Below are 72,089 nucleotides of genomic sequence, written 5' to 3' on the forward strand. Positions count from 1 at the left end.
ACCGGAACCGAACCGAAATGGATGTACCGAATCTGAACCGAAATTTTTAAAAATATCCGATGGATCTTAAACTCTTATACCCGAAGAACCGGAACCGAACTAGTACCGAACCGAGAACCGATTGGGTACCCGAATTATCCAAAGTATAATTATATATCCTTCTAAATATTAGTTTTTTTTTTGATATTTTTGATATTTGGTATATATTTCTGGTTTTACAGATATATTTTCTTTATTTTGGGACTTTTGGGTATATTTTTAAGTTTTGATATATATATTTTTGAATTTTTGTTATTAAAAAAGTGTGAGTCGAATTAAAAATTTGAGGCAAAAGATCCGGATCCGATTATCCGAACCGGAACCGAACCGAAATAAAGATACCGAACCCGAACCGAAATTTATAAAAATATTCGATGGATCCTAACTTTTTTTACCTGAAATATCCGGAACCGATTGGTTCCGAACCAAAACCGAACCGAATATCCGAATGTCCAGACCTAAATGTGCGTTTGATGAGGCAATGAGAGATCGTTGGACTCTTTTACAGATGAAACAAAAGTTGATGAGTGGTTGGACTCGTTTCTGTCCTCTACTGACCTCAGGAAGGAGTGTGACATACCGATAAAATTTGTGGAATGACACATTTTAGAGTACGAACTCCAGTTAACTTTTTGACACACAGGACTTATACAATACACGTACGCAGCACATATTGGTTTACAATTACTTAATTGGGTACTTAATCGTTGGAATATTCTTTTGAAGCATGAAAGTAAGAAAGGTTTAGCCTTTTCTTTTTGAAAACCAAAGGTTCAGGCTTTTTGGAAATATAATTTGTAGTGGCCATATAATGGTCTAAAAGATCTTTTTGTATTGTTTTTGTAGATACTAGCTAGGTGAAAAGATAAATCATTATTCGCTAAATTTTATATGTAAACGAATATAAATATTTGTTTTTTTTCCATGATGTTGTTGCTCTTTTTTTTTTTTTAATATATCTCAATCTTATACTATGAACACTCGATTTGACAAGTGATCAACAAGCATTAATAGCATATACGTGAACTAATCACCTAAATTAACATCAAGTCTCATTGTAAATGAAAAAAAAAATAATTCTAAAATACTTCATCAAGCAAGCAGTCTCCGACATCTAAAACATCTAAGCTATACATAAAGATATTTAGGCTTACTCTAGCATTGGTCACACTTTAAATGTAGCATTCTTTCATACCCTCACCTTAATTGTCAGAAATCAACCACCTATTCATAGTATTTGTTGACCTTACTCTCACTGTAAATCATTGGGCACTCAAATTTAAAATTTTGTTAACTTTATAAAAACCTACACTCGGTATTCTAGTTTGCATTTCATATCTGGAATTTATTTAATTTGAGAAATGATAACGAAAATCAAGGAGAGGTTGAGAAAATAAAGTGCCCCATGATTTACAATGAGAGTAAGGTCGACAAAACACTGTGAAATCCCTAAACAACAAAACATCAGTTAAGAACCGATTATCTAAGACTTGGTCTAGAGTTTACGGTAATGATCCACTCATTGGAGTATTCAAATTCTCGATAATTATTAGTCTCTGTTGATTGTGGATCTCAACTATTTGAGGTCAATTTGGTAATTTGAGTTCGGAAGAAGATCTTATGTTCAATTAATTGAGTATGGATTATAAGTCTTTGAGTTCGGAGATCTCTCGACAAACTGAGTACAATAATAATGAGCTCTCAATCTCTCCTGAAAAGTCCTCCATTTTCTACAGTAATCAAACTCTCTATTTATAGTGCATTAATGAAAAGAGAGAGCTTAAGGTTTTCTCCCCTTAATTTCCACCGCCTCTTGTTATTGGGCCTAACTGTAAATGGACCGCGTCATCAGGCCGAGCCCATTTCGATCAAGACTGTCGTTAACCAGGGTCAATTTGGCCGTTCTCGGTCTAAACCGGTCTGAACCGGGTATCGGAGCGTACCAGTATGTCCCCCCAATCTGGCAAATGAGCTCGACTGACTTTTGTCGGATTTAAGTTGGAGCGGTTGACGTTCGAGGTCGGTTGGAACTGAATCCTTCATTTCTTAGTGCATTTTCGTCTCCCGAGCTCGGCGAGGCTATTTTTGAGTTTTCACACATAGGAAGTTGAAGAGTTGTACTGATTTTGGCGGGAAATTGGAATTTCTGGAATCGACGCGAGGCGCGGAAACCGAAAAATCGCAAGGTAAGGGTAAAGATTTTCCGAACTGTCTTCTTTTAGGAGTTATTTCAAGGTCCTTGCTAACCTTATCGTTTTCTCTTCAGCCGCCAAAGCTCAAGCCGGGCCCAGCAACTCGAAGAAGGCTCCGAAGAAGAACCCTAAGAAGACTCGGAAGAAGATGAGGTTCCACAAATCGGACATCCCAACGATGAATTTTGCGGGCGATGGTGAAGATGAGGATAACACGCTCATTGACGTTATCGGGTTGGAAGGGAACGAGACTCAGGATGCCAATCTTCCTCTCGATCCGTTGCCCGTTCAGGAGCTCGATCCGACTTTGCCTGCTGAAGGTATTAACCCGGAGATGACGGGGACTGGTATCCCGGAGAGCTGTCCTCTTCAACCTTAACTTGAGGAAGGGGAGCTCGGGATCCGGACTAGGACGAGCTTACGATCGCCAATCGGGCTCGGAGGAAGAAGAAAAAGGCGGCTAAGACCGCGTCTCGGAAGAAGGTCAGGGATCCTGATGCTTAGACCAGTGAGGGGACTATGATTCTCCATGGCGGCGATATCGATGGTCTGTCTACAGACGTTTAGGCCTCGCCAGAAGGGTTGATGGCCGAGGCCTCGAAATCAGAGAACCCAAGGTCATCGAAGAGGCGCTGAGTTTCCGACCCATCTTCGTTTTCGGTTCGTCTGAGCTACAATAAAGACCGATCCTTCTTCGATGATGCTTCTGGGTGCGCGGAGCTGTTCAGGCAGATCGTTCCGGCTTCTGCTCCGATGCCTGAGACAAAGGATCTCTTCCTCCCCAAGTCTTATGCTTGGGTCGCGAAGTCCGCTTATGCTGTAAGTTTTCTATCCTTGAGTATTTGAGCTGTTCTCTATTGGTGGTGCTGACGTTTGGTGATTTTCAGCTTGTCTGCGATATGGACGAGCTAGTTCAGGAGTATGATTTAGAGATCGAGCGGCTTAGAAAGATTAACGCGGAGGTGGCGGCGGAGAGAGAGTCGTTGGAGAATTTGTACCGGATGGAGAAAGAAAGGTATGAGGATTCCGTGCTGGCTTTTTCAGAGAAGGAGAAAGAAAACACTGCTCTCAAGGAGCAGATCGGGACCCTGGGGAAGCGGATTACCGAGCTGGATACTAACTTGGATGCCTTGTCTAAATCCTTCAAGGCTGAGAATCTCAAAAAAAGGAAGTTCCGAGACGCGGAGTCAAAAGGCAGGGCGGCTATGTTGGCGCTGAAGAGCAGATGCGAGGCGAAGCTGGCGAAGATGAAGAACTTTATAGACAAGTCCGAGCTGAGGACGACGCCGTTCTTTAAGCTTAACCAGGTACTGCTTTGGTCGACTTCTGCGACTTCGTGAAGCAGGAGCACAACCTCCTCGTCCCACCTCACATTCTGGAGACGTATCAGAGGAGGGTGAGGGTTTGCACTAAGGATGTGGATGCGATCCCTCTTCCACAGCTCGGGGATGACGACTTCACCCTGCCGACTACCGCCGAGCTCTTGTCCAAGGTCGAGCTTCCGCCGAGTACGCAAGTCCCAGAAGGTCTGAATCAGTTCGGATCTAAGTCGAACTCCATTTCGGCAGAGCATGCTGCGAGCCTGAAGAGTACGTCCTCTGTCGCTCATCAATAATTGTCACCGTTTATATTGTTTTGTTTCCTTAGTATGCATCTTGTAATATCCTGCCCATATTTTTCGGGCTTTTGGACTTGGTATTTTGCCGCCTGTTTTGGCGTTTTGATGTCATCGTCTATTTCGACGATTTTGGATTTTTCATAGAATTTTTATTGAACGTGTTAAAGCTTGCTTGTTCTTTATTTCCTGATCTCTTTTTCGAGTTCCGTTCCCGTATTCTGAGTGTTGCGAGCTCGGTTTTACTTCTTGCGAACTATTGAAAATTCGGCTTGTTGGTTTAGTTTGATGAGTTCGGGTTGCTGGCGTATGGCAATACGACCGATACTCAAAGCGTTTTCCAAAGTTGAATCCGTGTTTGCATGGTGCTTGTTCGTCGCGGATAAATAGGGAAGGAACGAATGCGGATTGGGTTCCGGTTTTTACTTTAGTTAGGGCACCATAGGGGTGCGTGCGAGAGTGATCTCGGCTTTGTCAAGGTTGTATTTGTGGAGAATACTTAATCGATCTTCTGGCCGGGAAGTCGATGTGTAAGATAGGTTTCAGGAGTTTTGTGAGATAAGCAAGAAATGAAATTTTATTAGTGTTGTAGCTGGACTCGAAATCGGTCGACAAATGCCGGACTGGTTTTTTTTTTTTTTTTTGGGGAGAGGACTCAAGATTGAGCTGCATACGTACCTTCATATGAAGGATCAAGTCATTCGTAGTTCGGAGTTCTCTCTTCTTTTTTTTTTTTTTTTGGGAGGAGAATTCCGTATTGTCGGGGGCTGGTACTTAGTAATAGTACTGCTTGAGGTTGGCAGAATTCCATGAACGTGGGATTGGTGTGCCGTCGAGCTTCATGAGTTGGTAGACCCCAAAAGACCCAAGGTTTGACAACACGCATTACTTGGTATGGGCCTTCCCAGTTCGTGCCGAGCTTACCTGCATTGACTTCTTTGGTGTTGTGGAACACCTTTCGTAAAACGAGGTCGCCTTCATCGAAATGCCGACCTCATACCTTCTTGTTGTAGTATCAGGCCATGAGACGCTGATATTTTTAGATTCTGAGGAGAGCTAGGCATCATTGCTCTTCTATTGTGTCAAAGTTGTCGACCATCATTTGATCGTTAAGATCAGGGTTCTTGGGGAGCGTGGTGTACCTTAAGCTCGGGACGCTAACTTTGGCGGGGCATAATGCTTCGATTCCCTAAGCCAAGGAAAAAAGAGACTGTTCGGTTGAGCGGCGAGGGGTGGTTCGGTGCGACCATAAAACACCGTCGAGCTCGTCCGCCCAAATTCCCTTTTTAGCTTCGACCGCTTCTTGATGCCGTCCAAGATGATTTTGTTGGTTGCCACGGCCTGTCCGTATAGCGCGGGGTCGAGAAGTTAAGGCGGATTCGGAATTTTACGCATTAGTCGTTGAATGTTCCTGCAATGAATTGCGGCCCATTGTCGGTGACGATTTCGTGCGGCACTCCATGCCGGCAGATGATGTACTTCCATACAAATTTTTGGACGTCTAGGGTACGCTTCAGCTTCGACCCACTTTGTGAAATAGTCCGTCATGACCAGGATGTACTGTTTCTGGTTCGTTGATCGGCATAGGGGTCCAATGATATCCATAGCCCATCTCATGAAAGGGTACAGTGCCGTGCTAAATTGAAACAGTTCGGTGGGCATATTGATCATTGGGCCGTGTCACTGACATTTGTCGCATTTTGTGATGAACTTCTCGGAGTCCGTAACCATTGTCGGCCAGGAGTAACTGGTATACCTTATTTTTAAGGCGAGGGACCGACCTCCCGAATGGTTCAACGACAAACTCCTGTGGTAGCTCGATCAAGAAGTCGGGCAGAACTTTAGATTTTGCACCAGTTCGATTTTTGTATTCGAGATCGTACTCGCTTAAGTAGACGGCCCATTTCGCGAGGCGACCTGACTAACTCCGGCTATGCAGAATGGTGTGCAACAGCTGATCGGTCAGCACTATGACAGAATGCGACTGAAAGTATGGACGGAGTTTTCGGGCTGAGAGGACGACTGCAAGTGCTAGCTTTTCTAAGGTCGGATATCTGATCTCGGCGTCACTCAGAAGATCGCTCGCTGTTCTCCTGTATCCTTCTGGACTAAGACGCTGCTGACTGCCGATGTGGACATTGTGATGTATAGGAACAAGGTTTCACCGTCCTCAGGTTTCGCCAAGACCGGGGAAGTTGATAGGTATGTTTTCAGCTATTTGAAAGCTTCCTCGCACTCCGCTCCCTAGACATGGTGCTTATTTCCTCGTAGTAACTTATAGAACGGCAGGCATCTATCTGTCGATCTATATGAATCTGTTCAGGGAGGCGATTCTTCCGGTCAGCTTTTGAACTTCTCTCTTCAAGGTCGGATATGGTAGGTCCAAAACCGCGGATATCTGTTTGGAATTGGCCTCGATGCCTCTTTCTGTTATAATGTATCCAAGAAATTCCCCTGTCGTAATACCAATTGTGCACTTTGCAGGGTTGAGTTTCATTCTGTACTCATTTAATACGTCAAAGCAAGACGACATGTGTCCCATGTGGTTTTCAGCGTGCAATGACTTAACTAGCATGTCGTCGATGTATACCTCAATCGTTTTCCCGAGCTGGCTAGCGAACATGCGATTTTCTAGTCTTTGGTATGTTGCGCCCGCATTCTTAAGGCCAAAAGGCATAACTTTGTAGCAATAAATTCTGCGGTCTGTGATGAACGATGTCTTTTCGCAGTCATCTAGGTGCATCCATTGTATCCTGAGAAGACGTCTATGAAGGATAGTAGTTCGTTTCCAGCGGTTGCATCCACCAAGCGATCGATATGAGGAAGGGGAAAGCTATCCTTGGGACAAGCCTTGTTCAGGTCGGTGAAGTTGACACAAATCCTCCATTTTCCGTTCTTTTCCTTTACCACTACCGGATTTGCCAACTAGTTCGGGTATCGAACTTCTGTGATTGAACCAGCCTTGAGGAGTTTTTTGACCTCATCGTTGACCGCTTGTGCCTTCTCAGGACCGAGTTTGCGCCTCTTTTGTTTAACGGTTTATAGGTCGGGTCGATGTTTAGCTCATTGCATGTGATCTCCGGACTGATCCCTGACATATCGTCAATGAACCACGCGAATGTAGCGACATTCTCTGGAGGAAGCTGACGAGTGCCTCTCGGATGTCGTTGTCGAGTTCCGCGTCAATATCCACACACTTTTTCGGATTGGTTAGGTCGATGCCGACCGCCTCGACACAGCTCTGCTTTGGTTGTCCGAATTGGCTTACCACGGGCAGGTTGCTCTTCTGGCACAGACTTATGACACATGTTCGCGCGAGACTGATTTTTCACTCAGTGAGGTGGCATAATCGAGATGCGGTCTGACTCCCTTTAAGCGTGTAGATCCCGACGGAGTCGGGAACTTCACGCACTGATGGAACGTAGAAGCGATGGCTTTCATGTTGATTAGCCAAGGAGTTCCTAGGATGGCGTTATATATCGTGGGCTAATTCAGGACCAGGAACTTGATCATCCGAGCTGATCCTCCGACATAAATTGGTATCTTGACCGTGTCGACTTTCATCGTCTTCTCCCCAGTGAATCTGGTTAATGATTCCATGTATGGCTTTATTTCGGAATCTGGGAAATCTATGTTCTTGAGTGTCTCCTTGAATATAACGTTTACCGAACTCCCGGTATTGATCAATATTCTGCTTACTTCAACGTCTCCGAGCTGTAGTTCGACGACGAGACAATCGTTATGGGGCATATGTACTCCATGTAAATCAGCGTCAGTAAAGAGCAGAGGTACTGTTCCCATTTTCGTGGAAGGGTGCGAACTCGAAGCCTGGCGGCTATACTCTTTTAATGCTCTAACGGAGTAATTGCATGATTCCAATGCTCCCATGATCATGTTCACCTTCTTCATTGTTTTGGGGGCGTTTGTTTCTCGATTAGGTGCATCACGGTCTCGTTTAGGAGGAGTGGTCTGTTCGTCGTCGAACTCTGCTGCTTTAGCAGGCTCTTGGTTGCCGGTTTTGTTTTGTCGAGGGTTTTGTCATCAAGGTCCAGGCCGAGGTATGTCTGTAATGGCGACTTCCCCCTAACGGAATCATTGTAGCAGGAAATCCCTGAGATGTCGGCACTCCTCCATGCTATGTCCATATCGTTCGTGGTACTCGCAAAAGCGCTCGCTCAGCGGCGTATCGTCCTCTCTGTTCCACCTGTTTCAAGATTTCAGCGGCCGACCTGTCTTTTGGTTTGATGGACCAGCTTGGTTGACCATCCTGCGAGGTTTGCCGTGCAGTATGCTGTTGATCCCGCTCACATTGGAAGTCGCTGATGAGGTTTCGTCTTCTGATTGGACTTTCTTGTTGCAGACTAGAAATTTGCGCGGTTAGAGTTACGAATTTAGCGTCGTTGCTTCTGACCAGTTCCTGCATCTGAGCGGCGATGGCGTTAATGAGTGCGGTTGGATCGAAGACAGCTATTGTTGCATGACGAATTTCGGCGTTTGAGCTTGCTTCTGCATTATCTGTTGATGCGTCGGTTTGAGGTCGTGCCGGGCTATGTTCGTCTTCACCTGTACGGTCGTCGACTTGGATTGGGTCGTTATTGCATATCGTGACATGACTTCCGACCTGGAAAGAGGTCGATTGCGTTTTGTCTGTTGCCATTACTGGGAGGTCGATTACCGAATCGGCCCCATGGTGGGCGCCAATTGTTGATTGTGGATCTCAACTATTTGGGGTTAGTTTGGTAATTTGAGTTCGGAAGAAGATTTTATGTTCAATTAATTGAGTTCGGATTACAAGTCTTTGAGTTCGGAGGTCTCTCGATGAACTGAGTACAATAATAATGAGCTCTCAATCTCTCCGGGAAAGTCCTCCCTTTTTTACAGTAATCCAGCTCTCTATTTATAGTGCATTAATGAAGAAAGAGCTTAGGGTTCTCTCCCCTTAATCTCCATCGTCTCTTGTTATTGGACCTAACTGTTAATGGGCCGCGTCATCAAACCGAGCCCATTTCGGTCAAAACTGTCGTAAATCAATATCAATTGGGCCGATCTCGGTCTAAATCGGTCCGAACCGGGTAGCAGAGCGTACCACTAACAGTCGCATCACCTCCGATGCATGTCTCACAAGTTTGGTCTTAGCTAGTTGTGGAGAACAATTTCAGAAACAAAATTATTTTTCCTTTTTTTGTTCAATAGGCAAAAGGAGAAGCTAAATTAAGCATATGGTAAACGACAAGAGCTATATTAGTATATTGAAAAATGAGAGATTGTTGGATTCGTTATATATGCAACAAAAATATATATAGCAAAAGTTTGGACTCAGACTATCTTTTGTCCAACTTCAAGTCAACCTCAGTATAGAGTGTGATGTGCTTAGTTACAAGTATGTTTGGCACAAACATCTTATAATGAGGTCAATATTCTACTTCATTATAAATTCTCATGTAAAGTACGAGCATTTTTGTAACTTTTATCGAATAAATTAATTTGGTAACGAAAATGAGTCTCTCAAAATTCTAAACTATTTTAAAAATATTTTTTTTTAAAAAAAAAAAGACTCGAGCTATTTAATTTACATTAATAATTTTACAAACAGATGTAGTTATTTTCAATATCTACAAATCGTATTTAAAAAAGTTTTTGCATTACATACTCAATATATATATATATATATATATATGAATAATTTTACCTAAAAAATTGGAGTGTGACTAAATAGGATTGGACACAAATAAATGGGCTAGCCCAAGAGAATTTAATGCCTAAAGCCCAACAAAAAAATTTAACTCATTATTTTAAAAAATCACAAATTAGTGCCCCCACAGTCTTCGAACCCGCAACTATTATATTAAGAAATTTGAATGCAAACCACTGCACTATACTACAATTTTTATTATTGGATGTCCTTAACTTTTATATAAATCCTGGCGTTCTAAAGTAAGGGCTTCACCTGCTTTAGCCGGCTCTCCAAATAAGTGAAATGGTACTTCAAGGTACAACAATTGAATTGTTTCAAAGGTACTGTTTAACCAAAAATCATATAAGCCATTCATTTGTAATTTTTTTAGGGTCTGAGTATATGGTGCAGCGTAAAGGTTTTAAACTTCAGCTCAATATAGAAATTAAGATAATCTCTAAAGACCTGACTACTTGAATCAATGAATTTAATCTAATTAATCCAAGGCTTCTTGAATTGATGAAATTAATCAAATCAAAACATGAAAGAAGAGAAACTATCTGTTACTAATAATATTCAAAAAGTGCCTCTTACATAGAATATTCGAAGAATTATATAGGTGAAGGATTCGTAAAGCAAATAGGAAAACCAAAGCTAAAAAGGAAAATAGTTAAACCAACATTAGTTTTAAAACCAGCACAAATAAAACAGTTCAAAATGAGGAAAAGAGCTTAAGATTGTTGAGGCGGTGCTGCATCAGGTCCCTCCGGGTTTGAAAGATTCACCCTTGAATCGATACTTCACGTTGAACACATCGGAAGTGTTGATATCAGGAGGAAATCGTAGGCGATATGAATTATCATTTATTTGCTCAAGTACTTCATGAGGGCCTAACTTCTTTGCTTTCAGTTTGTTGTATTCCCGAGCTGGCATTCGATTTCTGGTTAACACAGCCCAAACGAGATCACCAACATTGAAAACAAGACGCTTTCGCTTCGCATCAGCTGCAGCTTTGTATTTCTGAGTGGACGTCTCCAAGTCGCTACGAGTAAGGTCATGAACGTGTTGAAATATCTTCAACAAAGTCAGCAGCTATGCCATGGGAGCGTGTATGATCAGGTAGAGAGGAAAGATCAACACACTACAAGAAAACAGAGAATTAGCGACTGAATGTAGCAACTGATATAGTAGTCGCTACAAGTCACGAATCATTGACGACTGATTTGATTTTATTTAATGACTAATAAATAACAGTTGCAAATCAGTCGTGAATTACCGACTACTGAATATAGTCGTTATTTAGTCATCAAATAACGAATAAGTTATTTGCGACTGCAACTTTGGCCCAAAATAAACAAAAAAATTAGTTAAATCTAAATCCAGCCCAAAACAAACACTTAACCATTTTCTTCGATCCCTTTTCATTCGAGAAATCCTAACCCCCTTTTCATCTTCAATCTCATTTCAATCGACAAACCTTAATCATTTAATTTCTCTATCAATCTGTGTTTAATCTCATCTCCTCTCTCTCAATCGACCTTCAGTTCTTCTCTTAACCTGTTTCCCCTTCCTTAAATCAACAAAATTCCTTTCTATTCCCGAACCTAAACCCTAATCTCAGTCGATAATCTTTGATGCCTGCAACTGGAAAGAAGAGAGGACGAGGAAGAAGATGAAAGGGAGGTGCATCTTCTTCGCATGAGAGAACTCCATCCCCTCTTCCTAATCGATATGATTTCACTCCGGCAAGGACATCCAAATCTCCACCACCGCTTGTGCCCACATGCCCACCATCAGTCTCGGTGAGGGATTATCCACCGCCAAATCAACTTTTCCAGCACTCACAGAGTCAACGTTGGAGCTCCGACTCTCAACCTGTCAACTCTCCATGGTCTCAACCTCGCACTTCTCCGCCGCCTCAACCTGTCAACTCTACACACTCTCATCACTGATCCTCTCCAATTTCTGAAGAACAAACATCTCCAGCGTGTGAAGCTAACAACTCTCAAGCGGGTGAAAGAGCCACCTCTGAAGAAGAAGATCTCTTCCCAGCCAATCTCGCGGAAGACCAGATGTGAATCCTGAATGCATTGCTCACTCAGCCAGGTAGGAAAGCTTACACGACAGTCCTCTCTCCCATAAAGAGGCCAAATACCACATGTTATGCATCTTACACTCAACTTTGTAGCTTTTCTATGAATTTTGTATGAATTTCAGATGTTTGGCTTGTGTTTAGGTTAGTTTAGGATGTTTAGCTTGTGTTTGTGTGAATTTTGGATAAATTTAGGATGTTTAGCTTGTGTTTAGGTTAGTTTAGGATGTTTAGCTCGTGTGTCAAAGTTTTTGGTGTTTGAAACTTGGGAATACTTGGTCGTATTGTTCACATTTGTGTCTATTGCTTTCATATGAGTCAATTCTATTGTTTTGTGTCTGTTGTTTCAAAGTTTTTGGTGTTTGAAACTTGGGAATACTTGGTCGTATTGTTCACATTTGAATAAACTTGAATTGTTTATGTGATTTTAGGTTTGGTCGTGACAAGTCTTCACTGACCCGCAAGATAACCAAAGTCTTTACCAACAAATTTGATGGTCCATTCTACAGTTGGACATGTGTACCTCGAGACATACAGGAACGGTACTTTGTAGAATTTGCGGTATGGTGTTCCTTTTTTAAGTTTGATTCTATTTTTGTTTTTGTTTTTTGCTTACTATCTAACTGATATATCCTCTCATGTTATTTTAGAAAATTCACACTTAGGATCCCTTAATAACCGGGGTTGTTCAACAAAAATTTGAGCATATATGCCAACAAAGGATGAAAGATATGGTAAGCAAGGTAAGTTCTTCTGGAGAGGAACCTAATTGGATTGGTGATACTCTATGGGAACAGATGAATGCGTATTGGAACACTGAAGAAGCTAGAGAGAAGAGTGCAACCACATCAGGGGCTCGGATGTCTGAACGTAAAGGTCTTGGTCCTTACATCCACTTATCAGGCCAGAAGTCTTATCTCCAAATCCAACAAGAGATGGTAAGTACTATATCCTTACCTCATCACTCTATTAAACCTTTCAAACTTTTTAACTCTTTTAATGACATTATTATTGTTGTCACTTCAGGAAGAAGAACTGAGAAGACCGGTGAGTCTTGGTGAAGTTTTCATCGAGACTCATACAAAAGCAGATGGTACTTTTGTAGACCGAAAGGCACAGAGCGTGGCTGAAAGGTATCAGAAGAACTTGGAAGCTAGAATTTCTGAACTCAGGACACAAGATGATGATAACTTAGAGGAGTTAACCGTAGAAGAGGAAAACGACCTATTTCTTCAGGTAATGTATTGGTTTTTTGCTTGCATTTTATGTTTCATAACTCTGCTTTGAATATTTGGATTTGAATCTGTTTGACTCCTTGCAGTCGACATTTACAAATGAAAGAGGAGTTCCATATGGAATCAGAAGCCTCTCACAGTCGCACGTCAATGGAAAGAGGACATACCCGAGAAGCCCTTCAACCTATCAAACTCTGCAAGAACAGCTTGATGCAGCTCACCGGAAAATAAAAGAACAAGCAGAAGAGAATACAAGGTGGGAGGCTGAGCTTACAAAAGTTTCTGAAGTGCAGCAAGCCAAGGTCAAGAAATTATCCTTGGTCGAGAAGTATTTGGCTGAAACTGATCCACGGTTTTTGGACTTATTGGCTGCAAATAAAACCTTAGATCTTCCAAATGATGGTCCGATGACTGCTGCTCCAGAAAATGCTGCTCCAGCCTCTTCTTCTAATCCAACCACTCAGCCATCAGCAGCATAGGTCAAACAACGTCTTCTTCTCTCTCAAATCTTTTGGACTTTTTGGTGGCTATTAGATCTCTCAACTCTTTGGTCTCTTTTGAACTTAACTCCATGGTTATATGTATTAACCTTTGGAAGTTATTATCTCATTTTCTATGTTTTAGAACAATGTTCTCATGTAATATTATATTTTAATGGTTTCTTATGCTTTTATATTCAGAATGAATTCATTTGCAGTTGATTTCTTAATATAAATCTATAATTGTATTCAAATTACCAGATTAGGAGGATCAATTCGTAATGCCAGAATGCATTTTCATTTATCAAAACAGTCGCAACGTAGTTGTAATTCTGTCGTAAATTAGTCTAAAATTAGTCAGAAAACAGTCGTTAAATTACACCAAATAAACACTTAAAAAGGTTAATCACTCGGTTTTCAGACGCTATTACGTCGTAAAATATGTCGTTATTCAGCGCAAAAATCCGACTGTATTGCGACTAATTAACGTCGAGCACTGTTAGTCGCCAATCAGTCGGTATTTGGCGACTACTTAACGACTTTCTTGTTTTGCGACGCAATATTAGCGACTGATTGTATTAGTCAGAACTTGGTTGTCTATATTTTATTAACGACTAATTAGCAACTTTGGGTCAGGTCGCTAATTCTCTGTTTTCTTGTAGTGACAGGAGCACGCGGGGAAAAGCCGTGAATGACTTGAAATGGACTAAAACCGGTACTGCGATTGACTGCTTGATTGTGAACAAATTCTGCCTAAGGTAAATGAGAATCCCAGTCTTAATTTTCTTGCCTACCAAACAACGGAGAAGATTCCGTAGAGAGCGATTAGTAACCTCTGTTTGGCCATCAGTTTGGGGGTGATATGCAGAGCTCATATCAAGACTTATATTCAAATTTTTTCACAAAGTCCGCCAAAAAAGACCAAGAAACGTGAATCTCAATCAGAAACAATCGATGAGGAAAGACCATGTAAATGTTATATCTCACAAAACAATCTATGAGAAAGACAAGCTACTTGAACCGCATCAGTTGTACGCTTGCAAGGTATGAAATGGACCAACTTTGAGAAACGATCTACCACTACAATCGATGAGGAAATACCATGTAAACGGTATATCTCACAAAACAATCTATGAGAAAGACAAGCTACTTGAACCGCATCAGTAATACGCTTGCAAGGTATGAAATGGACCATCTTTGAGAAACGATCTACCACTATAAAGATTGAATCAAAGCCTTTTTGAGTCCGCGGAAGACCCATTACGAAATCTATGCTGATATCCATCCAAGGCTGTGTTGGAATAGGAAGTGGCAAGTATAAACCTGCATTCCAAGCATGCCCTTTTGATCTTTGGAAAGTAACACATTGTTCAACAAATCGTTCAACATCACCCCGTAAGGAGGGCCAAAAGTACGACGACAAGACCATGTGAAGTGTGCGGTCGCGACCAACATTACCTTCTGAATGTAACTCTGAGATCAACTGAACGCGAAGACTACAATCTGGTATACACAAACTTGAGTCTCGAAACAAGAACCTGTCATGAATGGTATAATCAGAATTTCGTCCAGCAATGCTATCTTCCAAGATACGACCAAAGAAAGGGTCTGTAAGATATAGATCTGCAAACGTACTAAAGCCTGTAACAGACACATGCAAGACGGCCAAAACGGAGTGACGTGGACTTAACACATCAGCCACTGATTAGATATGCTAGAAGTGTGCTTAATCACAAAGGTAAATTGTTGCAAGTATGAAACCCAAGAAGCATGGCGCGAAGACAATTTTTCCTGACTGATTAAGTGTTTAAGCGCATCATGATCAGTATAAAGCACAAATTCTTTGTGGAAGAGGTAATGACGCCAATGTATAACTGCTTGAACAATCACATAGAATTCAATGTCGTAGGTGCTATAGCAAAAGCGCGCACCAGCTAATTTCTCACTAAAAAAAAGCAACGGGACGTTGCCTTTGACTTAAAACAGCACCTATGCCAGTCTTAGAAGCGTCAGAATGCAGCTCAAATACCAAAGAAAAATCTGAGAGAGCCAATATTGGAGCTGACACAAGTTTTTTCTTGATGATTTCAAATGCTGTAGTCGCGACAGGTCTCCGAACGAATGCACAATCTTGCATACAATCTGTAATAGGAGCCATAAGACTGCTAAATTGCGGAACAAACGTCGATAAAAAGATGCTAATCCATGAAAGCTTCAAGCTTCTGTTAGCGTCTTAGGGAGCGGCCAAGAACTTATTGCTGAAACTTTGCTTGAATTGACGGCTAACCCTTGAGCAGAAACAATGTATCCCAAAAAATGTACTTTCTCCGATCCGAATTCACACTTTTTTATAGTGGCATACAACTTACTCTTCCGTAAAACCAATAAGACTTCTCGTAAATGTTGTATGTGATCTTCCCAAGTCAAGCTAAATATCAGAATATCATCAAAGTAAACAATAACAAATTTACCAATGAAGAATAAAGAGCTTGATTCATAACATGCATAAACGTGCTAGGCGCATTTGATAGTCCAAAGGGAATTACCAGCAACTCAAACAAACCTTCCTGTGTCTTGAATGCTGTTTTCCACTCATCTTTGGGTCTAATACGAATTTGATGATAGCCACTTTTCAAATCGAGCTTTAAAAATATTGTGGCAGTGCCTATTTGATCCAGCAAGTCATCGAGGTGAGGAATAGGAAAACGATAACGAACTATGATTTTATTAATAGCACGACTATCCACACATATACGCCAAGAACCATCTTTCTTGGGTATTAGTAAAGCCAGGACAGCACAAAGGCTTAAGCTTTCCTAAAAAAAACCTTTAGCGATCAGATCTTCAACTTGCCTTCGTAACTCTTCATGCTCACTGGGGCTTATACGGTAGTGTGAACGATTGGGAAGAGACGCATCAGAATCAAATCAATGAAATGTTGAATATCACGTAGTGGAGATAATCTAGGAGGGAGATAATCAGGAAAGACATCAGAGAATTCTTTTAGCAAAGGTTCGAGGCGAGGAGAAACGACGTTGTCTTGTAGAGGAGGCACGACTGTAGAGAGTAATAGAACCACCATACCAGACTTGCGCATCTCTGTCTCAAACAAAGCACGTTGCATCAACATAACCGGATTTGAAGGTGGAACCGTTGGTGTAGGAAGTGCGGGCGGTAGAGATGGTTTTAAAGTGAACGTTCTGTTATTAGCGAAATGTTTATTGAGATAACCATCATGAGTGACACGTCGATCAAACTCCCATGGTCAACTAAGCAGCAAATGGGAAGCATCCATCCGGGAAATATTACATAAAATTTGGTCTTTATAAGCATTGCCGATCAAAAACTCCACCAAGGTGCATTTGGAAATAGAGACGTCGTTTCCTTGTTGTATCCAACCCAACTTGTAAGGGGCAGGTTGAGGTTTTACTGGCAAGTTCAATTTAGACACTACTTCCTCTGCAATGACATTCTCAAAACTTCTTGAGTCAATAATGAGGTTGCAGATTATGTCATTGATCGTACAGTGATAATGAAAGAGTGTTTTTCGTTGAGAAGTTTCCTCTAGAACACGCGGAGCTAAACATGTTCATCGCATTACCAGAAGCTGACTGACATCTGCCTGTAACTCCTCAGGTTCTTCCACACCTTCTTCAGTATAGATTACTTCGACATCGCGTCCAGTATCATCGAGAAGAAGACTGAGACGGTTACGGGTGGGACAAGAGGATTGACGATGTCCCGGTCCTCCGCAATTGAAACAACGCAGCATACTGGGTCTTGTAACACGAGAATTATCAGGAACGGGCCCAATCTGATCTGACTTCGGAAAGGAATTTCCTGGTGAAGGAACACTTGTGGTTGGTGGGGGCAAAGGTCGAGCTGTTCGAAATGAGCTCCATGCGGAATAATTACCTTTTGTTTGAGATTTAATGGTTAATGCTTGTTGATGAGCTTCAGATACCAATAAAGGACGGAACAAATTCAAAGTGTCATGAATCTGTTGTCGTAATCCACCAACAAAACGAGCAACCAATTGCTGCTCCGAGTCTCGAATGTCAATACGAGTTAAGAGCAAAAAAAATTCAGTAGAATACTCTTCCACCATCTGAGAACCTTGTCAGAGATTCTGCAATCGTTGAAACATAATATGATCATAACTGAACGGTTTAAACATTTTGCGTAAGTGTTTCTTCAATTTATCCCAAGACATGATTTTTTCTTTTCCTGCACGAGCTCGAATTTTCTTTAATTGTGTCCACCAAGCGGCTGCTCTGTTCTGGAATCGCATAGCGATGACTGGAACACAGCGATATAAAGGAACTCGTTTGAATTCAAGTATATCTTCAACTGGGAAGTTATGATTTGAATCCTTGTTCCCATCGATCATTGACTCCTTGAAGTCCGTCGGGGTGTTGTATATGTCCTGCAAACGGGTTATCCATTACTTCACATTCATCGTCGGGTTCTCCATCATTGTCATCAACAACGTTCTGCGGAGGAACACGTTGTACAGCTAATGCGTGCATTGCCACTGTGAGCTGCTGCATCTGTTCTTGAAGACAAGCCAAAGTTTGATGCGTGAGCTCGGCTTCTGCTGGAGGTGGATCGCGGCGTTGTTGAGGCATGGTAATCGCAACGGTTTTGCTTTGATACCAACCTGGCACAGCATAAAGGTTTTAAACTTCAGCTCAATCTAGAAATTTAAGATAATCTCTAGATACCTGACTACTTGAATTAATGAATTTAATCTAATTGATCCAAGACTTCTTGTATTGATGAAATTAATCAAATCAAAACAAGGGAGAATCAAAAAGTGCTTCCTATTACTAATAAAAGTTGAAGCTAAATGCTTCTAAAGGTGTCCACATAGACTTAAAAAGAGCAATTCTATTGGTCCACATCAGCATTTAAAATTAAATAGATTTTTAAATTTTAATATTGTATTGATAATATAAAAAATCTATTTAGTATATATCTGAAAATTTTTAATTAATATAAAAAATATATTTAATATATATCTGAAAAAGTTTAATTAAAAAAAACATTTCAAAGGAAAAAGAAATTTCAATAATCTTACAAAAAAAATAATTTTATTTATAATAGGATTTGAAATAGTCTCTCATTAACATAAAAAAGGGAAATAAAATAAAATAAAAATGTAGAAAAAGAAAAAGAAGTTAACGAGAAAACTAATCCTATTAGTAATTAATAGGAAACAAATGTATCTATAAAACCTAATTTTATTAGTCATAGGATTGCTATCGATTATATAAATAAGTATCTACAATTTCAATACGTTCACTAATAAACACATATTCTAAGAGAGATAGAGAGACACAGAGTTATTGATAAAATAATGGCTAATTCTTCCTTGAGTTTCAACGAGCTTCAAAGAGGTTTTAACAAGAAAGAAGTGCTTGTTAGAATCTTACACTTCTCGGAGACAAGAAACACTAAAAAAGGTGGTTTACTTATGGGACTCGAATTATTTAATTTCTCATAGACCAAAAGATAATTACATAATAACTCATAATGTACTCAAAAGTTATAAGAAAATATTAATAATGTTTTTTTTTTTTTTTGCAGTCAACCATCATCCATGCATTCATATCAGCTAACCGTATAGGCTACTATGATGAAAAATTAATGGTTAAGGACACTCAAGCTGATCATACTATTGAAAAGCAAAATTTTAAGATTCGATCCTTCGAGCAATTTAAAGAAGTAGTCGACATGAACGTAGACCTATATGGTAAAATCATCTCTTCTCTCCGTACATATATTTTCAAATTTCATCATGTTCTAACAATACAGTTCGTTTGTGTAGACGTTCTTGGAAAAGTGGTCCTTATCAACAACGAAAACTTCAGCTACCCAAAATTGACTGGTAAATTTCATGACGTAGGCAATACTGTCACTAAATCCAAAATAGATATTCACCTAAAACTAAAAGAGTAAGCACGTTTTCCTCCACTCACACATCTTATAAGCTTAACTACAAACTTAATGAACTTACCATCCTCTCTGTTTTTTTTTTCTTAAAAAAACAGCAAGCCAATTGTAAAATTAACTCTTTGGGGTAATGTTGCCGCCAATTTCCAGAAAAAAACTGCTAAACAGTGTTGCCAAACCTGTCGTGCTCTTTGCCACAACTGTAAACCCAAGAATGTTTAGAGGTGTGAAATCTTAAACTCTGATTGATGTTAGTAAAAAATATTCAATGAGATTTTTTATTGTATAAACATCTATTTATTTGTGTGTTTGTATATGTATATGTATATGTCCTATTACTAATAAGGGATTTTTTTTTTGTCTTCATGTAGATATGTTCTGTCTCTCATCCACCTCTTCCACCCGGGTTTTCTTTGACAACGATGTTAACCCAAGTTCTGAGTACTTGACATGGTATGTAACCCAATCACAAACCTCACTATTAGTTGTGTTATATTGCAATAATAACTGCCAAAATTCATGACTGTTTTTCTTTTTCAAGGCTGAGTAAATCTGGTAATACCCTGTCATTACCTCAGAGGTAACAAAGTTAGAAACTATTACTATTTCTGAACTCTACCAGTTTCTGAAAAACGACACTCCACAGGTATTAACATATAGATCTCACATTGGTACCTCTGTGTCCTTCTCAAATTGGAACAATGAGTTTCTACAATTATATTATTGCCATTGCAGATAGCTAGCTTCATTTGCAGTGCTACAATCGTAGACCTGTTGCCACAATATGGCTGGTACTACGTTGCATGTACTAAATGTAAATGTAAGCTAGGACGATCAGACACAGCCTTGGTTTGCAACACATGCAACCACGAAAATACTGTTGGCCTAATCAGGTATGCCATTACTTCACTCACATCTATCTAATTCTTAGACCAAAAAAAATTATATATAGCCATATGACTAACATCCAACATATATCCTTAATATGTCTTACAAACAGGTATCGTGTGGAGCTAACAGTTTGTGACGAGGACAATGTAGCTACTTTAGTGATCTTTAACGATGATACTGTTAAACTAACTGGTAGGAAGGCTGCAGATATTCTAGAAGAGGATGAACAGGTATAATTTCTGTTCACTAAAAGAATCTGAATTATATCACTTTCTGCCTTTCGTAATAATCCTTTACTTGACAGGCTGACGAAAATGGTGCAATTGACAATCATAATTCAACACCACAATGTCTGTTCGATATTGTCGGTCGTAAATTTCAAGTAAAACTTAAACCCTTCGACTTCTCTTCGACCCGCAAAACTGTCTCTGTAACAAGTATCCTTAAAGTTAAGGAAATCATCGACGAAGAGAAAATAGGAGTAGATATTGTAAAAAGTGAAAAGTAATAAATAAAATCAAATAATTATGTAATATAATGTTAAACATTTTTTTCTTCTATCTATTCTACAGTAGTTACAATTGACAAATAGTCCAATCCTATTTGAATTACACACATGTTAGTAATTTTGTTAAAAAAATAGAAAAAAAATAGAAACAAAGATTTAAAATAACAAAAACAAATAATTTAAAATACAACAAAAGTGATGGGCATTGTAGAAATTCAAAAAAAATTAAAAATAAAGGACAAATAAATTACAAGAACTTCAAATAATATTTATAAACAAACTATGCAGCTGCAGTGACTGAAAATAGCAAAGCAGATTACACGATTAAAAAAGTTACAATCTCTATATAAATAGGAATGTTGACACAAAACTTTCAAATATGTTTCAATAATAACTAATTTAAAAAATATATTTTAATTATTATGAGAATTTTTTTCATAAATTAAATAGTAAAGTAAAAAAATAAAAATATATAACTCTTTTAATATTATACTTTAATAAATTTAAAATATTTTAATTAAAGTAAAAAATTAATAAACATTTATTCGCGCATAGCGCGCAGATGAAAGACCTAGTTTTACATAGAATAGTCGAAGACTTATATAGGTGAAGGGTTGGCAAAGCAAAAAAGGAAAACCAAAGCTGAAAAGGAAAATATTTAAACCGACTTTTAAAACCAGCAAAAATAGAAAAGTTCAAAATAAGGAAAAGAGCTTAAGGTTGTTGAGGCGGTGCTGCATCAGTATATGCCTTTATTATCTCTTAAACCATTAAATACGATTTAGTTCTCAAATAAGCTTGGTTGATCAGTCAATAGACAATCAAGAGGTTTTTCCAATGAAATTTAACTAAATTCGGTTTGAAATGTTTAAGATATTCCAAAAGGTCTTTTCAATATTTTCTTTAAATCGGTTTTGTTTGAAGGATAAGTAATCAAGTCATTTATAATTAGCCATTTTGTTCTAGCTTGTTTCTTACGTACGACATATTCATGTCTTTTACATATATGTTTTTTTTGTTGTTGTTAAACTTCATATCGATCCCAATGAGAGAATAGGAACGTAACCAATTCCCAACTAAAATTCATTAATGGTCGGAATAATAGTAATTCATTAGAAAGAAGTCGAGAGAATCAAATAGTCAGCGAATTATAGTGAAAGAGTTAAATACTATTACCATATATAAATATTAGAAAGAAGCCTAGGGCAATTAAATTAGTTATATAAAAAGTACAAAACATGGTACAGTAACATATATGACCCGATCCATTCATGCTGCTGGCGCATAATCATAGATAAGATCATCATCGTTGTCACCATCTTCTACCAAAACAGATTGAGCATACTCAAATGCTTGATGATCACTGTTAACGACGTCGCATCTAATGCACATCCCATGGCCATTAATGCAGAGAACAAATTCGGTGACAGAAATCATAAGTTTTTGTTTTTTTTGAATAATGGGAAAAGTGAAAGTATAAATTAAGTGTCTATAAGAGCAAATGCAAAACGCAGATGTTTGATGAGTGAAGAAGAAATATACCGTTGGGCTCTTTATAAGGTGGGAACCAAAGTTAATGGATGTTTAGACTCGTTCCCGTCGTATACTGACCTCAACAAAGAGTGTGGCATGTTGATAAAAAATTTTGAGTGGCACAATCCACATTACGAATAACATTTAACTTTTTTGACACATAGGATTTGTAATGACAGCTCCGTTAAAGATATTACTTTACATTTTTATTAAGGAAATTTCTATTTACCGAATATTCTTTTCAAAGCACTAAAAAAATAAAAGGTCTACCTTTATTTTTTAGCTCATCGAAATTTTATTCATAGTGACGACATAATGCTGTAATGTATTTTGTCTATGTTTTATATGTAACACCCCTATCTCGGGTCAAAGAAAACCAAAGAATCGGGCATATTAGATCAATGGTCTAATCTCATTCAGTTAGCCACTAGATTTGGTTCATTAATAAAGAACCGGGCATGTTAGGTTAATGGTCTTTTCTATTCGGTTAGCCATCAGGTTTTGCCATTGGTGAACAACATGTCTGCGAGGAACAAAAACGTCCATATAACAACAATTTATTAGACAAAACAATCCATACAAACTTGAAATGCTAAAAAGAAAGAGAAGGGGTAAGTAACTGAATTATCCAGTCAGGTGAGTTTTAAAGAGACCCATTATCACTTCTTGACATAATATGAGATAACATATGAAAATTCTAAAACCTAAAACAAGCTAAGAAAATTGACGCCGCCATTCAACAACTAATTATAACAAATTAAACAAATAATCTTTTTATTAATCAATTCTATTTCCGTTTTTCAACAAAGATCATTCATTAATCTTATTAATGACAATCTATGATCCTTTATCATTCAACACCATTTTTCATTATCATCTCAATTCTCAAGCAAGAGCAAAATGTTATACAAGTTTTCGTCTTACACGTCCGAATCCACATCCCAAAGACCAGTGGGATCGGCACGCCAAAGCTCATGATCACACAGATATTTGCAAGGCACGCTGATACCCTCAACGACGGTAGGTACTATTGGCACCTATAGGCATCACTTAGCCCAGCAAGCAAATTCGTACCACAATGGTCGTTTGTGACAGATACCTAACTTGATACTATTTACAAGCAATGCTGATTTATTCCTACCAAAGGAACATTCATCTAGGTTCAAGATTCTCAAGCAGGACATTATTCACTTGCAACATAATAAACAAGCATCACAACATCAATCAACGATCATTCCTCTAACAACCTAACTCATCAGTCACCATTAACAAATCATAAATACCAACCTATCAACAAATCTAATAGCTTTGGTTTAAGAATAAACTAATCACATCACTAAAACACATTATAAACACATTATGAAGGAGAGTGAGATGCTATAGCCCTTACCTTTGCTCCTGAGGAGGCGGTGACGCAGGAAAAGGATGCGGAGGCGAATAGAGGTTATCATCAGAGGAACTTGGTGGCGGTGGCAGCTGGTGACACATTGCGGCTGGGCTCAGTCTTGGTGGAGCTTCACGGTGATGGTTTAGGGTTTATAGTGAGTAATGATGCCAATCTTTCCAACAATAAATTCAGAGGGGAATCTGTAAAAAAATGAGCCAACCAGTGAGGTTAATAATATCAAAATAACTTTCTAAAAGGTATTTTGGTAAACCACCTGTATTTCATCTTCAGAACTATCATATACTAATAGATCCATACAAACTTTCAAACTGTGCAAAACTAGTACGAGACTAAAAATTTATGTGGATTTGAATTTCAATGGAAAAAATAAATTGTTTACCCAAAGTATTGTAATAAAGTATTTTCATTTAAAAAAAACTATAAAACGTATGTGAGCAGAATGCATAAAATGACTAAAGACCTCTTTTTGAAAAAAAAAATGAAGCAGTTCAACAGCAGCTTGAGCTTCTTGGTAATTGCACACAGAGGTAGAATGTTCACTTCGCTGCTCTTGGGCAACAACAATGTCATAATAGACATATGGTCCCAGATAATGGACCTTGTGAAACATGGCTGATTTGTTATGTAAACACCATTTAGCAATTTCTTGTTGTAAAAATGCATACAGGGTAATAGAAAAATTTCAGGATGCATCCTATACTGTTTTAGCAGAGAAACTAGAAACATTATTTAAACTACTGCAAAAGCACAGCAGAACGAAATAAGCTAGAAATTAAATCCACAAGGACCAAATAAAACACTACAAGAAGAGGAAAGTATCTGCAAAAAGTAATTTATCGGTTGACAAAGAAGACTGTATCTGCAAACAAAAATTATGTACGCTGCGTGTATTCAGATAGTTTTCCCTACTAAAAAAGATCAAATTTATCTCCAACACTCTTATTTATCCCACTAAAAATGAGTGTTATAAGCTAAAATATTTGAAACATGCTTTTTTAAACTCATTCAAAGTGTAAGGTTAATTACTGGATTCATTCTAAAGTCACTAAAAGATCGTCTTCAAATAAATTAAGGTTTATTGTGAATTTTAATTGAACTAAAATTTTTTGTTATTTGTTTATTGTTTTTAATCATTTTTTACAAAATATAATCATGAAAAATACCATACGTAGGTTTGTAAGAAACTTTTAATTTTCTTGAATTTATTGCTTTTTTTAGAAATTGTTACATCTGCTATATTTTTGCGTTTCGATGTTTATTTTCTCTGCAATGTCATTCTCTATATTTTCTCACTTTAAGAATCATAAGTATTCTATTCAATGTTTATGTAAATATTTAAAAACTAGGAATAACCCCCACATTATGCGAGGTAATGTTTTTTCAATTGTGTTTAAATTTATTTTAAATTTAAAAAAAAATTATTTTTAAAATATTCGCAATTAAATTCTTATTTTATGGATATATATATACTATGGATATATATATATACATACCAAGTTACCAACATGGATTAGAATCTAAATATATATATATATCTATAAAATAAGAATTTAATTATAAATATTTTATTAGATCAAACTATCAGTTTTAGTTAATGAATTCTATAATATGTGTTAATAGTGATTTTATATAGGATTTTCAAAGTGGACATACCCATCTACTTAATCTATTTCGTAATTTTCTAAAATATTTGTTTAACTAACCCGTAAAAATACAATTTAAATTTTGAAAATATATTTCAGTTTTCTTATACAAATAATTGAATTAATTTTTGAAAATGATACTAATTAATTATGAAAATAAAAATGAAAAACATTACAAAAGTTTTTGTAGATTTTTTCACATATATAGAATTATTATTATTTAAAATAATATAATATATTTTATTATACTAAATATACTTTTGATTTCTATCCATATATATTCAAAACAAATCTGTGAGCTCTATATTTTACTATCGCTTACAAAAATATATTTAATTAAGCTTTTTATATTTGTAAAATTTATTTATGTAATATCTTATAAGTAAAGGTTTATTTATGCAATATCTTATAAATTAAATGTTTATTTATGTCAAATATTTTATAATATCTTATAAATAAAAGTTCATTTATGTAAATGTCTACTCAAATAATAATATAGAGATTTAACAAGAAACAAGGTGTATAGGTTATAAATGTATGTTGAGTGTTATACCAAAAAATTTTACAACAATATATAGATAGTCTTAATGATATTATGAACTCGTTAAAGTCTTACGAACATTTATAACCCTGCTTCGACTTGTTTCATTTTGTTCGAATTCGAAGGCAGACAACTTAGCAAGGAGTGCTCGTGTCTACTCTCAGGAAATCATCTATGTAAACTCAGTGCCACCGATGTGGCTAGTCAAACCGTTCTAGGGATTTAGGCTGTAAACAAAAAAATAAAATTAAAGTGTTCGAATGACAATGAGAATAAGAATAAGTTTGACATATACTATAAACGGCCCTTAGCAACAAAATCATTATAAGAAACGATCATCTACATGACTTTAGACTACACAGTCTACACTGATGCCGCTGGACCATAATCATAGATACTGCCATAGTGCCATCATCGTCATCACCGTTTTCTACATATGTAATCTGAGAGGATTTTAATTCACAAAGAACCTCAGTAAAGAGTGCGATGTACTTAGGACATGTACATTAGAGGGTTTCATTAAAAGTTCTTTAAGAATATTTATAATATTTTTTTATAAGCAATCTTCTAAAGGCCAGCCCTAAAAACCCTTTTGCAAGGGTCAGCCCTTATATTTTGGACTTCCTTTTCATTATTTTAACTTAAAATATTCATTAGCAACCTAATTAAAAAATGTGAAGGGCTCTCAATGAACATGGTTTTAGAAACAAGCGTGCTTGCCACAAATAGCATATTGCTTCTCTCTAACACACTGTCCATGTAATAATAATGCGGTCAATATCTTTTAAATTTTTTTAAACAGATTTTAAGTAGCACTGAATGTTGACACAAAAAAAAGTAGCACTGAATTTTGTTTTTAAAAAAATAATGAGATAGCACCCTTTTTCCTTTTTGCTTTTCTGCTTTGAAACGAATAAGAGATGTAAATCAATATGCGTCGCAGACGTGTAACTATAAATCCCATGTGTCGAAAACTTAATAATAGCGATTCTAAATCTATATTGTGCCATTTTGCAATTTTGACTAGCATGTCACACTCCTTGCTAAGGACAGTAGAGGAAGAAATGTAGATCAACTTTTGTTTCCTCTATAAGAAAAGTCCAACGACCTCTCGTTCCCTCATCAAACTCACATCAATCTCTTGTTTTTAATTTTCTCTTGGACGTTTTTTAGCATTTTCGTTGTCCATAATATCCAAAATAAATAAATAAATGATTTTTGTCTCTGAAATTGTTATCAACATATATATATGGCATTAGTGTCTATGAAACATGTATAGGAGTCGATATCGCTAACAATGATCAAACATTTGAGTATGCTAAATCTGCGTATGTAGGAAAGTTTCCTACATTTTCACTCTCACCTTTACTCTCATTTTCCTTCTCTTTCTCCTTCTCTTTCTCTTTTTCGTACTCATTTTCATTCTTATCTTTACTTAAAACTTGGACAAATTTTAAAATAGAGTTAGCTTGAGATTTGTCCTACGCATCTGCTATTCTCTTTCTCCTTTTTTTTGATTCACCGGTTTCTTCCTTTTTTAAGGATTTCGGAGGCATTTTTTTGTTAAAAACCCACAACTCACTTAAGTAATTAATTACTCTTTTAGAACTAAGTAATTATTTAATTTTTTACAATAAAACTCTTCTTAATGCAACTTAATCCACAAATAATAAATTGTAAAAAATCCACAGTCCACTAAGGTATTTAATTATTATTTTTAGATGAAGAATCTTATTTATAGTGCAGCTTCCCCTCTAAAATTTTTGAAGTACTCGATATGGGACATTTCCAAATGGGCTTAAGACCGGCAGTGGTACGTCTCGGTGAGCTTTAACCCTTCTCACAAGAGTATCAAGAGAAAGGCTTTACAAATGATTCACACATACACCCCAGCTCACACCTCTCACCGTATAGAGTAACCCCAAGAAGAGATGATGAAACGAAGAAGACGATGAAGAACACTCACCACCTTACAAGACCATTTCACTCACTCTATCTCCGTTTCTCTCACCAAGCTGTAAGCTGCTCACTTTCTCTCTAAACCCCCCCCTTCTCTAAACCCTGTCTTTTATATACTCTCTGGTTTTGTCTCACAGTGACACATACTACAGGAGATGCAAACAAAATGCAGAGTATAAAGCAGGAAGCACAAACTAGGCTTCATATCTCAGCTGCATTCATAATGGGCTTCGACTAAACCAGCAGACCCAAGACGCGAACACAACAAACCCAGATTGGCCCAAAGGATGAATCGCATTTCACAATAATCTCCACCTCGATTCAGCTTTTGGTCAACCTGCAAGAAGTACACTCCGACTTCTCCATTCTGACTTCTTCTTGCCAGAACCCTAGCTCATCACCGAGCTAGCGATCAGCCTCTGAGGACCCTCAGATGGTTTTTTACATCCTCCAATTTCTTAACGGCACATATTTAGTGAGGATATCTGCCGGATTTATTCTTGTGTCGATCTAAAACACCATAAATAATCCATTCTCCACCGAGTCCTTGACAAAGTTCATTCTGACCGCCATATGCTTGGTTCGTTCATGAAAGGTGTTGTTCTTGGCCAAGCATATTGCACTTTGGGAGTCACAGAAGATTTCAACATTTTGCTGTGGAAATCCCAATTCCTCGGTAAGTCCACTTAACCATATTGCTTCCTTACCAGCTTCAGTTAGTGCCATGAATTCTGCCTCTGTTGTTGACAGAGCAACTACTTGCTGCAGGCCTGAGCGCCAACTCACCGTGTTGCCTCCTACATGAAATGTATATCCCGTTGTGGATCTCCTCCTATCAAGGTCAGCTGCGTAGTCACTATCGCAATAGCCCTTTACTTCGAATTTCTCTGACTTTTTGAATATCAGCTTTAAATCTGATGTCCCCTTGATATACCTTAGAATTCACTTAGCTGCCTTCCAATGCTCTGTGTTAGGACAACTCATAAATCGGCTCACAAGGACAACAGCGTGTGCAATGTCAGGGCGGGTGCACACCATGGCGTACATAAGGCTCCCAACAGCACTGGAGTAAGGTGTGTTTCTCATTTCTGACTCTGCTTCACTCTTGTCTTCTTGCTTTGTACTGGAAAGTCTAAAATGACAACCCATAAGCGTAGTGACTGGTTTTGATTCAACCATACCAAAATTTCTCAGAACTTTCTCAGTGTAGGCTTCTTGTGAATGCATTAACAATCCCCTTCTCCTGTCCCTGGTAATATCCATGCCTAGGATCCTTTTTGCAGGTCCTATGTCTTTCATCTCAAACTCCCGACTAAGAATTTCCCTAAGTCTTTTAACTTCCTTAATATCATTAGCAGCCACCAGCATGTCGTCTACATAGAGAAGTAGATAGACATAGCTTTTATCATCATAAGACCTGAAGTAAACACATTGATCAAATCGACTCCTTGTGAACTTCTGAGTCTGCATGAATTGGTTGAATCGTAGGTTCCACTGACGTGGAGACTGTTTTAATCCATACAGAGACCTTTTCAGTAAACACACCTTATCATCTTTTGAGAATCCCTCCGGTTGCTCCATCAATATTCTCTCTTCCAAATTTCCATGCAAAAACGCAGTTTTTACATCCAGCTGCTCTAATTCCATATCCAGATGAACCACCATAGACAGCACCACTCGAATGGTAGTGTGTTTTACAACTGGGGAAAACAAATCATTGTAGTCTATACCTTTAATCTGTGAGAAACCTTTACCTACTAACCTAGCTTTATATCTAGGTTCCTCCACCCCTGGAATTTCTGGTTTGAGTTTGAATATCCATTTGCACCCAATTGTTCTCTGTCCTTCCGGTCTCTGTATTAGTTCCCAGGTGTGATTTTTAATGAGAGACTCCATCTCTTCATTCGTAGCACCACTCGATTTGAGTTTATGTCTTCCACTCATTGCCTCTTGATACGTTCTAGGCTCTTCTTCTTCCATGAGCTCTACCACTATCAACGCATATGCCGCTGCGTCTGAATCATCAAACCGGCTAGGAAGTTTAATCTGTCTCTTTTCCCTATCCCTGGCTAGAAGATAGTTTCGAAGATTGTGGGGTGAATCTTCTAGACCTGAGTCCTCTTCATCAGAATCTGCCTCTATCTCGCTTGAACCTGAAAGAACTCCACCTCCAGCTGAGCTTTCTCCTGGAGTTTCTTGAATTTCATTTTCCCTGTGATCATCCGGAATAGAGAAAGTTACCTTCTTTTTCCCATTTTTCTTTGAATTTTGCTCTTCAGATTCTGAGACCTTTCCAATGTTTTTGTAGACAGTGTCTTCACAGAATGTAACATCCCTACTCACAATGAACCTCTTGTCTTCACCATCCTGTAACCTTTTACCCCTTGAGGATAGCCCATGAATACCCTCTCTTAGCCCTTGGTTTCAGTTTCCCTTGTTCAACATGGAAATAAACTAAGCACCCAAATCTTCGCATGTGTGTATACTCGAGTTTCCTACCAGACCACACCTCTTCGGGTATCTCAAAGTTTAAGGGTGTGGATGGAGTCCTGTTGATCATATACACAACAGTGGATGCAGCCTCAGCCCAAAATGTTTCTCCCAATCCTGTCTCACTCAACAGGCTTCTTACTTTCTCCAGTATGGTTCTGTTAAGTCTCTTAGCAACTCCATTTTGCTGGGGAGTGTAAGGACATGTCTTATGTCTTACAATCCCATGCTGCTTGCAGTAATCTTCGAAAGACTTTGTTACAGTATTCGAGTCCATTGTCTGTTCTTAGAGCCTTTAACTTTTTTCCACACTGATTTTCAACCAAAGCCTTCCATTCTACAATCTTACTGAAAGCTTCATCCTTTGTTCTGAGAAAGTAAATCCACACTTTTCTTGAGTAGTCATCTACAAATGAGATGTAGTATTGACAATTAGATAAACTTGGAGTGACATTAGGGGACCCCCACAAGTCGGAGTGTACATATTCTAGTGGATCAGTAGAATTATGTTTGCCTGTCTTGAATGGTAGCTTATGGGACTTTCCCAGAATGCAATGCTCACACTGTTTCATCTCTGAAATTTTCCCACCAGTGATTAACTCCTTCTTAACCAAAAGTCGAAGATTCTTTGCATTCATATGTCCCAACCTGCTGTACCATAAGACTGTCTTCTCCTCTGAAATTTCGGCTGCATTTGCCTGTTCTAGCTCTGGTTTCCCATCCAATAGATAAAGTGTGTCCACATAATCACCTGCCAGAACTTCTTTGTCACCTTTGAACACTTGCATCCTGTAGTTTTGAGACTTAAACCAACAGCCATGTTGTTCCAGCTGTCCCAAAGAGATCAAACTTCTTCTTGCTATAGGGGAGTATCTGACATTGGTTAACACAACTATTGTTTTGTTGTAGTTAACTACCTTGAGCTTTCCAATGGCTGTAATTTCGCAATACGAGTCATTTCCCATCAGAATCTTCCCTCCATCAAATTCTTGTACATCAAACATGAGATCTTTTCTGAATGTCAAATGATATGAGCATCCAGAATCCAAAATCCGACCGTCCCTTGTATAATTTTCCGAAGCTGTCAGCACAAGAGGTTCTGAACTTTCTGCTTCTCCGACACCTGCTTCTCCATTTGATCTTTTTGGGCAGTCCTTTTTGAAGTGACCCTCGTTCCCACAGTACCAGAAACCTTTCTTGTTCTTAGGTCTTGATTTGCTTCTGTGATTATCTTTCCCTTTGGACGTGCTCTTCTTTTCTGATCTTCCTCGTGCTTGGGCAACCAAGCCCTCATTACTTGTCGAGGCTGTTAAGTAATTTCCTTTATGCTTCAACTCAGTTTCCAGGGAATAAGCTGAGGTGGTTATTTCCTTGAGAGTGATCGTCTCCTTTCCCCCTCGATACTTTAGAGTATGAACAAGCTGTGCAAACCGTGAAGGCAGACTGTATAGGAGGATTAAAGCAAGATCTTCATCGCTCAACTCTACATCCAGGCTCGCCAAATCTGAGATTAACTTGTTGAAGATATCCAGATTTTTGCTAGATTTTTATCCTCTTCCATCTTGAAGCTATAGAACCTTTGTTTGAGGTAGAATCTGTTCGGCAATGACTTATCTTGATACTGTGTTTCATATCTTGAGCTGTCTTGTGTTTTAACTGATAACACCGTATTTTGACAACTTTTATGGATCGTTTTGAAATACTTTTTCTATGTTTTTAATTGCTTTCAAGTACTTTTATTACGTTTTTCTAGTATTTGTAGTTCCAAGACGCTTTTCAGGTAACTTAGGGAAAAGCTTAACAAAATGGATAGAAACCAGATTTCAGCTCAGAGTCAAACCGTCAGAAGTTCACCCCTGATTGAAGGCCTTCTCACCGTCTGATCCAGCTCAAATTTGGAGACCTTAAAGATGGAAGTATCAGCTTACCAGCACACTTTACAGTTTGGCAATCCAACGGTTCAATCAAAAGATTCGCGAAGAGAAAGATGTCCTGTAAACTAGCTGGCAAGCGTTTCCACCTGCGGCCAACAGAGCATTTCCCGCGGTCAGAAGCACCGCGACTGCGGCCAGCCACCCATTTCCCGCGGTCACACTCATCCCGACCGCGGCCAGCTAACTCCGACCCCAAAGGCCCATTTCCGAATCCCATATCATTTTCCCAGCCTTGATTCCGGAACCCTAGACCCTAGAGATGTCTTGAGCACTATAAATACATGTTTTAGGAACCCTAATTCGTATCACCTCATAGGCCCTCATATGTTCTTATTGTTTTAGAATACTTTTTAAGTTTTAGGTTTTAGAGAGAGAGAGATTTGTCTCTTGAACTCTTGTTCTTTCTTTTTCAATTTCGGTTTCTATTCTACCTTTTAATACTATGTTTTTGATTTCGTTCATCATGTCTGAGTAGTTTTATTGTTGGGACTAAGGGATTTTCGATGGGGATTTATATGTTCGATGAGGATTCCATGAGCTTTTGAGCCGAATCTTAGAACTTTTTCTTCTGAATTCGTTTTTACTGCATGAGAGTAGCGTCATGAACTACAATCTGATCCAGATGCTTGGGGACACGAAAGAGTTCTTCCAGTGTCAGATCTAGTTTGGAAGAGCAAAACAAACATAGGAGTGGAAACCTACCTATGGGTGATTTGTGAATGCTGACGAGTCTTAAACATAATGCATTTCTTCTTTTCCAGGGCCAGAGTGGAAACCTACTGGTCAGGGTTGAGAGAGATAGTTGTCTATGATCACGACAGTGGCGTACTCATACGTCTGTGACTCCAGTTCGAAAAGTTTAAGCTAAGATCTTATCAAATTTACTCTCTAGCAATGTTTTGAATCGTTCGTACCCCTGAGAAACCTTCCCTGAACCCCAGCGCATCTTTTCTTATAGATTCACACCGTTTTATTTCAAGCTTTAGTTTACTATTTTCATTCCCTTTCAATGGATTTCATTTAAGCAATTAGGTTACCCGCTTTTCCCGTTTTTCCCGTTTTCATTAAGTTTAGTCATTAGGTCATTTTAGTTCCTGTAGTTTCTATTTAAGATTCGTTTATACATTTTAAACACACCACCAAAACCCCCACAAAACCGTTTGGTTCTTTCGAAGGCTTTTGCAGGAAAGATCCTCCTTCCCTGTGGATTCGATCCCTAAGTACTATAATCGATCAGTTTGATTTCATTTAGGGTAAAACTTGACAACCCTCAACACGACAACACATCAAGTTTTTGGCGCCGTTGTAGTATAGTGGTAAGTATTCCCGCCTGTCATGCGGGTGACCCGGGAAGGCACGCATTTTCTTTTCCGCAAAACCCCAAGAAAGGTTGGTAAATCGACTCTAGAACCCATTTTTCTGCATATTTCCATTTTTCGGTTATTTTGTTTCCATTTCAGAAGATATGGATCCTATAAATCGAAATACACACTATGAGGAAGGTTTCTATAACACTCCTCAAGCCACCAGACGCAGAGAAGAACACCAAGCCCGAAATCTTAGCTACATGGATCGATACAGCCAGCCAAATCACCCATACCACCGTCGCAGAGAGCCTGTTCGACGCCGGGAAGATCCTTATGGTCCTCCTCCGACCTACTTCAAGCCACTCGCCTATAATCCTCCACTGCAGAACCCTAGTCAGCAAGAGGACAACTTGAGGATCAGCAGACGATTGGGACGCCTCGAAGGAATGATAAACTAGTTCCTTGATCAGCAGATTCTCACCGAAAACACCCTGCTCAAGAGAATTGATTAAATCTCTGAAGAGTTCAACAGAAAATGATCTGGCCAATCATGTTCGAGTTCTGGAAAAACAAACCCACAAGGACGCACAAACACTAGCTGGGATGATCCACCAAGTCGCAACAGAGCAGACAAGACAAGGGTATGACATCATACAAAACTCAAGCGATATTGTAGAATCAAAGCAGGAGATCAAAGAAGTCAGAGAATCCATCTCCTGGTATAGAGAGAAGACAGACAAAGAGTTGCGAGAGATCGAGCACAGGCTGAACAAACTCGAGCTCAAAGCACGGGAGATTGATGCAAGGAACAGATGCCCAACATTGAGCAAATTGAGAGATTTTCTAAGAAATCTCCCAAAAATCCTGATGAAGATGCACAAAAACGCCCTGATATGAGTTCATATGATGCTGGTCCACCCAATAAAGAAGATGGAGAGTTTCGTATCAAGTACAAAAAGGAAGAGACGGACTATGAGCAAATTACATCAGGAGCCGCGGGTCCGAGTGTTCCGACCGCGGCCAAGGCTCTATTTCCCGCGGTCGTGACGACTCTGACCGCGGGAGTTGGTCGTTCAGATGCACCTCCGGGTTTTGAGTGAAAAATAATACATCTTCTGTCCCAACTTCAACCTCCAGCACCTAAAAAAGCAACTCAGGGAGAAGAAAACCAAGTTTCAGATGAAGAGACAGATTGGCAGGAATCATTGCCTTGTATGATGGCAAGGGAATGTGTAGAAGATTCAGCTGACTCATAAATCCAGAAAGACCCGATATGCAGCAAGATAAAGATGCCATACATTGATTCAATCATTGATTACGACGCTGCAGCTTTCTTTTGTGAATCCTATTCTGCATTTGAAACACCAGCCAACACCTACAGAGAAAGGCAAGTTCGAATTCTCAATAAGGTCAAGACTACAGGTCAGTTTCTTATCTCTTGTTCTATAAGAGGAGAAATATTTAAAAACGTGCTTTGTGATTCTGGAGCCTGTCTTAACATGATGTCCAAGGCAATTGCTTTGAGACTTGGTATTAAACACCTGCGCAGGACTAGAGCAAAGATTAGTCTAGCTGATGATTCCAATGCAACGCCTCAAGGAATAGCTCATGAAATTCCTTTGAGAATAGGAGATTGCATCGTGCCTGTCAACTTCTACATTGTCGAAACGAGAGACGCAACATATCCAGTGATTCTCGGATGGTCTTTTCTAGCAACTTCCGGAGCTATAATGGACTGGCCAAACAGGAGGATTTCATTTGCTAATATCGACAAAGATGTCTTCACAGAAGCTGTCCCATACAACAGCAAAGCAGGAAAACGTTCTGCAACAGAAGAGTTTGAAGAAGAACTTTGGAGTGACGAAAAACCTGCTAGGCAAAGCAAGGAGATGTCGAAAAAGACTTGTCTTAGGACAAAGTCTTCATCATTGGACTAAGCCACGTCCAACACCAAAAGTCGAGCTAAACGACTTAAAACAGAAGCGCTTAATGGGAGGCAACCCATTTAGGTATTGTTTTCTTTAGGATTTTTCTTTCTTTTTCTATTGATCTTTTTCTTTTTCTTTGTTTCAAGTGTTTCTTATAAAACAAAAAAGCCAAAAAAATCAAAAAACCCAAAAAAACCAAAAAGAAGGATGGTCCCTGACTGCTCGGCCCAGCATGAATCAAGGAGAAGCAGGAAGAGGCCGCGATATAAGCCCCCGCGGTCGTAGGTGTTATGACCGCGGGAAACACCCCTTCGACCGCGGTCGCGTCTTTCTGACCGCGGCCGAGCACTGGTTTGTCGCGGTCACGTGGCTCCTGACCGCGGCAAATGGTCGTTGAGACGAAACCCGACCCCAAACCACCCACTTCACCTCATTTCACCTCACCAATCCCCACTCCACCTCATTCATCACCCTCCACCACCTTCATTACCACCTATCACCTTCCCAAACCTCTTTGAATGAATCCGGTTCATCTCCACCAGTATCCCGGATCCAGGTAAGTTCTATTTGGCCTTACCAATTCGATTATCTATGCATTTTTCTCATCCAATCTTGACTTGTTTCACACTGAGGACAATGTGATTTAAGTCTGGGGAGGATTTCATCCTTTTCTAACCACTTTTCTTTCATGAGTCTTGCATTATCTACACTTTTTGCATTTTCCTTAAAGTTTTTCAAAATCGGTTTTCAAAACAAAATACGTTTTAAAAGGGAATGGTGAACATGAATCAATGATAGTTGACTGTTTGCTTTTAGACTGTTCCTAGTGACATGCTCATTCATGATTTAGGACTAGACTAGGTGGTAGCTAAGCACATTTGAAACGAAGTACCCCAGAGGAATTTGAATGATTTCGATTTAGATGAAGGAATACACTAGCTCTGTTTTATTTGCACTTTATTTGGACTTAACTTTCTCATTGAAGCATTAGACCAGGGAAACGAATCATACATTCAGGACTCCTTTATCCTTTTACCACTCTCAATTGATCCTGAATGGCTACTTCATCTTTAGCTAGTTTCCCACCTTAACCAATCCTCTTTCAAACCACATGCACTCTTGTTTTCTATTGTCCTATATGCAGATAAGTGCAAAAACGTTGGAGAGAAAGAGGAATGACGCAGTTTTCAGTCACCAATGACAGAGACCTGCGATTTGCTAGAAAAGTTCCCGGAAGGATTTAACACAAGAGGAAGCTCAGTTTGCCTTAGAAGAATCTCAAATTTTGGTACAATCTCGTCATCTAGTCTCTCTCTCTTTAAAAGGCATTTTCTTTCCAAAAAAAAAAATCCGAAAATAAGAAAAAAAGGAAATAAAAGCCTTAGAGAGTCTAGAGAGTTCGAATTTTAAGTCCCAAGGCAACTGGAGTCTGATTTTATGGAGTTTTGGAGATTATTTTCTGATTCCCGAAAAGAATCTAAGTCTGGGGGAGTAGCTGTTCACAACAAAGGAGGAAGGATTATGCAACAACATTTGGCAAGAAGAAGTGACTGAAAATTGCGGTCATCAACAGGTCCTTATCTCTCTTCCGGTTTTGCATATTATCTTGCATCCTCCAGATTCATTAGGTAACCCGAAACACTTTAACTCTACCACTTAAACAACCCTTTTAATGCCAAACGCCGTCTACCCTGGATGATGTCTTTAATGAGAACTCACTATTGAACTTAATGAATGTAGAGAGCTAGTTGACTGGAATCAAGATTTAGATTGTTTAAGTTTTGCATGACGAAAAAAGTGGACTAGTATCTTTTGTGCTTTGGTGAGAATTTTCTAGACTAAGTTGTGGATTGATGCACAATCTTTGGTCCTAGTTTAGGAGTTCATGTCTCTGAGATTTGTGCATTTCCTATTTTTGTTTTCACTTAACCAGTTTAGGCTTTTGCTTTGTTTGAGGACAAACAAAGGTTTAAGTCTGGGGGAGTTGATAACACCGTATTTTGACCACTTTTATGGATCGTTTTGAAATACTTTTTCTATGTTTTTAATTGCTTTCAAGTACTTTTCTTACGTTTTTCTAGTATTTGTAGTTCCAAGACTCTTTTCAGGTAACTTAGGGAAAAGCTTAACAAAATGATTTGAAAACCAGATTTCAGCTCAGAGTCAAACCGTCAGAAGTTCACCCCTTATTGAAGGCCTTCTCACCGTCTGATCCAGCTCAAATTTGGAGACCTTAAAGATAGAAGTATCAGCTTTCCAGCACACTTTACAGCTTGGCAATCCAACGGTTCAATCAAAAGTTACGCGAAGAGCAAGATGTCCCGTAAACTAGCCGGCAAGCGTTTCCACCCGCGGTCAGAAGCACAGCGACCGCGGCCAGCCACTCATTTCCCGCGGTCACACTCATCCCGACCGCGGCCAGCTAACTCCGACCCCGAAGGCCCATTTCCGAAGCCCATATCATTTTCCCAGCCTTGATTCCGGAACCCTAGACCCTAGATATGTCTTGAGCACTATAAATACATGTTTTAGGAACCCTAATTCGTATCACCTCATAGGCCCTCATATGTTCTTATTGTTTTAGAATACTTTTTAAGTTTTAGGTTTTAGGGAGAGAGAGATTTGTCTCTTGAACCCTTGTTCTTTCTTTTTCAATTTTGGTTTCTATTCTACCTTTTAATAATATGTTTTTGATTTCGTTCATCATGTCTGAGTAGTTTTATTGTTGGGACTAAAGGATTTTCGATGGGGATTGATATGTTCGATGAGGATTCCATGAGCTTTTGAGCCGAATCTTAGAACTTTTTCTTCTGAATTCGTTTTTAATGCATGAGAGTAGCGTCATGAACTACAATCTGATCCAGATGCTTGGTGACACGAAAGTGTTCATCCGGTGTCAGATCTAGTTTGGGAGAGCAAAACAAACATAGGAGTGGAAACCTACCTATGGGCGATTTGTGAATGCTGACGAGTCTTAAACATAATGCATCTCTTCTCTTCCAGGGCCAGAGTGGAAACCTACTGGTCAGGGTTGAGAGAGATAGTTGTCTATGATCACGACAGTGGCGTATTCATACGTCTGTGACTCCAGTTCGAAAAGTTTAAGCTAAGATCTTATCAAATTTACTCTCTAGAAATGTTTTGAATCGGTCGTACCCCTGAGAAAACTTCCCTGAACCCCAGCACCTCTTTTCTTATAGATTCATACCGTTTTATTTCAAGCTTTAGTTTACTATTTTCATTCCCTTTCAATCGATTTTCATTTAAGCAATTAGGTTAGCCGTTTTTCCCGTTTTTACCAGTTTTCATTAAGTTTAGTTATTAGGTCATTTTAATTTCCGTAGTTTCTTTTTAAAATTCGTTTTTACATTTTAAACACACCCCTAAAACCCCCACAAAACCGTTTGGTTCTAGACTTCCTTACTTTATATTTCTTTCGAAGGCTTTTGCAGAAAAGATCTTCCTTCCCTGTGGATTCGATCCCTAAGTACTACAATCGATCAACTGTGCACTTGCAGCTATTGATTTCATTTAAGGTAAAACTTGACAACCCTCAACACGACAACACATCATTAACCCAACTTTTCTCAGAACCATATCTGACAGACTCATACTCAACAAATTTCTGACCCTCCTATCTTTTTCCAGTTTCTTGGGGTCAGGAGGTGTATCGCCGGTGTCCACTGCTTTACTTTTTGGGTCTCCAGTTGACGCCTCACCATCACCATCTATCTGCAGCACTGAATCGAGACCCAAAATTTCTAACTGAGCCAAGATCCGATGAATCCATATGGCATAGTCCCCTTCTCCGTCGAACTTGTCCACTTCCCATCTGCCTTGAGTGGGTTCCATTCTTGTCCTCTGACTTGGATCTGATCAAAGAAAGAGATCACCACAGAGAACCACATACTCACTCCAACACCAGCAATCAACACACAGGTACTTTACCACCACGACACAGATTCCCAGCGAGTACTTCAACGGAAAAATATCCGAGACTTTAAGAGTAAAACACTTAGACTCAAACCAAATAGGATCCGATATCTGGTGAGGCTAATCACACGGTTTTACTGCCTTTGAGCTCCACCTAGACTTGTAAAGCTTCAACCTTTACACTCGGAAGACTCCTTATAGAAGAAAGCTTCAAGCTTTGACACAAAGCTTCTTTTTACAACCACAACGCTTCCAAAACCCGGAAAGGTTCAAACTTTACCACCAAGCTCCAAACTTTGTCACTAAAACCTGGGCTCTGATACCATTGTAACAAGTTTGTAGCTCCTTTTTGGTATTTTTCCCTTAGGTCCTTTTTAGATTTGAGTATAGTTTTGCTTGTGCCTTAAGTTGTTTGCTTTGTTAGTGCAGAAAATAAAGACACGGGAGTTTTACGACTTCCCACGCCAAGACCGGCAGTGGTACGTCTCGGTGAGCTTTAACCCTGCTCACAAGAGTATCAAAAGAAAGGCTTTACAAGTGATTCACACACACACCCCAGCTCACACCTCTCACCGTACAGAGTAACCCCAAGAAGAGATAATGAAACCAAGAAGACGATGAAGAACACTCACCACTAAGCTGCTCACTTGTGACACACACTACAGGGGATGCAAACAAAACGCAGAGTATAAAGCAGGAAGCACAAACCAGGCTTCATATCTCAGCTGCATTCATAATGGGCTTCGGCTAAACCAGCAGGCCCAAGATGCGAACACAACAAACCCAGATTGGCCCAAAGGATGAATCGCATTTCACAATAGGATCGGCTGACACACTAAACATCCTCTCCTTCATAAAAAATTAGCAAGAAAAAGCTAACTATAGAAGAATCTGATAAGAATCCTCTTTATTGAGTAAAAACTTCTTTATACATTAAAAACTATGAATACAAGCTGAAGAGCATGGTATTGAAAGCATTCACTTTTATACTCTTAACAACTCTAAGAAACAAGCCGCATCATTGCATCAACCATAAGAAAATATCTAAAGTAACTGAGGATCCTAAACGACCTTGCCAGCTCTTATTGTAAAAAGGCCTTGACTTACTTTAGATATTAGGATTTTCCTAAACGGCATTGCCAGCTCAGCAGCTTGAAGATGCCACCTCAGCTTCCTTCTGCATCCTCAATTTCCCGTAAAAGGCTCTCCAAGCATTTCAATATCCTCCTTTGTGAAGAATGAATATCTCTCTAGCGAAAAATGGCTACTGTTTAAAGTCACATAGCTTCCACCAAGTATTCTCATGTCCGGGCCACCCCTTCCACTTCACCAATACCTCCAAATAGTCTAATTCATCACAAATTGTATCTAAGATCATGATTATTATTTTTGAACTTTTTATGTATATATATGTCATTATCTATGTTTTCTTATTTTAATAATCATGATTCTTTATTGAATTTTTATGTATATACTTAAACAACTTAACAGGAAACAAGGTTCATAAATATGTTGTTAGCTTTTACTTAACCGTAAAAAATTACAACAATACAAATATAGTATCAATGATATCTTGAACTGGTCAAAGTTCTTCTGAACATTTATATCCCTCGCAAATCGCCTGCTCCATATTCTCAACAACTTACAATGTCTATAGGTTTGACAAACACTAGAATAATCCTAAGCAACAAAAATCATAACAAAAACCGATAATCTACGCTTTGGACTACACTTATGCGGCTGGAGCATAATCATATGTACCATCATCATCGTCATCACCGTTTTCTACATATGCGACCTGATGGTACTCAAATTTTCGATCATTGTTAGTCGCATCACCTCGGATGCATGTCTCATAAACTTGGTCACAGCTACGGAGAACAAATTTAGAAATCGAAAACATTGTCCTTTTTTGGTCAATGGGCAAAAGAAGATGCTAAATCAACAAATGGGAAACAAGAAGAGATTTATGAGTTTGGTGTGGGAAAGAGATATCGTTGAGCTCGTTATATAGATGCAACAAAAAGTTATAAAAAGTTTGGACTCGGTATGACTTCAGTCAACCTCTGTAAAGAGTGCGATGTGCTTAGAAACAAGTGTGCTTGCCACAAATAGCATATTGCTTTTCTATCAACACGTAAGATTTCCTGCTTACACAGTGGACGATGTTTATGATGTGGACCATATCTTCTTAGTTAATTATTCACAAGTAATATAGCAGTGAGAGAGAGAGAGAGAGAGAGAGAGAGAGAGAGAGAGAGAGAGAGAGAGAGAGAGAGAGAGAGAGAGAGAGAGAGAGAGAGAGAGAGAGAGAGAGAGAGAGAGAGAGAGAGAGCAGTTTTACTATGATTATTCTTTTAAATCTTTTTTAATTTTTTTTTTTGGTTAAATGCGTTAAATCTTTTTTTAAATTATATATAATAGGGTAGTAAAAGTGTAGATTACCTCTTTCAAAATGAAATTAAAGTAATTGCAGAGCAAAGTAAATCTAATATCTATATATAACACAAGTATCTTACACCATTATGTCGCCACTACAAATATCAAATAATATTCTCATGAGAAAAAAGGACTAAACCTTTTTTCTTGCTTTCCTGCTTTGAAAAGAATAAGAAATGTTACCCAATATGTGTCGCGGACGTGTCATTATAAATCCAATGTGTCAAAAAGTTAATCGCGATTCGTAAATTATATCGTGTCACTCCACAACGTTTATTAGCATGTCACACTCCTTGCTGAGGTCAGTAAACGAGTCCATACTGATCTCTCATCAACATTTTTCTCACCTATAAAAGGGTCCAACGATCTCTGTTTCCTTATCAAAACTCACATTAATCTTTGTGTTTTGCATTTGCTCTGCGACTCGATTTATAGCGTTTCCTTTTTCCATTATCCTAAAAGCAAATTATGATATCTGTTTCCGAATTTGTTCTTTGTCTATACAGAGCCGTGCCCACATTAATTGAGACCCTAAACAAATTTCCAAAAACACAAAAAAATTAAGAGAGAAAAATATACAAATACCACAGTTAGAGATTTAACATCTTATACTACTTTTGTTTTAATATTTTAGTTTTGTTTTAATATTTTAATTTTATTTTTAACTATTTTTTATATGAGAAAAATATAGAAACTATGCTGTAATATGAAAATATCTATTTTTAAGCTTTAAAAGTATATATATATACCTTTCAAATTATAATATTTTATATTTTTGGTAAAAATAAATAAGCTTTTTAAGATGTTAAAAAAAATTTAGCCCTAAATCAATGTTTCAAAACTTACTACATGGGCACGGCCCTGTGTCTATATGACAATATCGACGAAACATACATCGGAGGCAACATCGCTAAGAATGGTCAAGCTGCATATGTAGAAAATGGTGACAACGATGATGACGTTATCTATGATTATGCTCCACCAGAATGAGTGGATCATATCTTCGTAAGGCCCAAGCGTAGTAATCGGGTTATTTTAATAATTTTGTAACTGTTATATTAATGATTTTATGCCCTAAGGATTCTTTATGTTTGTTGGCTTAACACTTTCACTAGAAATAGTCGAATATTTTATTCTCTAAACCTCAATCGCTCTCACATAAAAATAACTAAATTTAGCTCACATTATATAATGGAAGTAAATAAATCAAATCAGATCCTGTAATGTTCATAAAAAACTTTTAATGAATTTCAAGATTCATTGAAATTACTAACTAATAATCCGATCCTTGGTTAGATGGAAAAACCAAAAATCATCTATATACACTACAAGAAAACACAATTCATTTCCAACAAAAAACACATCAGAACTCTGTCCAGAAGAACCTTTCTCACATATATCAGCCTATCGGTTTGTCAAAATTCCAAATCCATCGGAAAATTTAATAAGTTACTGGTAATTTTTTTTAGTCGGAAGAAACTGTTGGAAATCCATTAAAAAGATCTGTTGGAAATTTGGTAGAAAATTTGTGATGGATTTTCGACAGATTTTATATAAGAAAACTTTGACAAATTTTTTGACAAGTGTTTTCGAACAAATTTCTGAGAAATTTTCAATAAATTTTTAACGAATTTTAGAAATTCAGGGTCCGTAGAAAATTTGTCAAAAAGTCGACCGGATACTGGTAAAAAAGTTTCAACAAGGTAAATTTATGATAGATTTTCCATAACATAATTTTGACAAATTTTTTGACAGGTGTTTCCAATAAATTTCTGAAAATCTTTCACCAACTTTGTCAACGAATGTCGGAAGAAACTGTCAAAAATCCATTAGAAAACTCAGCCGAAAACCCGTCAGAAACTTGTAAAAAATTTAAGTGAATACAAAACAAAAAAAACCAACATGATTAAAATTTCAGGAAAGTTACAGTGTTATTTAGTTAAATGAAACATTAAACCAAAATTAAGAGAGTAAAAGTGGCTATATATAGATGGAAATAAAAAGGTAAAGCAAGTGGTGAACGCACCCTGCAGTCAGGAGTGTCTCGGTAGGGTTTGTGAAGTTGTGTGTTTGGCACAACAGATTTTACTTTTTTCATCACACGTAAGATTTTCTTATGACACATCAGACGTTATGTTAAGTCATTGGTCGGTCCATATTCCTTTCTAGTATCACATGTAAAGCAATTAATGTCCTTTTCTATATATATATTTTAAATACTTTTACTTTTATTTCACCGGGCCCTTGGCCCTTGCCAAATGGTACATCGTTTCTGAGCAAAGGAGGAAGGAAAAACTGGCTAAGAATACAAGCTCTAACATGAGAATCCCGCTTGTAAACATAGCCCCAAAAAGAAGCAAACAATACATCCAAAGATTGGCTAAAAAGAGAGTGAAAAAGATAAGATAAGAAATTTAAGAAAGTAATGTCCAACTAGAGAGCTGGAGAATTGCCGAACTGAAAGTAACCAAACTAAGTAGAGAGGAACGAGTCCTTACTCGAGGCTGAACTGGGGCGTAGGCTGGCAGCTTGGCGATCTAAACCGGCAAGGTTTCTACGCAAGATAGCGTGAATATCCTTGACAACCTGAGCCGCGGGCTTGGATACGACACTGTGTAGCCTGGCATTCCGCTCTTTCCAAATCTCATAGATAGATGCATGAAGAACCAATTTGCATATGACATTTATCCTGTGGTTAGATGAAGCCGATCTGACCCAAGAGACAATATCATCTAGAGCGAGAGGAGGAGATAAACACCTGTGAGTAAGAAGCGAGCTCCAAATCTGAGAAGCATAATTACAACCAAAGAAAAGATGTGACCGAGATTCCGAAGCATCATCCCACAGCAAGCAAGTATCCGACACCGGCAAACCCCATGATCTCAGCCGGTCTCGAGTGGGTAACCGATCCCTGCAAAACACCCAGAGAATAAAAGCATGCTTCGGGATAGCTTGTGAAAACCATACCGATGAAACCCAAGAAACAACATGTCCTACTGGGTTTAGAGCCGTCCAGGTTTTAGAGGCAGAGAAAATATTTGGAACTGAAGTAGGAGAGGTGTAGATATCATCCAAGTTATGCACGATCTCCGGAGAAGTGGGGAGAATGTCCCGAAGTAAAACCGATATGGGATGGCGGCCACGCGGAAGCATCCAAACACCATCACAAACGGCATCAGCAACAGTAGCAGAGTACAGAATACCCGTTACTCTCGGACCGTTAGCACCCGTGAGAAGGATTAATGGACCGAGGTCGGTCCAATCATCATGCCAGAAGAGAGCACGAGAACCAGAGACAACAGAACAGCATAGGAAAGACCGAGCAAGATTCCGCAACTTAAGCAATTTCCTCCAAATCCAACTACCACTCTGACTTGATCTTATATCCCAAAAGACTCTGCCTCTATATATCTCAACACTCTGGCTTTTCTATATATTTTCCCCAAGCACAGCCAAAGGACAGAAAAAAAAAGAGTTACAGTGCTCACGGAGAGCATCATCAGACACATGCATGCTCGTTGTTTCTCTTTTTGAGACTGGCTATTTTGGATCTTATCAAGGTGGTATGTGCACCTTGGGAGTGGTCTCTTTTTATTCCTTGAAGTTGTCTTTTCCTAATTTTTCCAGCTTTTGTTTATGTTTAAGATAGTTTGGACGACTATTTGGCTAGAGATGCTAGATCGTACGGATGTGGTTACTTTCTCTTATGTACGTCTTTGTATTCAAAACTGGCTTAGTGGCTGGTATTCAAATTCGATCCAAAAGAAATAAAGTGTGTGTTTTTGTAGCAAACTCTCTAAGGGAATTTTTAGCATATCGATTTTAGTGGACACGGATTTTGCGCCAATGAGATTATGAACGTGATCAAGGACTTACGTGTAAACACATTTATGCTTTGAGGTTTTTCCATTTCATTAAAAACAGAAAACCATGGCAAAAATTTTAAAATATATTTTGGGAATATTTTTTCTTACAACGATTTACAGGGCGTTAAAAGATAAGAAACAAAATGCCTAATTAGGCGACACAATCATTGAAATAAAAATAAAAAATCATGCATGGTGGTGTATGTATATTATCAACCAAATAGTCTATGCATATATATTGTACTCATGCGGCTCCAGCATATATATGTGAACTTTGACTGTATTATTCGAATTCTTGATCAATTCGTGTTTCCTCCAATGCAAGATTTACAAACATGGTCATATATGCCGAGAACAATTTCGGATATAGAAGAAATTCAGTTTGTCTTCAGTTCACCCTCAGGTCAACCTCACTAAAGAGTGTGATATGCGTAGATACAAGTGTGCTTGGCAGTTGGCACTCATAACAAACTGATTTATCTCAACACGTAGGATTTGCTTACGACGACAAATTGGACGAAATCATGTGGCCCACTATTTTTTTAGTTATATATAATATGCAGTATCGTATTATGGAATAAAACTTTCCATGCAAAGCAGAAAAAACGAACAATATGTAGGGCATATACTCTCTGATTAATTGGTAACTTACAACGTGTCACGAACTCCCGTTTTAATATGAAAAACCCTTTTTACATGTACATAAGTCTAATTAAATGACTATTATTTATTTAAGGTGAAAGCGAGACTTAAAAGAGAGATTGAATATAATCTAATCATAAGAAATACAGTCAAAAACAAACCAAAAAAAAAAAGAAAAAAAAAAGAAAAAGGAGATTTCATGGAATACTTTGTTCAAGTATATTTTGTTCTCTTTTTTTTTATATATATTTAACCCGAAAAAAAAAGAATTTTTGATATTTTATAGCGTAATACTTTGATGCATTGAAAAGCTTCCCAGAGAGAAAAAAAAAAAGACTTTTGAGCGGTCTGCGTAGGCGGTTCGATGCGGTTAGGCGGTGCAGAGGTGAGGTTATTGGCGGTGGTTAACTTTGAGGAGATGCGGTCTGAGCTCCGAATTGAAAAAAAATTTCACAACCTAATGATTGGGTTTCTTCGACTGAAAAATTGAATGTTGCCACTTGCCTGAATGAATAAAGTGAATGCTAAACCGACACACGAAGTTTAGAAAAATATATCACGTAAGTAAAAATAATTCAGACTGGTAGCACTTTTTTTTTAACAGATAGGTAACATGTTATTTAGTAAAAGGAACGTTAAATTAACATCGAAGTTTAAGAGGCAAAAATGTGATGATAAAAACCATGTATTGTTCATCTAAGAAGACTCGCCACACTATCTAGTACCTGCCTAGCTAGATATCTAAATTACCATATCATCTCTATGGTTTTATCTACTAAATTACATTTTATACTAATAGGAGACAAATCACGCAGCGGGAGCATAATCGTAGCCACTGTCATCGTCATCACCACCATTCTCAACATATGCACCTAGAGAACTGTCCACCATATTTTCAAACACTGTGGAAACACGGTCAAAACTCTTGATGACCAGGTTTGCGACTAAAGACATCAGTGATTGAGTTGTCTTTTTGTGGGTTATGAAAGTAGAGTGATGAAAGCAATCAAGAGGCTTAAAGAGAGAGCCACAAGAAGTGTGAATGAGCTTTAAATGTTGATGTGAGTTTAGTGAAGGAATAGAGAGACCAATGAGGCTTTTTATAGATGGAAACAAAAGGCAAAGCAAGTGGTACACGCACTCTGTGGCCAGGAGTGTCTCAGTAGGGTTTGTGATATGCTCATGGAGTTGTGTGTTTGGCACAATAGTTTTTACCTTTTTCCTCACACGTAGGATTTTTGTATGACACATCAGACGATAAGTTAACTCATTGGTCCATCCATATTCTTTTATAGTATCACATTTAAAACAATGTCGTTTTTGACTAGTATAACATTTAAGTTAACACAGCATCCAAAATGAAAAGAAAAACAAATTGGAGTCTAACTGAATTCGGGGAAATGATTTCTTCTGTAGTTATTCAACAAAAAGAGTATGGTTTTATTCTTACAATACTTTTAACAATGATGGTGTTGTGTCGGTGTGTCGAGGGTTGTCAAGTTTTACCCTAAATGAAATCAATAGCCGCAAGTGCACAGCTAATCGATTGTAGTACTTAGAGATCGAATCCACAGGGAAGGAGGATCTTTTCCTGCAAAAAGCCTTTGAAATAAGTATAAAGTAAGGAAGTCTAGAACCAAACAGTTTTATGGGGGTTTGGTGGTGTGTTTAAAATGTAAAAACGAAATCTTAAAAGAAAATACGGGAATTAAATTGCGTAATAACTAAACTTAACGAAAATGACTAAAAATGAGAAAAACGGATATTCTAATTGCTTAAATGAAAATGAACTAAAAAGCAAAGACAATATTGAACTAAAGCTTGAAAGAAAATCGGTGTAAATCAGAAAGGAAGAAGGCGTTGGGGTTCAGGGAAGTTTTCTCAGGGGTACGAACGATTCAAAACATTGCTAGAGAGTAAAATTGATAAGATCTTAGCTTAAACTTTTCGAACTGGAGTCACGGACGTATGAATACGCCACTGTCGTGATCATAGACAACTATCTCTCTCAACTCTGACCAGTAGGTTTCGACTCTGGCCCTGGAAGAGAAGAGATGCATTATGTTTAAGACTCGTCCTAATTCACAAATTGCACATAGGTAGGTTTCCACTCCTATGTTTGTTTTGCTCTCCCAAACTTGATCTAATACCTGATGAACACTTTCGTGTCACCAAGCATCTGGATCAGATTGTAGTTCATGACGCTACTCTCATGCAGTAAAAACGAATTCAGAAGAAAAAGTTCTAAGATTCGGCTCAAAAGCTCATGAAATCCTCATCGAACATATAAATCCCCATCGAAAATCCCTTAATCCCAACAATAAAACTACTCAGACATGATGAACAAAATCAAAGAAACCGAAATTGAAAAAGAAAGAACAAGGGTTCAAGAGAACAAATCTCTCTCTCCCTAAAAGCTAAAGCAAAAACAATAAAAGTATGAAGTAAAAATTTGGTAGTGATAGGTTGTACTCCGTTTAGGGTTCCTAAGACATGTATTTATAGTGCTCAAAACCTCTCTAGACGTCACTTAGGGTTTCTCCAAATGTGGGCTTCAGAAATGGGCTTTTTGGGCTCGGAGGTTGATGGCCGCGGTCGGGAGTGCTCTGACCGCGGGGAATGAGTGATTTGCCGTGGTCGGGATGCTTCTGACCGCGGGAAATGGCCTGTTGGCCGCTGGTGGAAATGCTCGCCGGCTGGTTTACGGCTTTGGTGTTGGTTTATGATTCTAGACTGGTCATGCTTGGTATTTCAAACTCTGTTTTCTCGGAATAAGATTGTTTGCAAGTTGTGTCACTGTATCGAAAAATTGGCTTCTAAACTTGAAGTAATGGACAAACAAAAACACCAACTCAAACAAAAAGTTCAAAGACAAACTTGTATATTATCCAACCACAAACGCCAATCCAAAACAAGGAAACAGAACTTGAATATTAAACAAAAAGAAAAAAAAACATTGATCAAGAACTACATAAAGATAAAATACATGATCAAAACCATAACTAAACCACATACAATCATATTTTTCATAGCACTAACAGTGGTGTTGAGCTTCTCTATCCCTTCTTCACACCTACCGATCACAGTTTTGAGCTCCCCAAGCTCCTTTTGAAATCCTTGTGCACTCACTTTTATGGCATCAATGTCACTTCCATAGCTGTTTGCTATGGCTTCGCAAGTCCTTGTCTCACATGTTAGTGTACCCATTTCCGTTTCAACATCATGTAAGTCTTTCTCTAACATTTTCACATCCTCTTGCATCTTATCAACTTCACTCTGAACATATCCCAGCTCTTCTACCCTAGCAATATCTGTCCACTTGAACAGATGATTCTTATCCTACCAACAAGACAAGAAAATCAGATTGTATCGATGACTACCACCAAATTGAAAAAACGCTTAAGCATAACTCACAATGGTATTACCTCCTTCGAACCAGACGGACAACAATAAAACAGCCTTCCTGGATTTTTATATGTCTCTGAAGTTCTCATTATAGACCTTTCACCACATCTACATCTTTTCGGTATTCCTCTATCTCGTTCAGACACATGTGGTCGGAAGCAAATCTCTTCACAAATTGCACAAGCAAAACTTAGAATCTATGACCGATTTTAGAAAAAAGCATCTTAGGAGACTACCGAACTCACAAAAACTGTTAATTCATAAACACTAACCTGAATTACTCGAGGAAGACATCGATATCGGAGAATTCTGAATGGTTTGGAACAACCTTCGACCCTTAATTTCAAATCCCTAAATCGATGATGGAGTCGTCGACTCTCGAGAGTTTGAATAAAAGAGAAGGAAAAAACAAAACGACGTCACCTAAACCCATTACGAAATGACGTCGTTTTCTCAGAATTGTTTATCACTCACGAAAGCTCCAAACGACGACGTTGCTTACGTGTACGCCACATAGACATCGTTTAACGGTTCGTTAACATGGATTAGACGGAAATTGATTTAAGCACATAATCGAATGATTGAGGATGAAATTCAAATACTTATAAAGAGTAAGTATGTTTACACCGAAAAAATTGTTTAAGTCTAAGATTAACATTTTCGTAGAGTTTAGGGCTGAAAAAGCCAATTTTCCTGTACATCTACCTTGTGACCTAGCTTGTTGACAAATCATAAGTTTTCGTCATGTGCAATATAGGCAAAATGTAATAATATTGCCGTTATGTATTTGTATATCTCCATGCATACAAATAACAAATGATTATATTTTGGGAAAAATACCAAAAAATACCTCATTCTCCACCTCTTTCTTTTGTCGAACCATGCTAAGCAAAGATGCACGGTTCCAGTCTTCCATGAACTTTTAGCGTTGCCAGAAACCCACACAAACTATTTTTTCGATGCATAAAAATACAAAAGTTTTTTAAAGTTTCATTTTCCCCCCTCTGATTTCACGGCCGTTAACAGACATAACGGAATTAATAAACAGCGTTAATTTTTTGTAGGAAAAAATACTAAAAAATACATCAACTATTTAATTTTGCCAGAAACCCACACAAACTTTTTGCATTGCCAGAAATCCACACAGACTATTTTTTTAATCTATAAAAATACACAAACTTTTTAAAATTCCATTTTCCCTCCTCAAGTTTCACGGTCATTATAGACATAACAGAATGGAAAAACTGCGTTAATTTTCTATAACATGTGTTAATTATTGTCAAATTAATACCATTATTACTTTTAAAAAGAAAAACCTGAACTCTAATTTTTTTCTCTTACTATTTCAGAAATTGAGTGAAATCGGTTGAAAATGTAGTTAATAGAGCAATAAATCATGTTTAGAACACATACATCATCTCCTCGAATTGCTCTTATTAGTCTTATATATCACAACACACAATGTTTCCGACTCGATTTATACTACCAACCATATTTTTCAACTGATTTCACTCAATTTCTAAAAGAGAGAAAAAAATTAGGGTGTAGATTTTTCTTTTCCAAATCGATTTGAAGATTTTCTAAGGGTAATAATGATATCAATCCTAGAGTAGTTAGCACGTGGTACAAAAAACTAACATAATGACCATGAAATTTGAGGACGGAAAATGTAATTTTAAAAAGTTTGTGTATTTTTATAGATTAAAAAAATAGTTTGTGTGGATTTTTGGCAATACAAAAAGTATATGTGGGTTTCTGGCAAAATTAAATAGTTGATGTATTTTTTTAGCATTTTTTCCTACAAAAAATTAACGCTGTTTATTGATTCCGTTATGTATGTTAACGGCCGTGAAATCAGAAGAGAGAAAATGAAACTTTAAAAAATTAGTTTGTGTGGGTTTCTAGCAACGCTAAAAGTTCGTGATTCTTCCAAAAATTAAATAAATGAGATATTTTTTGGCATTTGTCCCATTATATTTTTAGAAGTATTTCTTTTCCAAAACATAGCGTGCTATTTTTAGATTAATGTCTGTCAATTATATTTCTATCATGTGTGTGCAATCTGTAATCTTAGGGTTTCATACCATTATTTTTAGCACGTTAATATCGGTATATTCATGAACGCCTAAACGAAGTGAGAAGATTTGAAGAGGTTTATATATAATAGCTCACTAAAATATTTAATCCATTTTTGCATGCCTTTTGTTTGGTTTCTTCTAGTTATCATATTTTATTTCCTCAGTAAGTCCTCAGTCTTTGTTGGATTGCAAACTTCAAATTGAAAAGTATTTGATTGGTTTGTGACGATTTATATTATGCAGTGTTTTATATATTGGTTAAGTACTGTTTTTAGATAGATACCAAAGTGGTGTTGATTAATTTACGCTACAATCTCATATAAAATAAGAAAAATAGAAGTACTATTTAGTAGCTTGAAGTCTTGAACTCGTTAATTATAGGAGTATTTGGGTTTTACAAAATTTTAAAACTAGATGATGTCCATACGCGGATATGCTTATGGTTTCATAATACTTGCTTCAGTTGCTTGGCTTCCCTTTTATCTAAAAAGTAGGAAATTTATAGAACTTGATTTATAAACGAATTGGTTTAAACTTTAAACTTTAGAATCGGCTTTCTCAATTCGGATATAAATTGAATGTTGCCCGATCATTAACTACAAAAAACATAATCTAAAAAAATATATCGAAATGAGCAAAAATTCAGGAAACCAACAATATTATTTAGTTATATGAAATGTTAAATTAACTTACAAAACTAAGAGACAAAAAAGTGACTATGTTAAAGGAAGACATAATTCTCTACATTATAGAAACCATGTGTGTTCATCTAAAAAGCCTCACCCCACTATATAGTACCTACATGGCCTAGCTATATATCTAAATTACCTTATCATATCTTTTTTTTCTTCCTAAATTACATATTATTTTAAATAGAAAAATCAGGCAGCAGGAGCATAATCGTAGCCACTGTCATCGTCATCACCTCCATTCTCAGCAAATGCCGCCTGAGAACTATCTACCACATATTCAACACATGCGAACGCACAATCAAAACTCTTGATGGCCAAGATTGCAACAAAAGACATAATTGATTTGTTTTCTGTTTGTTATGAAAGTAGAGAGGTGAAAGCAATCAAGAGGCTTATAGACAGAGCCACAAGAAGTGCTATGAGCTTTAAATGTTGATTTGAGCTTGGTGGAGGAATAAGAGAGACTAATGATGCTTTTTATAGATGCAAATTAAAGGTAACGCAAGTGGTGAACGCACTCTGTGGTCAGGAGGACCTCTGTAGGGTTTACGATTTGCTCATGGAGTTGTGTGCTTGCCACAATAGATTTTACCTTTTCCCTCACACGTAGGATTTTCTTATGACACATCAGACGTTAAGTTAAGTCATTGGTCCATCAATATTCGTTTCTAATATCACATGTAAAGGCAAGCATTGTCCCTCCACCAATATTCCACAACCACGAGCATAAAATAAAATAAGATGAGTTTTGGAGCTTTATTAAAACAAAGACCATATGATCACTACTTTTGATGAATTTCGATTCTTCTTGGCTTTTGGTGACTGAAATTTTCATTCGATGAGTGTCATCAGATGAGAGCTAGTGATCCTAATGAGCTGCAAAAGATTACGTAGAGACTGCTATGTTAATGGCTAATATCGGGGCTAACTTAACTTCTTGTTGTGGCTGGGCTTCTTCACAATACTATGATAAGATTCTTTCATGAGATACGATTATATTCTTAAAAAAATTGGAGCAGGAGTACTTGCTGATTTGATTGAAGGGTTAAGCAGTCTATATTCTTGGGCTTAAGGTGAGTTATACAAATATTAGACAAAAAAACAATAATTAAAAATTAAAATAATAAATACAGTAACAGTATTCAAATATAAATTAGAATAAATTTAATCTTCTGACTATTTTGGATGTATAATTAGTTGATCCAAAAAATTAAATTATAAATTAATTTTGAAAGTAGTGGGTTAACTATATGATGTAGAAAACTCATAAAAGTGGAGACGACAAATGTGACAAAAAAATATTACCATTTTTATGGACAGTCGAACTCATACACTTAATGAATACAAACATTTTTAACAATAATAAGCAGTGTTAAAAAAATCGGCCTACTCGGCCACTAGGCAGCTAGTCAGGGTTAGCCTACCCGATTTTTATAAAATCAGTGAAGCAAATCCGATTTAGTAAAAAATCGGACCAAGTCGGAGAAAATCAGAAAAATCAGACCAAATCGGTATTTGGCCGAATTATTTTTATTCTTTTTTCAGTCAAATTTTACGGTTTAGGATAGTAAACCAATATCGGTTTACAGAAAGAGAGAAAAAAAACAAGATTTGAAACGTGGATTAAGGTTAATAACTTAATATAATCATCATCGTTCCTCCCCGCTACTTCACTTTCATAAACTACAAGAGTCAATCATTATTCTCTATTGCTGAACTCTACAACTTTGTTTAATCTTCTCTTTATCTATCTGTACATATTATATAACTATATTGTCTTCTCTTAATTTGTCTTTTCATCTTTGTTTACTTTGTTTGTGCTCTGTTTTAAATTTTAACTTTCAATTTTAACGATGAGTCTAGAGGAGATATTGATTCCGACGATGAAAATGATATAGCTATTGATTTTGAATTTGAGTCTGAAAATGAGTAGGTGGTGGATATATATGGATGTGTTTGAAGAATAAGTTAGATATATTTCTCTTTGCTTTATATTTTTAAAGTTTTTAGATTAAAACTTATTTTAGTTTGAAGAATTTGATGATTTTTAGTTTGATTTCTTTGTTGAACTTTATTCTATAATTTTATTTATTAAATTTTCTTACTTTTTTATTCAAACATAAATTTTGATAAAATAATTTTTAAGAAAACAATTAAAACTTTTTTAAAAATATGATATATAGATAGAAAATTTATAAAAATTAACAAAAATGTTGCTAACGCCTAGGCTCCGCCTAGTTTCCGACTAATCCGCCTAGGCGCTAGTCTCCTATGACCCGCCTAGGCACCGTCTAGCGATTTTTTGAACATTGATAATAAGCCCATAAAAACATGAGTAAATACTTTTTGTAAACGTGGGCCTTTAGGAATGGTTTCCTATCTGACTTTTCTATTGTTTGCTCAAATTTGTGAAATATTTGATGGGGAAATATGGTATTTTGATGGTTATTACCTTTTTCTTATAAGAGTAAACAAAGCCCTAGGGGTAAGAAACAAGGAATATTGACTTTTTTCGTATCCAGTGTGTGTTTTTGCATAGGTTTCCAAGCTTTATCAATTTGAACAAACTGGCCATGCACGAGAGACAATTTAAATCTCAATATCTTCTCATGCATTATACTCATTACTCAATACCGGATTAGGTCATTATATATCCTTTTTAAAGACGCTTTAGGTTCGATCACAATCATCGATTACTCATGCTTTATCTCAATCAAACAACCAAGAGGTCGAAGCTACTAAGCAAGACCAAATCAATGATTGACGTTATTATCAACCAAATACGTTCGTATAATGATGTGACTTCGTTTTAGTATAATTTATAGTTCCATATTAACAACTGTAGATATTGACCTAGGTTCTTATGTTCTAATCACACAGCAAGCAATCAACAGAGACATCACTAAACAAACGATTAAAAATATATTGTTTTATTTTATTGGTTTTTTTTACCATCGATTTTAAATAACGTTTAACTTAAATAAAATTTTCTATCACATTATCGGGTTTCTGTGTATTCTTTTTAAATCTATTTCTATATTTTTAATCTCATAATATTTTTTTGTCAGTTTTCTTTTTTCATTAATCTACTAATTATAATTTTTATTTTATAATTATTACTTAATACTAATTAAGTATGGAGATATGTATATTTGATTTAGACAAATATTATGGGCTGAGATCATTTCTATGGTTTAAGTATTGGCATGAGAGTAATTTATATGGCTCGTGGGGAATAAGTTATGTTAATAACGCGTTTTGCATAATTTTAATGGCCCGAGGTTCAAATATATGTGATATGATAAAGGCCTTACCAATTCCGAATGCCATTTATGGCGAATATGGAGCCCTTTGGAGTCATATATATGACGATTTCCGGTGTACATTCTCATCCACAACAATTTATAATGATCAGATTCAACAAATCAACAATACAAGTAGTTGGCACCTTGGAGTGAAGTAATATGGTTTTCTCAAGGCATTCCAAAATACAGCTTCATATGGGTCGACTTTCCACCAGCAAACGTATTGAGCTTGGGGCCCTATTCAAGCAGAGCCGGCTTAAAAATCCTGAAGGCCGGAAGCGAAAAAAAAAGAAGAAGGTCATTTTATTGAAGAAAACAATAAGTTAGTGAAAAGCGAAGAAAAAGAGAATTAAACTGCAGTCTTTGGTGCAATGTGAAGAAGCACTGACCACTAGATTACTTGAACATTTACCAATTTGGTGACCGATTAAATAAATATAGGAATAAAGACCGCAATCCCAAATTTGCCTCGCTTGGGCTCAGAACCGGCCGGTTCTGTGTAACTCAAGCATGTATTTTGTGATGCAAGAAAAAAATTAGAGACCATTCTCCTTCCTCTCTATATTATTATTTAAATAGACAATTAAAAAAATAATCTTTATTTTATAAAATATTACATGATATATCATTATAAATAACAAAAAATTATTAAAATAGAAAATGATATAGTTGTCTTTCAAATTTATTGAAAAAAATATAGAAAGTCTTTGTTTCTCATTTAATAGAATATATTTATTATATTTAATTTCTGTATTCAAAAATATGGTAGTTTTTATATTTTTTTGTTTCAAGTGATATCATAAAGTATATTTAATTTAAAAAACGTGAAAATAAAAAAAAAATTCACACTTAAATAATATAAAATCAAGACTAAAAGTTATGATATAAAAAATGGTGAAATATTTTTAACTATAATTTGTTATATTTACTTGATTATATACAAAAATAATTTTTATTTATTTTTACCAAAATTTGACATGAAAAAGTCAATTTTTAATTAAAAACGTTTGTGGTGAAATGAGAGTTATTAAACGGTACATATTATAATTAATTTTATATTTTTAATCCGGTACAAACATGTTAAGTAAATGGTTAGTTCGATATGAACGGATTATGATTCTAATTTTTTAATTTCCACCAAAAAAAATCTCGCAATTCAGAATATTAGTTTTTTAAAAAGATGGTATATTTAATCTACTAAATATTATAATTTATCTTTTAAAACAAAATATAGGTTGTTGTATTTTAATTAATTTTATATCAAAAATAATATTAAAGAATATTATATATATTTACAAATATAGTTAAAGAAAATAAGACTGATTTTTGATCGTTTGTGGACAGATTATAAAACTCAGTTATTAAAGAATATAAATTAGATTTTATGATTATAATATTATAATATTTATATATTAGTCTCGATAATATATTAGTCTAATGCCTACAGGTTAAATAAACAACTTATTTTGCTTTACCCGCTAATAAAATAACTTCATATACAGATTAACTCATTTTTTACAATTTAAACCAAAAAATAAAAATGACTTTATATACAAATCAACTTATTTTATAAAATTCACAAAATAACTATTTTTTCAAAATAACTGTTTTTGAAAAATAATTATTTTGAAAATTATTAGGTCAAAAAAATATCTCCGCGCTACAGCACGAATTAATCCCTAGTTGCATTGATTAACATAGAAGGGTCTGTGTTACACCAAATAATTATCACGTCAAATTGGTTTCAAACAAAAAAAATTGATTATTTTGACGTGATAATATATATTTTCAATGTATAACTATTTTTTATGCTTGATAACCATTTATATTTTATAGTTTGTTTTAAATGATATATTTTTTTTTCTGTGTATACTGAAAAATTTAAAATTTTTTTTATCATGTGTATAAGTAAATCTAAACATTAATTATTTAATGGGGTATCATAAAACAAAATGCTTCCTAGAATTTGTCCTTAAATGTGAAATTTTTCTATATATTTGTTCTTAAGAAACTTGGGTCTCTTCTCTCTCTCCGTTCTTTCTCTCAAAATCTTTCACATAGAGAAAGAGTGCTTTTTTTTTTTGTATTTCCGATCTAAATCGGATCTATCTTTCCAACTAGAGAATCATGTTCATATATCATCTAGTTGGATTAATAAATTTCCGTTTAACGAATTTGGTTTGTGTAGATCTTCTTAGATCTCATGGTGGTTTTGATTCGACTTCTTCATCTTCTAATTTCATCTGCTTATTTCGGCTGAGAGTGTTATCTCTCTAATTGTCCCCGATGAAGAAGCCTTTCATGGCATAGGGAGACATGTCATGAAGCTTGGTGGAATAGCGGCAACTTTAAAGAGAATAAGAATTTCTTAGAACCATAGGTCTATGAGAAGATAAAGCTGGAAGCAATCGGAAGGAGATGGAGTTGAAAGCACAAGCTTTGCGGTGATTAACAAGTGAGAGCACGAGCAAATACGATTAAGGAAAGAAGTGAAATTGAGCTAATGACGTGGCGTGATCAAGAAGCGTATATCGTGCAGAGGAAGACAATATCTGTTGAAGGCAAGAAAATATCTGATAATGGAAGGAAGAGATTCGGAGTACACAGTATAAAAAGGGGATGATGGGAAGAGGTCTAAGCACACGAAACAGAGAGAAAAGGAGAGAGTCCAAAAGGGTTTCTGTGTGAGCAATTTGTATCACTGAAACTTGAGAGATAGTGAGTTTTTGAGTTGTATAAGAATCGATCAGTGTCGGGTCAAGAGTTTGACTGCGAGTTAATCTGATCAAACAAGTCTGTAGAAGATTGTTTGAGAGATTCTTAATAAAGTTCAAAGCATTTTGATTTGCATTCTTAAAGCTTTGCCAAAGTCTATATTCCTTGTTTTTTCATTTGGTATCAGAGCAGGTGACCTTGAGAGGTTATCACTTCATTTTCAGGTCAAAGATCCTGAGACTGAATATGGACATGGCAAAAGATTTAATTGCGGTTCACAAACCGCTAATGCTTGATCCAACTAATTATGGATACTGGAAGGTCAGAATGATGGCAAATATCAGAGGCATCGACGAAGATGCTTGGACCGCAGTCCAAAGTGGGTGGAAGGAACCTACCATGACGAATGAAAAGGGTGCTGAGGTCACCAAACCTAAGTCACTATGGACTGATGACGACAAAAATCTCTCAAAATTCAACTCCAAGGCCTTGAATGCTATCTTTTGTGGTGTGGATCTAACACAGTTCCAATTGATTCAAGGATGTACTTCTGCAAAGGAAGCATGGGATACATTGCAAAATGTGTTTGAGGGAACCTCATCAGTGAAGAGAAAAAGACTGGACACCTTAGCTTCTCAATTCAAGAATTTAAGGTGAGTGATGAAGACACCATTGCAGGGTTTAGTGCTAAAATCTCTTCTATTGCGAATGAAGCTCAAGTTCTTGGGAAGAAATACAAGAATGCTAAACTGGTTAAGAAATTGATTCGATGTCTCCCTCTAAAATTTGCAGCACATAAAGCTATCATGAATGTCGCGCTGAACTCGGATGAAATGAAATATGAGGAACTTGTTGGTACTTTGCAGGCTGAGGAAATGGACACCATGCCGAGAAACCGATGACATCCAAAGGTGTTGCATTCACAGCTGAGAAAGAATTAGACAAGTTCCAAGAGATCAAAGACAGCATGGCGTTGATGGCTAAAAATTTTGGCAGAGCTCTCAAGCGTGTGGAAAAAGGCCAAAATCGAGCTATAAATCGGTTTCAGAAGAGCGACGGTGAGAGATCTGGAAGCAAAGGATTCAAGACTGACTCTGAAAAATTCACAAAAAGGAAGGACTTTCAATGTTTCGAGTGTGATGGTTATGGTCATCTGAAGTCAGATTGCCCCCTGACCAAACACAAGGAGCTGAAGTGTCAAGAATGCAGAGGAATCGGTCATACAAGAGCTGAATGTCCAAATCTTCTTAAAAACAAAGAGAAATCATTTATAAGCTTCAGTGAAAGTGAATCCGATGATGATGATGAAGGAGATGATTTTCTGAACTTTGTAGCCTTCATTGGTGCAGGCGAAGAAATTCAAGATGAAAATAGCTCAGACTCTGATGACGAGACATAAATTGATCCTAAGGAGGAGTTTAAGAAGCTGTATGATAGCTGGATCGTTCTCAGTAATGAAAAACTACAGCTTACGAAGGATAAGCTCATGTTGGAGGCAAAAGTCAATATCTTAGAGATCGAGAGTCAACAAGAAACGAAGTCAGAGACCTTGAATCCGAATGAGAAACAGAAACTTGAGGACAGGATCAGGGAGCTCGAGGAAGCACTTAACCAAACCAGGGACCAAAACCAAAATCTGAAACACGCTTTTGAATATGACAAGAAGACAAGTACAACAAATAGTGGAACAGAAGCCTTGAATGTCATGTTGTCAAGTGGTAGATCGAAGAAAAACCATTGGGGCTTAGGTTATCAAGGTGAAACATCTAACAAGTCCGCAACAGGTGAAAATCTCATCAAGTTTGTGAGAGGATCGGTCATGATATCCGAGGAACCAAGAAAAGAGAGAATTCAATTATACACTGAACCAAAACCAACAGATGGGCAAGGTATTTCTGCTTCTAAAAATATGCAGACAGGAATTCTACATGATGGTCTTAGAGCACATAATAGGAAATCCGGCTGTTACTTCTGTGGAAAGCGTGGCCATATCAAAGCCTTCTGCTATAAACTTCAGAGGAAAGTCTTCAGGGCTTGGTCTGCAAGGAAATGTTACATCGAGCCATCTCAATATCTCAAAGTGTGGATTGAGAAAAGGTTTCTGTATGATGACTTCAAAAGGGTGGCAGCTCAAGAAAGTATCAATCAGCCCACAGACATAGCTGCAGTTGTCTCGGAACCTGAACTCGTGTGTTCATTAGCTATGGTCGATGTTGAAGACACTCAAGAAACGAGTATGGTTGCATTCACATCAGCTGAGAGTCACAACAGCGAGGCATGGTTTTTCGATAGTGGATGCTCTAGACATATGACAGGGAAGAAAGATGCTTTAGTCAAAATAGATGAGGATGTTGGTGGCAAAGTTCCATTTGGAGATGGGGGAAAAGGGAAGATCAGATGTAAGGGAACACTTGAGGGTGATAATCAACCTCGTCTCATAAATGTTTATTATGTTGAAGGTCTGAAGACGAATCTGATTAGCATCAGCCAACTTTGTGATGAAGGTTTGAGTGTAACGTTAACAAAAACAGATTGCAAAGCAGTTAATACAGCAGGATTGGTAGTTCTGTGTGGGGTTCGAGCTCAAAATAATTGCTATATGTGGAAGGCTGACGAAATATGCTTATCTGCTGTGACTTCAGACTTAGATCTTTGGCACAAAAGACTGGGTCACATGAACATTGATAGCTTGACTAGACTGGTGAGATCAAAAGTAGTAAGAGGAGTACCGAGGCTTGAAAGCAAAACTCACACTGTATGTGGTGCGTGTGCTAAAGGCAAACAGATCAAGGTTCAACACAGGAAAGTCACCGATGTTGGCACTAGAAAGATTTTGGAATTGGTACACATTGATCTTATGGGACCAGTCCAAACTGAAAGTATAGCAGCGAAACGCTACATTTTTGTTCTGGTTGATGATTTCTCAAGGTTTACATGGGTAAGATTTCTTACAGAAAAATCAGAAGCAGCAGAAAGCTTTAAATTCTGGCACTGCAACTAAGGAACAGCAAGGGTGGAATAATTGAAATATGTAGTGATCATGGAGGTGAGTTTAAGAGTGATGTGTTTGAAAAATTCTGTCAAGCTCAAGGTATAAGGCATCAGTACTCAGCTCCAAGAACACCTCAACAAAATGGAATTGTTGAGAGAAAGAATAGAACGCTACAAGAAATGGCAAAGGCAATGATGCAGGGTAATAATGTTGCAAAATGGTTCTGGGCAGAGGCTATCAGCACAGCATGCTACATTATAATTATTAATAGAGTCTATGTGAGACCAGGAACTAACACTACTCCATATGAAATATGGAAAGGAAAAACTCCAAACTTGAGTTATTTCCATGTCTTTGGATGCATCTGTTACATACTAGATGACAAAGCAAACCTTGGAAAGTTTGATGCTCGAAGTGATGAAGGAATTTTTATGGGCTATTCCTTGCATAGTATGGCGTATAGAGTGTACAACAAGAAAACCCGGACCATAGGTGAATCAGTGAATGTTGTCTTCGACGACAGAGGAAGTCCGACTGTGAGCGAGGTTCAAGATGAGGTTTTTCAGAGTGAGAATACAAAGACAAACACGTCTGACGTTAATCCCATGGATGAACCTACAGACACTACCAAAATAGAACAAGTAGAATCTCAGAGGATCCAAGTTCATCGGAATCACTCTGCTGACGATGTGATTGGGGAACTCAATGATGTTAGAAGAACAAGAGGGAAACAGATTAACTTCAGAGAAATGCTGATGTATGCTTGTTTTGTCTCTATCATAGAACCGAAGAGCATTCATGAAGCTTTAGAAGATGAATTTTGGGTCAATGCTATGCACGAAGAGCTAGAGCAGTTTGTAAGAAATGAAGTCTGGGATTTAGTTGCCAAGCCTGTTGGTGTGAACATTGTGGGTACCAAGTGGATATATAAAAATAAGATAGACGATGAAGGAAACATTGTCAGAAACAAGGCGAGACTGGTGGCTCAGGGATACTCTCAAATAGAAGGAGTAGATTTCGAAGAAACCTTTGCACCAGTGGCTAGACTAGAATCTATACGACTTTTACTTGGAATTGCCTGCATATTGAAGATTAAATTGTTTTAAATGGATGTGAAAAGTGCATTTCTAAATGGGTTTCTTCAGGAGGAGGTCTATGTGGCTCAACCAAAGGGCTTCGAGGATCCAAACTATCCTGATCATGTGTATAAGTTGAAAAAGGCGCTTTATGGTTTGAAACAAGCACCTAGAGCTTGGTATGAAAGACTCACTATTTTCTTGATAAACAAAGGGTTCAAAAGAGGGAGTGTGGATCAGACTTTATTCATCTATGAAGAAAAAAACCACATCCTTGTGATTCAAGTCTATGTGGATGATATTATCTTTGGAGGTACCAAGGAGACGCTGGTTGAAAAATTCGTGAAGACCATGTCTCAGGAATTCGAGATGAGTATGGTGGGTGAGTTAAACTACTTTTTGGATATGCAAATCAAGCAGTCATTGGATGGCATAACTGTGTCTCAAAGTACTTATGCTAAAAACTTGATCAAAAAGTTTGAGATGTAGACAAGTAAAACGGCCAGAACACCCATGAGTACAACTATTAAACTCGGAAAAGATGAAGATGGCATTAAAGTCAGTGAACAACTCTACAGAGCTATGATTGGGAGTCTACTCTATCTCACTGCAAGCAGGCCAGACATATCATTGAGTGTAGGGCTGTGTGCCCGATATCAGGCTAATCCAAAGCAATCACATCTAAATGCAGTCAAAAGAATCATTAAATATGTAAAAGGAACATTAGATTATGGCTTGTGCTATACCAAAGATACTAATGCAAATTTGGCTGGTTTTTGTGATGCAGATTGGGCAGGATCGGTTGATGATCGAAAAAGTACATCTGGTGGATGTTTCTATCTCGGTAACAACATGACAGCCTGGCATAGCAAAAAGCAAAATTGTGTAACACTGTCAACAGCTGAAGCTGAATATATTGCATTGGGAAGTTGCTGCACTCAACTCCTTTGGATGAAACAGATCCTGAGTGATTATGATATGTCCTCTGGTCCATTATTAGTCCAATGCGATAACATGAGTGCTATTAATATATCTAAAAATCCAGTTCAACACTCTCAAACCAAACACATTGACATTAGACATCATTTTGTTCGAGAGCTTGTAGAAGAGAAAACTGTTGAGATTAGACATGTGTCCTCTGAAAATCAACTAGCAGATATTTTTACTAAGCCATTAGATTTAAATACCTTTCTTCGTTTAAGAAAGTCACTTGGTATATGTGAATGCTAATCGCTTGTGCTCTTGAGATAGTGGTTCAACGGAGACAGAAACTTGAATTACACTGCTATTTTCTATATATATGTATAAGTATACATCATCCTTAAAACCTCATGTCAGATGTACACAGCAAGGTTTGTAAGCCCTTTCTAGCCGTATATTCTCTGACATAGTTAGTCCGAAGAGATAGACACTCAGTTTGGATTTGGCGTAAACCCGTCAACTCTGAACTTGATCACTGTCTGGATTGGATACACAGATATCTGAGTGCGTGACCGAGAGAACATTCACGGGCTGACACTCGTTTCGGACTTGGCGTAGACCCGTCACTTTTGAATTTGATCACTATCATGCTTTCAAGTCATTTCTATCCTATAGTTTAGTTTAATATATATATAAAAAAATGGGAATACTCTTTGTACAACTTTCTGTTATCAGACTAGACATCCGTTTCGGACTTGGCGTAGACCCGTCACCTCTGATTTCGTTCTTTGTCTAAGTGGTACTAGTTGCGAATCCAGTCTCAGAAAGAATGATAATGTGGAATAAATGACTTGAACTTTCTATCGGTTTGCCTCATTCATCTTGAAATATACTGTAACTTAAGGATGTGCAGGGGATGAAGTGTCTTGTTACCCGGCTGTGATCATTTGATGTGTTGATTATTTTTTGTCAACTATTGCAGTGTAGATTGAGGGGTCAACGTTGTTGCATTGTCTTGAGAGTACACACAACCATGTTCGACATAATATTTAGCTTATTTCCTTTGTCCATCATTCATTTTAGTAGTTCATTGTTTATTTTATTAGTTCTTTTCGGTTGTGCTATTGTCTCTTCTCCAGGCAGAGGTTTCTCACAGCTCTCGAACACGCCAGAATGATCGCTCTAGTTCAATTGGTTTAGATGGTTCTTAGGTGTTGAACCATTTCTGTTTTTTTTACATAATCGTGTGTCTACTTATATTAATTTCTTCCTTATTAACTATTTCCTTATTTTTGTGAGGCGGTTTCGTGAGCAGAATCTGGGTAAGGGCTTCCAACATCGACTTGGCCCATTAAGATTTCTGTATAAGAGGATCGACTGGTAAAGTCTTCAGTTGACCTAACCCTACAAGTCTTTCTTAACAACCCTTTTGTGCAGCCATTAGTTATGTCCTCGCATCAGACTCCCGCCGCAAAGATGTTTGCTGAGTTGGCTCAGATACGTGCCATGACCTCCAGTGCACGTTCTCTTGATGACAGAGCCAGCATGTGGCATCTCGATTACGGGCATGTGCCTTCCGAGGAATCTCTGTTGACTCGAGTGATGAATCGGCTGACTCTACTGTTGCTCCTCGTGACGTGACTGACACGCAACGTGGAAACCGACGGATGGAAACCGGGAATGTTAGCTCTCGCTATGAAACTCATCGTCGCATTCAACTGCACAAAGACAGCACCAATCCTGAACTGATGATGTCACTGATGCGTCCACACTGTGACAGATGTTCAGCCCTATGTTTCGTGAACTCGAGGCTGTCATCATGGGAGCTGGTCTACTTAATACTGTGACAGATGTTCAGCCCTATGTTCTTCAAGTGGTTCGTGAGTTCTATGCTAATCTCGATGACATGATTCGTCGAGATGGGATCACCTATGTGTATGTTCGACGCCAGATGTTTGAGTTCTCTCCCAACATGATAAACAGTATGTTGGGAATTGTCTCTTTGGATCCGTTGCTTCGCTTTCCTGAAGTTCTTGATGATGCTACACTTGATTCTGCCTCGGAGATTCTATCTGGTGGTCGGATCACCTCGTGGGGTGACTTGGAGATTCCTGCTTTCACCCCTCCAATGAAGCAATTGTACAAGGTGTGCCTTGCCAACTGGATGCCCACATCCGATGCTGTAAATCTTGCCCCTCATCGGGTAAAATTTCTCGCTGGAGTGGCTCAAGGACTAAAATTTCACTTTGGCCACATGGTATTTCACCAAATCCTCAGTGTTGCACGTTCTCCGGGTTCGTTGAGTCGTCCGTTACCATTTCCAAACTTCATCTATCAAGTCCTCAGCTTTCAGCGTCCTGTGTTTCGGTTTCCTGATGATGAAGAGTCTGCCTACCCTGTGGTACTTGCTCCACCAATTCGGCCTCATGCTGTTCAGTCTCACAACCTGGTGGATGACCTTCAGCAATTGAGTGCCTGGGTCACTGCAATACAACTTCGTCTTCAAGGTAAGTTATATCTCCTCTCACCTCCTTGTATTTGCTTGTGAACTGTTTTTTATTTGAATGTGCTCTCAAGCAGGGGGATAGTATGACAAGGCGGTTGCGTTTGAAGATCAGATTAATCAACGGCATGAGTAGTTGGCTACATCTGAGGGGGAGCTATTTACAATTCCAAGGCGTTTTTGTTTTTTTTAGACTTTGTTTGAAGCCCATCTCTTGGCTTATTTGTTTTATGTTAGAGTATACTGATTAATTCTGGTTGTTACTCTATGTCGAACCGTGTCTCCCCATAAGTTTGCCTTAATGGAATTGAATAATTTTTATGAGAGCTTACTCGTTGTATTCTGGTAGCTTGGTTGTGTTGTGTTTGTCTGTCAGGTTTGTGGAGAAGCTTGAGAGAACACATTCAGATAAAAAGGGGGAGATTGAAAGCACAAGCTTTGCGGTGATTAACAAGTGAGAGCACGAGCAAATACGATTAAGGAAAGAAGTGAAATTGAGCTAATGACGTGGCATGATCAAGAAGCGTATATCGTGCAGAGGAAGACAATATCTGTTGAAGGCAAGAAAATATCTGATAATGGAAGGAAGAGATTCGGAGTACACAGTATAAAAAGGGGATGATGGGAAGAGGTCTAAGCACACGAAACAGAGAGAAAAGGAGAGAGTCCAAAGGGTTTCTGTGTGAGCAATTTGTATCACTGAAACTTGAGAGATAGTGAGTTTTTGAGTTGTATAAGAATCGATCAGTGTCGGGTCAAGAGTTTGACTGTGAGTTAATCTGATCAAACAAGTTTGTAGAAGATTGTTTGAGAGATTCTTAATAAAGTTCAAAGCATTTTGATTTGCATTCTTAAAGCTTTGCCAAAGTCTATATTCCTTGTTTTTTCAGGAGTGGTATTGAAGACTTGTTCGCAAAATTAGCATGCCCTTGCGGTGAAGCGCGACGGCGATGATGTGTGACGGCGATGATGTCAGCAACCACTTATCTCGTTTTCAACCTAAAGCTTACACGTGTTTAACACGTGTTATATTGTGGCTTATCATTATCTTTTAGTTCTTTGGAAGTAATGGTGGGTTTGTACTGGATTTCAATGGGCGTCCGCTTTCCATTTGTTGTAATTGCTCAAGCGGACTTTATTAATACTAGATGAATATCTGCACGTTACGTGCAGTTTTTTTTTAACTATTACTAATCTTATATAAAAATAAATATAATCATCATTTGTTATGTGTGTTATTATATTATTATAAATAATTTTAAAAATGTTTAAAAACAATGATTTTAGAAATTTTATATATTAAAAAACAATCTTAAAAATTAATTTAAAATACAACATCATCAATATAAAAACAGTTATATGTGTTATTTGTCATGTGTAGTGTTATAAACATTTTTAAAAACTTTTTCGAAAAGCAAAAAAATTTTAGAAATCAATTTAAAATGCAATATCATAAAAAAAATTGAGAATTATATAAAAAGATAATAAATATCAATAATTAGTGTCTGTTTGTTTTTTTGAGTGATTTAAAACTTGATATTAAAATTCATTAATTTATTATTATTTTAAAAATATTATAGTTTTAAATTATAAAAGTGATATATGTCATCTCCATATCAATTCAAAATGATGATGTGTTATTCATACGGAGAAAATTGAATATATAAAAATGATGGGTTTGTTGACGTCAAAAAAAGTCTATATATATATTCCTATTAAAAACTAGAATATAAAACAGAGTACAACAAGTTGAAGATCCAGCCGTGATTGGTGTTAAATGCATATAGTGTCTACGTATATGAGTTGAATTTTTGGTTTCCTATAATCCGAGATTTGGGGGCTAAACCAGGTCGACCACGTGGGAATGAAAACGACAGCGTTTTTTCTCGTTTCCGCCGAATAAAAAAAACATAACGGTGCTTATGGCTTAGAGAACGGCGGAGAGGTTTTTAATTATTAAAAAAAAAACAAAAACAAATTAAAAAGACGAAACGAGACAGAGAAGAAAGAGACACCTTCGTTTGCGCGTTTTCTCTGTAATCTCTCTCTCTCTTCTCTCTCTCCTCTCTCTCTTACGGCTGTGACGACGATGGAATTTCTGCAGAGCGACGGGATCCGTGATTCTCGATCGGAGGAAGCTTCTACTCCTTCTCTCTCCGCCTAAATCTCCAATTCGCCGCCGTTTACCGTCATCTCCGTTTCCAAACCAAAATCGTAAACGCTTCTTCTTAATCTCTCCACCAATGTAATCGTTTGTTCGCGCGATGTGATCGTTAAGTTCTTCGTCTATTGGAATTTTTTTTCTTTTAAGATGATTTTGGATTTTGATGAAACAATCCGCCTCCCATTTATTCTCAGATCATTCGTTTGCTTGCGCTTGATTTTTCTTCACATTCTCTTTTTTTTTTGGGTTTTAACACGATTCATAAAATTTTGATTCGTTTCGAAGACGCATTTTGATTCCGTATCTCAAAAATTTGATTTTCTGGGTTTTTTTTTGGTTTATTTTGAAGATCTAATTGATGTTTTTCCTCGGGTTAGATCGTTTTCAGCGTTTTTGAGTTTGATCCTGCAATGTGGATCGGAATGGTTTGGGAGCTTATGCATTGAATTTGATTAACTTGGAAACCAAGTATTAAATCGTTCAGAAATCTATGAACTAAGAGGTTTTTGATTCTTGAATCAGGTTTTTTTTTCTCGTATGATGGGAGATCTGGTGGAGAACTAGACGCAGCAGCTAGCGGAAGTTTTTAGTCTCAGCTTCTTCATTTTTTTTCTTTCAAGGCTCAGGGAAATAAAAATGTCAACTAAGGGAGAACATCATACAGTTCCACTATCTGTTTTGCTCAAGCGTGAATCAGCGAATGAGAAGATAGACAATCCTGAGCTCGTACACGGGCAGGCTAACCAGAGCAAGAAAGGCGAGGACTTTACGCTTGTTAAAACAGAGTGCCAAAGGGTCATGGGAGATGGAGTCACTACCTTCTCAGTTTTTGGGGTATTATATTGATTCTTGTTGCTCTTTGTGTCATTCAAGCTTCTCTTTTTGGATCTAAATCTTTTCTGATGCGTGTATTGATTGGGTTGACATGCCAATATACCATCTCAATCTGTTTACTTAAATGGTGTTGATGTTTCTAAGTTAAACATTGAATCTTATTATTGCAGCTTTTTGATGGACACAATGGTTCTGCAGCAGCTATCTACACAAAGGAGAACCTTTTGAACAATGTATTAGCTGCAATACCCTCTGATCTCAACAGAGACGAGTGGGTTGCGGCGCTTCCGAGGGCTTTGGTTGCAGGGTTTGTGAAAACTGATAAAGATTTCCAGGAAAGAGGTATTAAATTTCGTTGTATTTTCATTCTTATGTGATTTTTTTGGTGAAGGCTATGTTTGAGGTTCTAATTGTTTCTTGGCATGTCAGCAAGGACGTCTGGAACGACTGTAACTTTTGTAATAGTAGAAGGATGGGTGGTGAGTGTTGCATCTGTAGGTGACTCTCGTTGCATACTTGAGCCTGCTGAAGGTGGTGTCTATTATTTATCTGCTGATCATCGGCTTGAAATAAACGAAGAAGAGTAAGTCAGATTTCTTCCTTATATTAACACAGATGATGATAATTTTATTGTTATAAATTGGCATCACAATGTTTTTCGGCTTTTTTTTCACAGGCGAGATCGCGTCACTGCAAGTGGTGGTGAAGTTGGTCGGTTAAATACTGGTGGTGGTACTGAGGTACTTTCTTTAGATAATACTGGAGACTTTTCTTCTGTGTGATAAGTTCAAGTCACTTGTTATCATATCTTATTTCTGGCTATTTAGAACTAAAAGGTAACTGAGTGCAAGCCTTTTCGACAAGGATGAGCTTGCAGAATTGGATTCCCTTCCAGAATGGAGCATGAAAACTCCAGTACACTTAGCTAATGAACCATGAGCCTTCCTCAATTGTTTATGCATTAATGAGTTGTAGGTCATCAAGTCGAAAACCAAGCTTTACTGATCATTGAAAAGAGTTGAAACATTTAGGCTGTCAAATTATGCTAGCATTGTAGAATGTAACACAAACTAAACTTCGTTTTGCCGTCAAATTCAAGGATTCTGATAACTAAAACTAAATTGTTTTAGATTGGTCCTCTGAGATGTTGGCCTGGTGGACTTTGTCTCTCAAGATCCATTGGAGATCTGGATGTTGGCGAATACATTGTTCCAGTTCCTTATGTGAAGCAAGTCAAGGTTTAAAAAACTCATGATTTTCATCTGTTGTGGTTATGGCGTTAGCTGACATTCTAAGGATCAAGTTTATCCTAAAAAGATGTATCTATTATTATTTTTTGGTTATATAGTTGTCTTCAGCTGGTGGTCGACTTATCATCTCAAGTGATGGTGTGTGGGATGCAATGAGTGCAGAGGAGGCTCTTGATTGTTGCCGGGGCTTGCCACCTGAAACTTCTGCGGAGCACATTGTCAAAGTATAGTATCCGAATTGCTATGTTTCCAATATATTATTTTCTTTACAAGTAAGTACCTTAATGGTTTATTACTTCTCACAGGAAGCTGTGGGGAAAAAGGGTCTACGCGATGACACAACCTGTATTGTTGTTGACATATTACCGTTGGAAAAACCGGCCGCTTCCTTGCCGCCTCCGAAAAAGCAAGGAAAAGGAATGCTAAAGTCCATGTTCAAAAGAAAAAGTTCAGACTCCTCTTCTAATATTGAGAAAGAGTATGCAGAACCTGATGTAGTTGAAGAACTGTTTGAAGAGGGCTCTGCTATGCTTTCAGAGAGGTCTGATTCTCTGAATATAGTTGCTTACGCATATAACATGGAATAGAAAACATATTTTGATCAACTTTTATTGTGTGTGTTGCAGATTAGACACAAAGTACCCGCTTTGCAATATGTTCAAGTTGTTTATGTGTGCTGTGTGTCAAGTAGAAGTGAAACCTGGAGAAGGTGTCTCAATCCATGCTGGATCGTCTAATTGCCGTAAACTTCGTCCCTGGGATGGTCCATTCCTTTGCGCAAGTTGCCAGGACAAGAAAGACGCAATGGAAGGGAAAAGATCATCTGGAGGTACCTACCTACTTACATTTCCTTCTTCATTCTTGCCAATATTTTCGAAAGCTAATTGTAACCACTTTTTTTCTGATGTCAAATGTTATATTTCAGATAGACATAGTAGTGAGAGCGACTAGCCAGTAATTTCTGCAACTTGCAATTTTATTTTGGCAAAGCAAAACTAACAAAACAGTGTTGTGAGTAAATTGGAGCGGTTCAAGAGGATCTTACCATCCAGAGATACATGAGTTCCTTGATCAACCACTATACCATTCTTACCATTCTCCGGCAGACTCCAAAGCAGTTTGTGTTTTTTTTTCCCCTTTGATATGGTGATGGCTCCTACTTCACGGCGTCTTGGATTCTTAAATGTAAATCCGAGAAGCCCAAACATCAAACTAGTTTCAAACTAGAGGTAATTCGGAAGTTCTTTTCTTTTTCTTTTTTCTTTTGTTCGTTTTGTGATCAGACTAGTTTGTGATTTGGTGTTTACAAAATGAGTAGAACTAACTGCGAGAGACAAGTAGGGTAAAGAAGATACGCGAGTCTGTGTGCAATTATTTCATGTATAAACAATTCTGGATAGATATCATTATTTTTTCATGTAACTTTATTTATATATATCTATGTTTTCGACGCTCATACATTTCATGAATGCTGCATTTAGCTATTCTTCTCCTTTCTCCTTAGTTATGTCGTCTGAAACTTCCGAGTTATATGTATTGAAAAACAGAGGATCTTGTTGTTTTCGGAATCCATAAAGTTTACATTACAAAATCTAAAAGATCATAGCTACGTACTGTCTATTTACCAAGATTGGTAAAAAGAGTATAACTGACTTACTTATCTCAGATAAGAGATTAGAGATAGGGATAATGCTGATGACACCCAAATTCCTAAATAAGGTACGACAACGAAAGAGAGAAAATATAAAATCAAAATCAAAACAAGTTTCTTGCTCCTTGGGGCTTAAGGCTTAGTCCACCTATTTTCTTTTTATTTTCTATTTAATTTTTATTTCTTTTGTCTACTCTTTT

At 37.5% G+C, this 72,089-nt stretch overlaps 5 protein-coding genes across 5 annotated transcripts; 1 reads left to right on the forward strand and 4 right to left on the reverse strand.

Moving 5' to 3' along the window:
- Positions 1 to 44,267: 44,267 nt before the first annotated feature.
- LOC112083046 lies at positions 44,268 to 45,304 on the reverse strand. The gene is made up of 2 exons (XM_024150770.1): positions 45,275 to 45,304; positions 44,268 to 45,224 (listed from the first exon to the last, which is right to left on the reverse strand). Exons 1-2 carry the CDS (start codon positions 45,302 to 45,304, stop codon positions 44,268 to 44,270), a joined length of 987 nt encoding a protein of 328 aa, XP_024006538.1.
- A 1,541-nt stretch (positions 45,305 to 46,845) lies between these two features.
- LOC112082885 lies at positions 46,846 to 47,369 on the reverse strand. Its single transcript, XM_024150539.1, has one exon. The coding sequence runs from the start codon at positions 47,255 to 47,257 to the stop codon at positions 47,111 to 47,113; it is 147 nt and encodes a 48-aa protein (XP_024006307.1). The 5' UTR covers positions 47,258 to 47,369; the 3' UTR covers positions 46,846 to 47,110.
- A 1,671-nt stretch (positions 47,370 to 49,040) lies between these two features.
- On the reverse strand, positions 49,041 to 50,002 carry LOC18010572. Its single transcript, XM_024150771.1, has 4 exons — positions 49,981 to 50,002; positions 49,729 to 49,874; positions 49,343 to 49,642; positions 49,041 to 49,124 (listed from the first exon to the last, which is right to left on the reverse strand). Exons 1-4 carry the CDS (start codon positions 50,000 to 50,002, stop codon positions 49,041 to 49,043), a joined length of 552 nt encoding a protein of 183 aa, XP_024006539.1.
- Positions 50,003 to 52,427: 2,425 nt separating this feature from the next.
- LOC112082879 lies at positions 52,428 to 52,919 on the reverse strand. Its single transcript, XM_024150524.1, has one exon. The coding sequence runs from the start codon at positions 52,812 to 52,814 to the stop codon at positions 52,668 to 52,670; it is 147 nt and encodes a 48-aa protein (XP_024006292.1). The 5' UTR covers positions 52,815 to 52,919; the 3' UTR covers positions 52,428 to 52,667.
- A 15,064-nt stretch (positions 52,920 to 67,983) lies between these two features.
- Positions 67,984 to 71,673, forward strand: LOC18010573 (probable protein phosphatase 2C 12). The gene is made up of 10 exons (XM_006393523.2): positions 67,984 to 68,204; positions 68,677 to 68,988; positions 69,159 to 69,330; positions 69,418 to 69,571; positions 69,665 to 69,728; positions 70,119 to 70,226; positions 70,337 to 70,462; positions 70,544 to 70,779; positions 70,865 to 71,067; positions 71,164 to 71,673. The coding sequence occupies exons 2-10, from the start codon at positions 68,791 to 68,793 to the stop codon at positions 71,187 to 71,189; spliced, it is 1,287 nt and encodes a 428-aa protein (XP_006393585.1). The 5' UTR covers positions 67,984 to 68,204; positions 68,677 to 68,790; the 3' UTR covers positions 71,190 to 71,673.
- The last annotated feature ends 416 nt before the right edge of the window (positions 71,674 to 72,089 follow it).

This window comes from Eutrema salsugineum, unplaced genomic scaffold, assembly GCF_000478725.1.
Source record: "Eutrema salsugineum unplaced genomic scaffold, Eutsalg1_0 scaffold_7, whole genome shotgun sequence".
In the NCBI taxonomy this organism is placed as follows: Eukaryota; Viridiplantae; Streptophyta; class Magnoliopsida; order Brassicales; family Brassicaceae; genus Eutrema; species Eutrema salsugineum.

What these genes read in the sequence shown, in the direction of transcription:
- LOC112083046 (XM_024150770.1), bottom strand. Translation starts at nt 45,304, where the DNA reads ATGTGTCTGATGATGCTCTCCGTGAGCACT. An exon ending in TGATGCTCTCCGTGAGCACT is followed by an intron (nt 45,225 to 45,274) that starts GTAACTCTTTTT and finishes GAAAATATATAG; the next exon opens with AAAAGCCAGAGTGTTGAGAT.
- LOC112082885 (XM_024150539.1), bottom strand. Translation starts at nt 47,257, where the DNA reads ATGTCTTTAGTCGCAAACCTGGTCATCAAGAGTTTTGACCGTGTTTCC.
- LOC18010572 (XM_024150771.1), bottom strand. Translation starts at nt 50,002, where the DNA reads ATGTCTTCCTCGAGTAATTCAG. An exon ending in GTCCGTCTGGTTCGAAGGAG is followed by an intron (nt 49,643 to 49,728) that starts GTAATACCATTG and finishes TCTTGTTGGTAG; the next exon opens with GATAAGAATCATCTGTTCAA. An exon ending in TAGAGAAGCTCAACACCACT is followed by an intron (nt 49,125 to 49,342) that starts GTTAGTGCTATG and finishes CATTACTTCAAG; the next exon opens with TTTAGAAGCCAATTTTTCGA.
- LOC112082879 (XM_024150524.1), bottom strand. Translation starts at nt 52,814, where the DNA reads ATGTCTTTTGTTGCAATCTTGGCCATCAAGAGTTTTGATTGTGCGTTC.
- LOC18010573 (XM_006393523.2), top strand. Translation starts at nt 68,791, where the DNA reads ATGTCAACTAAGGGAGAACATCATACAGTTCCACTATCTGTTTTGCTC. An exon ending in CTACCTTCTCAGTTTTTGGG is followed by an intron (nt 68,989 to 69,158) that starts GTATTATATTGA and finishes TTATTATTGCAG; the next exon opens with CTTTTTGATGGACACAATGG. An exon ending in TCTGCTATGCTTTCAGAGAG is followed by an intron (nt 70,780 to 70,864) that starts GTCTGATTCTCT and finishes TGTGTGTTGCAG; the next exon opens with ATTAGACACAAAGTACCCGC.